Raw genomic sequence first — 72,089 nt, forward strand, 5'->3', positions numbered from 1 at the left:
CTTGAGGCAGTACTTCAAGCAATCAAGGCCTCTGGACTGACCCTGAAGCCAGAAAAGTGCCGATTCGAGTACGAAGAGCTCTTGTTTCTGGGTCATGTGATCAGCCAAGTCTGGAGTGCGCCCAGACCCGCGGAAAACAACTGCCATCGCCGACTTCGCGCCACCCACCGACAAGAAGGCCATGCGCCGATTTCTCGGCTTATGCGCCTATTATAGACGCTTCGTCAAAAACTTCACGTATCGCCGAACCACTGATGCTTCTCACGAAGAATAACGTGGAATTCAGGTGGGAAACGGTGCAAGTGCAAGCCTTTCAAGAACTTAAACGACGCCTGCAGACGCCACCCATACTTGCGCATTTCGACGATTGCGCCGATACGGAAATACACACCGACGCAAGCAGCGTAGGACTCGGTGCCGTCCTTGTACAAAAGACTGACGGGCTTGAAAGGGTTATCAGTTATGCTAGCCGGTCACTATCCAAGGCAGAAGCAAACTATTCCACAACAGAAAAGGAATGCCTTGCCATCCTCTGGGCTACATCAAAGTTTCGCCCCTACCTCTATGGCAGGCCCTTCAAAGTTGTCAGTGACCATCACGCCTTATGTTGGCTAGCTAACTTGAAGGACCCTTCAGGTCGTCTCGCACGATGGAGTCTGAGGCTTCAAGAATTCGACATTACCGTCGTGTACAAGTCCGGACGAAAACACTCTGATGCCGACTGCCTGTCTCGTGCCCCCGTCGACGCGCCGCCGCAAGACGACGACGATGACTGCTTCCTCGGAAGTATAACTGCCGACGACTTCGCCGAAAGGCAACGGGCCGACGCGGAACTGGGGGGCCTTATTGAGTACCTCGAGTGCAAGACCGCCGTTGTTCCGAGGATATTTAAGCGAGGACTGCGGTCGTTTTTCTTACGGAACGGCGTTCTCCTCAAAAAGAACTTCTCGCCACTGCGAACGGACTACCTTCTTGTCGTGCCCTCATCATTGCGACCAGAAGTCCTCCAGGCCCTACACTACGACCCGACGGCTGGACACCTCGGTGTTTCCCGCACGCTCGCCAGAATACAGGAAAAATACTACTGGCCACGCCTTGCTGCCGACGTCGCCCACTACGTCAAGACTTGCCGAGATTGCCAGCGACGGAAGACACCGCCGACTAAGCCAGCGGCGCTTCTGCAGCCAATCGAACCACCGCACCGGCCGTTCCAACAAATCGGGATGGACCTACTGGGGCCGTTCCCGACGTCGACTTCCGGCAACAAGTGGATTGTCGTAGCGACTGACTACCTCACCCGCTACGCCGAGACAAAGGCCTTGCCCAAAGGCAGTGCCTCCCAGGTAGCCAAGTTCTTCGTGGAGAACATCGTCTTGCGTCATGGCGCCCCAGAGGTCCTTATTACAGACAGAGGTACCGCCTTTACTGCGGACCTAACTCAGGCGATCTTGAAGTACAGCGAGACGAGCCACCGCCGCACCACCGCACCACCGCACCACCGCCTACCACCCGCAGACCAATGGCCTCACCGAGCGTCTAAATAAGACCACCGCCGACATGCTCGCCATGTACGTCGACGTTGAGCACAAGACGTGGGACGCCGTCCTTCCGTACGTGACCTTCGCTTACAACACGGCCGTCCAAGAAACGACGCAGATGACGCCGTACAAGTTGGTCTACGGAAGGAGCCCGGCGACGACGCTCGACGCCATGTTACCCAACGTCACCGACGAAGAAAATGTCGACGCCGCCGCTTACTTACAACGTGCCGAAGAAGCTCGACAGCTGGCCCGCCTGCGCATCAAGACCCAGCAGCACACCGACAGCCGTCGCTACAATCTTCGACGACGCTTCGTCGAGTACCAGCCCGGCGACCGTGTCTGGGTCTCGACGCCAGTACGACGACGCGGACTGAGCGAGAAGCTTCTTCGACGATACTTCGGACCGTACAGGGTACTTCGACGTCTCGGCGCACTCGACTACGAGGTTGTCCCCGACGGCATCACGAACTCCCAGAGGCGCCGAGCTCGACCCGAGGTCGTGCATGTGGTGCGCCTTAAACCGTACTATGCTCGTTAGCGCACCTGAGGACTCTAATGTTTCCTTTCTTTATTAATTTTCTTTAGTAATGCATGTATTCATGTTCTGTTTTTAAGCATCGGGACGATGCTTTTTCAGAGGGGGGCATTGCCGCGAGTCTTATATTTCATGAGTGTAAGCTTTACCCACAAAGACTGTAGGCAACGCGCTGCGGAGGCCTCGCCGTGATGTGTAGGAAGCTTCGCGATTGTTTTGGAACAATCTGTTAAAATTGCGCGCTGCACGAGAACGTTCCAGCTTTGTCGAGAGATAACGCCGCCACCAGCGATATCGCTGGAAAGTTCGATAGCGCCTGTATAAAAGCCGACGCGCTTAACTGCTTGTCAGTTGATCGACGGACGGCGCCCTGTTCGCCGCTATCATTGTACAGCGTGTATTGCTGTAGTTCTAGTTCTCATTTTCCCTGCCACAAGTTCGGCCAAATAAACAGTTTCATTCTGCAAACGCCGACTGCTGTCTTCGTCGACGTCACGACCACGTGACAATATGCATTCCTTGAGAGGCACTAAGGAAAACGTTTCATGTCTTAAGCGGTCGCACAAGTTCCAGAGACCTGAAAATCTGCATCTATAAACGGACACGCGTATAGACGTTTTGGTGGAGTACATCAAATTAGCAGTGATAATTTCTGGAGTATTAGTCGCTGCAACTACCGTTTTGAGCATTTCGACAAGTGAATCCTTCTAACTGGTGACCAAATACTAGAGCTATATGTTTTTGTACATGCTGCTGTACTTCTGCGCTCTGTCATTTGGGTGGGTAAACGCATTCAGACAACAATGCCCAGCCTAGAGAACGAGACGCAGCGAGTTATGAGCACATGCGACAGAAAAGAAACGGCAGCCATGCGATTGTATATTCGCGTCTCTTTTTGTAGCGTTAGCTACAGTGGCCGAGCCGGGGCGGTTTCGCGTGCACGTACAAGAGCCGTGCTGCGCATGCGCGAGGAGCAGTGACGTCATACGGTCACAGCTGGCGCACCGCCTCGCCGATCTGCACATTCTAGAGGAGTGACCTCATTAGCCCCAAGAACGAACACTGGCGGCGCGGCAGTCGCGGCGCTGTGACGTCACCGCAAGGACTCGCTTGCTCCGCGGCCGAGGATCGCCCTTTTCTGCGCCCGCCGCGTACCCGCTCTTTCGCGATACGGTGGTGATTACTGCTCATTCTTGCGATGCAAGTCTCCGAAGGGAGAAGGTAAAAGTTTACACTACTCGCGAAAGTTTAATAAGCTGTAGAAAGTTTGGATAATATAGCTTATAATGGGCGAATTCCCGTCCGAACGAAAGCTTCACCGTGAAAATGGTGATGCACGAGAGCAAGACATTCGTTGTTTTCATCGCGTACTCCAAGACATCGGTGCTAAAAAATTTACGCTAATGGTTATAACTTCATTACAACTTGGCGTAGACTCCACGGTTAGAACGCGCATCCCTAAGATTACAAATTAAATTAGGACGTTTTCAATTCACTAACTACATCGCGGCTTATCGTACAAGTTATGTATGCCTTTGCATACATAACTTACAAATTCTAGGTGATTTGACAAAATTGCGCTTTCTGCTACAGAAGACTTTAGATGAATCTGTCTATCGTAAAGAATCACTTAATACATCCGGGAAATTAAACAAAATAATACTGACATGCACACAATCTTTTTTGGAAATTCTGAGGTGTTAGTATACATGGATTATGTAAACATTTCTTCTCAACATTCGTAAGGGATTATGTGGCTGTATACCCTGATTTGCATGAACTCGCGGTCCGATCAACCGCCGGGTCACGAGCGGTAATGGTAAATTCTCGTGGGAGCACTGTTCATAACAATCGTCTGCAAAACAAACGCCTGAAAGTCGAAATGAGTGTTTTGAACTGTTTTGATGGCACTCTCAGTGACGTGGCCCACGTAATAATTGAACGTCCTTCGCCTTAATAAGCCAATTAATGGTCTCGCATGTCATGTCCACATAAAGCTTGATGATGCTTAGGGGTATATCAAATGCAAAAAAATTGATTTATCAGCTGGGTATCTAAACTACTACTTATACAAGTGTAACAGCGCCGTTGCTGCGGTACTGCATGGAGACACAATCTGACAGCAAAAAGGAGTTTCCGTAATTAACCTCAACTTTATTATTAAGGGAAATGAAGTCCCGAAATTATTGCGAGAAAAACGTGAAACTAAGCAACACGATGAGTGAGCGAGTACACAAGAAAAACAAACACAACAACTGCGGCAGTATTCTCGGGCGAGCGCTTTCGAGATATTTTTGCGAAGCTCAATACTGCATGCGCTTTCGTAATCGTGCGCGGGGCTTGGCACACCGGCAAGAACGCTGGCCGACGATCGCGGATGCGTCCGATGCAAATAACACTTGTGGAGGCGAAGCCATCAAAATTTCTAAAGGAAGCGTCCGTGAACAACGCATCCTAATAATGTGAATAAGGTGTCTTCCGTGTCAAGACCACGGCGTGATTGTGCGACACGCTGCAGATTAATTTTGACCGCCTGGAATTCTTTAACGTGCTCCTATATCTAAGCAGAGGAATGTTGCTTTTCACACCCGTCGGAATGCGGCTGCTGTGGTCGGGAATCAGACCCATCCCTGAAGTTAGCAGCGCGACACAACAACAAACCTGATTACCCCTTCCAAAGTGTGCACGACGGCGCGCGGGCACCGTTGGGGACTGTCAGGAAAAAATGCATATAACTTTTTGTCGTTTTACCAGAAACATTATCGATGTTGCTTTCGTCATTTATCTGAAGCTTGAGACAAGGCAAAAAGCGAACGTAAACAGCGGAACAGCGCACGAAGCAAGCGCGTGATGTGCCGGCGCGTCACGGCGGGCGTTGAAGAGTCCTTGCCGTGACGTCCTCCACGCCTCCGCCAGGCGGCGCCACCCCAACTTCTAGGGGCTAACAGCCATGGGCCGGGCTCTGACTGGTCCCAACGCCGGCGCTGCGCCGGCGTTGGGACCGGTCAGCTCCCCAACGCCGGCTCTGTATGGCCCCAACGCCGGCTCTGCGCCGGGCGTTGGGGCCATACAGACGGCAGCGTGTTACTACACTGACTACCGAGCCATCTTTGTGGCAATAGAGGAATGGCGTTGAGCGTAAAATAAACATACATGTGTCACATAATGCGCACACCATGTGTGTGTCATTGAAGCAGCAGTAAGCATGATAATCAAGCTAATCCTAGACAACCAGGAGAGCTAAGAATAATCAGCTGAACCTTAGCTCACGCTACGTATATCCTGGCATAGCCGAGCTACGTCACTACGTTTTTTTAGCAATAGCCCAGCCACGATGGTCTAGTGGTTATGGCGCTGGACTGCTGACCGGAACTTCGCGGGATCGGATCCCGGCCGCGGCGGCTGCATTTTCGATGCAGGCGAAAACGTTTGAGGCCCGTGTACTTAGATTTAGGTGCACGTTAAAGAACCCCAGGTGGTCGAAATTTCCGGAGCCCTCCACTACGGCGTCTCTCATAATCATATCGAGGTTTTGGGACGTTAAACCCCAAATATTAGTATTTTTAACATTATATTAGGAAACCGTAAACATCACTAATATTTTCGCTTGCCTAGAAATTATCTCATCAGGATTTTCTTTTTATACTTGTTTTCACATATCCTACTGCCATACGATTCATGGCCGATCCCAATCAGTGGCTTGAGCCATTCCTCTAAGAACCAACCAACCGACCGACCGACCGACCGATTGACCGACCAACCAACCAACCAACCAATTCAGTTAGTGCTAAGAGCAACACACAATTCCTAAGATGCGGAATATGCACTGACATCCGGAGTTGCCCCCATATTGAATATCTACAAGATGTTGACAAATTCAGCAAGCGAGAAACCCTGTAGCGGTCGCATCAACGATAAACGTAGAATTAGAAACAGAAATAGTGTCGGGAAGAAAGAACGTTCACAAGGTAGAAGTGCTTTTTCCTATACAGGCAGGTTCATCCTCAAGCTGTTCAAATTCGGCGTAGATTGTTTTGTAAAATGAATTCAACCAGCATGACATTTTGAAAGAGGGTTGAAAAATCAAAGAAAACCAAAAGAACAAATGTTTGTACCTATGATGTGCTTTGCTTTTTCGCCCCTGTTTCGAAAAATGGCGCTCTTACCTTGGAGTGAAAGACCTGCAATGGTCAGTAGTTTTCCTGCTAAAAACGTTTTCGCCGTTTTCATGGTAAAAAAGATTGATCTATGTATTTTCTATATTAAATCTCTAAATAACCACCGCCTGTTTTGTAGTTGATAAGAAGTTTTGTAAAGGCAATTTAATATTTCGCTTTTGGAATAGTTTGCGCGTTGAATTGACGATATCAGGTGAGCCACACTATGCACAAATGTTCGGCATTAGTGGATGTACACGTCATGTGTATTTTAAATATATCCTGAGCAATCAGTAGGAACCTTACTGCGCAAATACGGCGCCGCTCGTCACCGAGGGAGAGGCCACCTAAAGGGGAGCGGAGGCAGCCTCACAGATACGACGAGCCGCTCGAAAGCGAATGACAAATAACACGAGGCAAAAATAACAATGCAACAAACAGCCACTCGATCTCGCTGCTCGATATTCAGCTATACGATGTAGTTCCATGGGCAGATAAGTTGCGTGGGTAGTGACGTCTACAAGTTTATACGTGGTGTGTGCCCAAGAACTCTCGGCGCTTGTTGTGATCTCATAACAGCTTTCGCTGTAAAATAACATCTTAAGTTTGTTATTTACGGCGAAAGCACACAAGGAAAGTGTGCCGTTAAGGGCTCTTGTCACTGAAAAAGGCTCGTGCCAAGGGATTCTAATAAAGTTCTTTCAGAGGCAGCTGTCTCTAATCAAACTGGATGATCCGTATTTGATACCGAACTCAGGCGATGTCATTGATCTTTTTGTCTGCACAGCCATGTTTTGGGACGCAGCTTGTAGATATTTCCGCAGACTTAGTGAATCTCTTTTATGTGATACCAAAATGTGCTTCGTTTTGCGCAGTCAGAGACAGCATTGGTAGTTCTGGTCCAGTTGATTTTAACGCGGCTGGTGTATCTGTTCACAACTTTTTAGAAATTCCTCGGTTTTATCTATCATCTAGTGGTGACTTTTCTTTGAAGTTTGACGTTTATTATATTTCTTTCTGATACAGAAGGAGGAGTAAGAGCTAAAGGTCATATTGCCTGACAGAGGCTCTTACTCCTATGCGCATTCGGCATGCATGTACATGGTTTCGATGCGAGTGCAACAATAGAGCAACAAACAATACAATTAAACATGCATGTACATAACTTTCACTCCAAGTAAATAATACACGTCGACCTACTGTCACGGGGTCGTGATGATGATGAAGGCAGCAGTAGGTGTGTTCAAGATGAAACTCTTTATTTGGGCAAACCTGTGACCGGCAAATGAAAACTCCAGCTACAGCAATACACGCTGTACACTGATAGCGGCGAACAGGGCGTCGGCCGTCGATAAACTTCCAAGCGGTAAAGCGTCTCGGCTTTGATAGGTGTCCTATCGAAGATTCGTGCGTTATCGCGGGTGGCTGCGTAATCTCTCGAAGAAACTAGACAATTTGCGTCCTGCGCGCGGGCTTGACGGAATGATATAAAACAATCCTGAAGCTTCTGAAACATCGCGGCGCAGTCTGCACGGAGCGTTGCAACAGTCTTTGCGAGTAGCCCAAATACACAAACAAAAACACGCGTAGCAATGCACTCATCTGGAAAAGCATCGCACCGATGCCTAAAGCAGAACATGAAATTAAAAACATGCATCCCGTACAAATGAAAAATAATAAAGCAAGCAAAAAACGGAGCCCACAGCTTCCTTAACGCGCAAAGAAAGGCTTCAGGCGCACCACATGCACGGCCTCGGGGTGTACCCGGCGCCGCTGAGAATTCGTCAAGCCGTCGGGGACAACCTCGTAGTGCCCTGTACGGTCCGAAGTATCGTCCACGAAGCTTCTCGCTAAGTCCACGTCAGCGTATTCAAGCGACCGTGTCAAGAACCAGCCTAGCGACTGTGTACCAGCCTGCGACCCTGTCAAGAAGCTGACACGATCGCCAGGCTGGTATTCTTAGGCATTGGCGAAGGTTATAACGATGGCTGTCGGTCATTGCTGGCTCTGGATGCGCAGACGGGCGAGTTCTCGGGTATCTTCGGTGCGCTCAAGGTAGACGTCGAAGTTTTCTTCGTCGGAAACGTTGGGTGACATGGCGTCGAGCGTCGTTGCCGGGCTCATTCTGCAGGCCAGCTTGTACGCCGTCGTGTGCGTCGTTTCTTGCATGGCCGCATTGTATGGGAAGGTTACGTATGGAAGGATGTCATCCCACGTCTTGTGTTCGACGTCGACGTATCTGGCCAGCATGTTGGCGATGGTCTTGCTTAGCCGCTCGGTGAGGCCGTTGGTCTTTGGGTGGTACGCTGTGGTCCGGCGGTGGCTTGTTTGGGTGTATGTCAATATTGCCTGAGTTAGGTCCTCAGTAAACGCCATACCTTTTGTCGATTGGGACCTCCGAGGCGCCATGACGCAAGATGATGTTTTCAACAAAGAACTTCGCTACCTGGGAACATGGCGTTTAGGCAGGGCCTGTCTTGGCGTAACCAGTTAGGTGGTTGGTAGCTACGGCGATCCATTTGTTTCCGGCGTTTGACGTCGGGAGCGGCCAAAGTAAGTCCATCCCGATTTGCTTGAACCGTCGGCGAGGTGGCTCGATCGGTTGAGGAAGTCCGGCTGGTCTAGTCGGCTGTGTCTTTCTTCACTGACAATCTCAGCAATTTTTCACGCAACGAGCGACGCATTCAGCTACCCGGTGAGTCGTACATCTCGTACACTGAGTATTTTCTTGCATTGTGCAAGCGTGTAAACGCCACGATGTCCCGAACCGACCAAATACGCCACATTATTAAAAGCATAAACACCGTCGCCTTTAACGCAATCGCTACGCAAAATCCTGTCACCACTCGGGATACATTCACCATTTGCTAGTGACTTCAGGAGCAAGAGACTCTTCTCCTATGCTACGATGCCGCCGAGATTCATCTTCCTGCGACCCTCGTCTTGCGTACGGTGATTAGTGACATCATTTGTGAAGAGCTCCACGGGCGCTGCTCTTCGTGCGCTCTGGAAACAAGTCTATCTTCTGTACAAACCGGCTTGCGAGACATCATTTGGCAAAAGATCACCGCCGCTGCGCGTCTTACGTGCTCCGATGGCCCCTGCGCTAGCCAGGCGCCAACGTACGCTGAAGTTGCGGCGCTCCCTGCTGCCGCCACCGTCCCTGTGCCTACACCAGGAGACCATGCGCCTGTGGCTTTGTTTTCCTCGCTGGCGCCTGCGCAGCCTTACTACACCGCTCCGCGCCCTCCTAGACGCATATGTTGCTACTGTGGCTATCGAGGACACATCTCCCGCTTTTGTCGAAGGCACCAACAGGACGAGCAACGCGACTACGTTCCCGACGAACGCCCAGGCATCCGTCCGACCACGAGCTACCAGCGGACGACCTACCGCTCTTCCTACCATCTTTCACCTTCTCCTCCCTACCGTACTGATATGCCTGCGAATTCACGTAAGTCTCGCCGTAGGACACCTTCTCCACGTCGGCATTCATTGTCGTCTCTGCGACCCGCTTCCCATGTCACGAACGCCCACTGGGAAAACTCCCCGATACAGTTTTATGAGGGGAAACTGCATCCATCGGACAGCCAGCAATTCCTCCAGAGCCACCATCGAACTCGTCAATAGTGTTTGTAGAAGGTGTACGCGTTTAGGCTCTCGCGGACACTGGTGCTGCCGTTTCGATTAATCGTGCTGATTTTTGTACCCGCCTTCGAAAAGTGACCGCGCTTTACTGCGGCCCACCTGTCCGTGCAGCGACCAACTTTATCATTCGTCCATTGGCACAGTGTACGGTTCGTGTCTGTATAGATGGCATTCGTCATCACATTGTGTTTGCGGTATTTCGTGAGGGCACCCACGAACTCATTTTGGGGCAGGATTTCTTATCTTCTGCGTCCGCTTCCGTGTCTTGTGATCAGCGCCTCAAGCATCTGAACGCCACTGACTCTTTGTCGCCTAAACACCAAGGGCGCATTCGTTTTTCACCACCTGAGATTATGTTCTTCGGCTATCTATAGAAGACATTATAAGCGTTAACTCCAACGACATTGCGGACGGCGACGTCCTCATTCTTCCTTACGGCCATACCCTGTATCGAGGCATTGAGATTATTCCAGGCTTATTTGCTTCTCAGACGACTCTGCCTTCCTTACCGCTTCAAATCGAACCCCCGGATCTTTACTGCTGCCCTTGTATCAAAAGGCACTTGCGCGGTCGACACTCATCCCGTTGCAATGGGTGTCCTTCGGAGCCAATAACTACCAGAGTCAACGTCCCCACCAATAAATGCCTATTCCACTCCTTGGTCGGCAACCATAAGCCCTGATATAACACCTGCACTGAGTCAAGATTTGCTCGCCCTATTGATCCGGCACAGTTCTTTGTTTGACAAGAATTCGCCGGTCCTCAGCATGACTACCACCGCTACTCACTGCATTCAGACTGACTGCTCCTGTATTATTCACTGGCGCCCATATCGCGTGTCTCTGGCATAGCGCAAGATTATTGAGGAAAACGTCTCACACATGCTACGACGAGACATCGTACGTCCTTCCTCGAGTCTCTGGTCATCCCCAGTTGTTCTAGCGCAAAAGAAAGATGGAACAGTTCGTCTCTGCGTCGAATACCGTGCACTAAACAAACTAACGCGCAAAGATGTTTATCCCTTGCCACAGATCGCCGACGCACTGGATTCCTTAATGGCACCCAGTATTTTCTACCCTTGACCTTAGATCAGGCTACTGGCAAATACCGATGTAGGAGTCTGACAAAGCGAAGACCGCCTTTTCCACCCCAGGTGGGCTGTACGAGATTATTGTGTTGCGTTTTGGGCTTTGTAATGCGCCCGCTACCGTCAGACGCGTGATAGACAGCGCACTGCGTGGTCTCAAATGGAAAACATGTCTGTGCTATCTCGACTACAAAGTAGTGTTTTCATCCACGTTCTCGCAACATCTGCGACGTCTTGAGGAAGCCATCGCCTGCCTCGCAAAAGCCGGCCTACAGCTCAATACAAATACGCGCGTCGTGTCTTCCCTCTAGCCTGGCCGTTAATTTTCACAGGACGAGCGGGGAAAGCGGTGCGACAGCCAGGCGAGCTTCATAGAGCCATTTTTGACATGGATGGATGCTATGAGCGAGGCTTGGGCTAAAGCCACCACATCGCGGTGTGTTAAGGAATTGAGGAAATTATGCTTTTATTGGAAACGCACTGAATGGGACGGTCGCTGCAACGGCGCATGCTTCTCCGAGCCTGGTGGCACATATGTCACCGCCCAGTTATAAAGGGGACGCTCATAGCATCTATCCATCCATCCATCCATCCATCCATCCATCCATCCATCCATCCATCCATCCATCCATCCATCCATCCATCCATCCATCCATCCATCCATCGAAGAGCAATGAATGAGAGAGGAAAGTGTGAAAGATAAAAGGCGCGTTCATATAGCCTACGTTATGTGTGTGGCGGTAGCTCAGTGGGCTAAACGCCCGCAAGTCATCGTCGCGGACGTAGAGGTGATGGGCTCGACTCCTGTCAACAAAACGTTTTGTTGTATTTTTTTCTTTGTATCTGATGGCGTTCATTTTGCTGACGTATTTCCGTGACGCAAATACGCCATGAAAGTCTTGGTGGACCCCGGCATAAAAGAATTTCTTGTTGAAAATGTAGCTTCGCATGACAAGTAAGGTTCTCGGCCATTTAGTCAGCAAAGGAGGCATTCGGCCGGACCCTGCGCAGCTTGCGGCGTCCTCAACTTTCCCCGTCCACAGCGTCAAAAAGGCCTCTGCAGTTTTTTTGGGTTTCCTTCCTACTTCCGGCACTTGATACGCGACTTAGCAGTGCTTGCGTCTCCGCTCCATCAACTGGTCGCGAGCAACGCGCCCTTCGTTTGGTCCGAAGAATGCAAGAGATCTTTCCTGGCGTTAAAGAAAGCCCTTACATCCGATCCGGTACTGTGTCACTTCGATCCAGACGCACCCACCATCATTCACACGGGCGCTAGCAGCCATGGTTTAAGTGCGGTTCTCCTGCAGCGTGACATCTCGCGCGAACACATCGTTGCTTACGCTAGTCGTGCTCTTACCGTTCCATAGAATAACAGCACAATCACCAAGCAGGAGTGCCTTGATTTTGTTTGGGCAGTGCAAAAAGTTCGCCCGTGTCTCCACGGCCACCACTTTACTGTCGTTACCGACCATAACACACTGTGCTGGTTCGTCATTGAAAAACTTATTGGGTCGCCTTCGTCGCTTGGGGCTTCTCTTGCAGGAGTACGATTTTGATGTAGCGTAGAGGTCTGTAAGAAAGCACCAAGACGCCGATGCCCTATCACGCTGCTCTGGCCAGCGAAGATAACTCACCATCGCGGCTCCAAAACGACACCGCCTTTACAATCGAAGAGCTAAGTTGGCTATCATCCGGCGTCCCATCCGTCCTCATTTCGCACCAACGTGTCGACCTATACTGCCGCACTGTTGTTGAAGGCATCAATGGCTCTTCTCCTCCTCCAAACGCCCGACTCCGTCGACAACTTACACAATTCAAGCTTAACGGTGGTGCGTTGTATCGCTATGTTCACCACGCCGACGGAAACAAGTGGGTTCCACTCATACCACGTTCTCTGCAGTCATGCCACGCTCTCTGCAGGCTATCATAAAGCTGATGACAAAATACGAAGTCACTGCTCCTGGCCTGGCCTGTCTTCCGCCGTTGCTAAGTATGTCGCCTCCTATGTCCATTGCCAACGGTGAAAGCGCCCCATGACTGCTCCTGCTGGCTTAATACAACCACTTCCTTGTCCCGCCTTACCTTTTGAAGTCGTTCGAATAGACTTGTACGACCCTCTTGCTACAACGTCGAATAGGAATCGTTGGATTGTCATGGCCGTTGACCATCTGACCCGCTACGCGGAAACAGCCACTATAGAATCTGCGACTGCCACTGAAGTCGCCGATTTCTTTCTGCGCAACATTTTTTACGCCATAGAGCCCCACGTGTTCTTCTCACGATCGCGGCAAAGTCTTTCTCGTTTCTATTCTTGACCAAGTTTTTCGTGCGTCCTACACTATTCACAAGATAACTTCTACAGTTACCATCCGCAGACCAACGGATTGACAGAACGCTTTCATCGGACCCTCTCGGACATGATCGCGATGTACATCCACCCCGACCACACGACCTGGGATGCAATCCTGCCCTTCGCGACATTCGCTTACACTACTGCTACGCAGCGCACTACCGGCTTTTCTCTATTTTTCGTCGTCCATGGCCGCTCCCCGAGTTTCACTCTGGATGTATCGTTCCTTTCGGCCCCTGCACCCTCAACAGCTCTTTTCTCTGCACAATTTTTGTTTCGCCTCGCACACTGCCGTCACCTGGCCCGTATTAACGCCGGTCTGCCCCAGGAAACTCTAAAAGCAACGACTCGTCTCGCCGTATTGTGACATTTTCCCCTGGAGATGAAGTTCTTATCTGGACTCCACTGCGCGTTCCCGGCTTAAGCGACTAGTTCACCAGTCGTTTCGTTGGACCGCACACGGTCGTCGAACTGACATCCCCTGTTCATTGCCGAGTGTGCCCTCTTAACACTCCATCTGATCACCGTAGCCGTGGGACAGAGATAGTGCTTGGATGTCGTTTAAAGCCCTATACCCGACGAATTTCATTATACTATCAGGCGGCCGCTTCCACCGCGCGAGGGAATTAGTGTGAGCGAGAAAAGTGAATGACTCTTCATCCTTTTCACATATCATCATCATTGTGCTTCGTCATCTGTATAGACCATCATCAATGTGATTTCGGCTGGAGCATGACTGAATAAAGCGGTTCTTCATTATATATATATATATATATATATATATATATATATATATATATATATATATGTGTGTGTGAATTTTTATGAATGCCCATGCACAGAAGGCTCGTTGTGTAAAAATTCGGCAGATCCGACGTACCGTGGGAATCGATGTTATGCGAAGCATGCGCGGGATGGTGACTGTAGCGTGATGTTTCACATTCAGCGAAACGTTACAGAATGACGCTAGAGAAATATGAAAGTGGTATACAGACACACATATTTGAAGAGTGGCATATGTATTATATCGAGTTGTTTGCAGTTGCGTACCGATGCAAAGAGCAACATGGGTGTTACCAACACGATACTCGTTAAGCTGATATGCAGTGCTTATGTATTCTTCAATACTGGATAGCGCGAATCCGAACAGGACAAAGAAGGAACACAGGTGCACAAGACAGGTGTTACGCGCAAGTTAGCTTCATTAAGGAATGTTTCCCTAGATATATGGCGCGCAGCCGAGTGGCAGGCGCAGGCGCACTGCACGTGCATTGCAGTCGCAGTTGCAGTTGTTGCAGTTGCGTTACAGTTGTTTGCTTATACATGTCCGTTATGACGGAGAACGCACGCACGTTCACGAACATGTGTGTATGTGTAGAAGGGGTTCTTAACAGTTCTTGAACAGTCATCATCACCGCGAACAGTGAGCACCAGCAGCTGGACCAGACTTGTTATCGGATCCGTTCGTGATCGCAGCTACGAGAGGTCGAAGTGCGGTGAAGTGTGAGATATAGTGCAGCTGGTTGAAACCCTGGATGCCTCTCACGATGAAATGATCTATGATGCTTCCTGTCCTGGACGGGGTAGCAAGGTCTATTGATGCCCTGTCCACATCCAAGCCGTCTTTCACGCAGTATAAGGACCAGGAGTTGTTGGGTCTTTAAAAGTCAATGTTGAAGTCACCGGTAATGATGAGAGGCCGGGTTCTCTCGGCAGATTTACTGCAGGGAAGCATTCACCACGGTTTTTATGTAATCCACATAATCCACGTTGCGGACCACGTGGACGAGTGGATGGTCGTTGAGCGTCTTCCAGGGGTGTTCGTGTCTTCAGCTCCCTCACTTTCCTTGCGTCGGCCGCGGTGGTGTAGCGGTTACGATGCTCAGTTGCTGACCCGAAGGTCGCGGGTTCGATCGGCCGCGGCGGTCGCATTTCGATGGAGGCAAAATGGTAGATGCGCGTGTACTATGCGATCTCCGTGAAGGTTAAAGAATACGAGACGGTCAAAATCTCTGGGGCCTTTCGCTATGGCGTGTCATATTCATATGGTTGTTTTGGGACATAAAACCCCAAGAATTATCATTAATATTATCACTTTCCTTGCATGTCAATGTGTGTGTTCGCCGTTACTGTGTTCGTTGAGACTGTATCACATGTGGCACATACCCGCCTACCATGAACTCTGGTACGCGGGTATACGCCACACGTGATTGGGAGAAAGGGTTTCATGACATACGCGACATGTGTTTTGCGTTATTCATGTCATGACCAGTGAATCATGTTCCTCGTACACTAATACCCTGCTATACTAATTTTGATATATTACAACTTATGGAGACGACCAAGAGAGCGCCCAGACGTAGGCGGCTAGCTAGCTAGCTAGCTAGCTAGCTAGCTAGCTAGCTATCTAGATAGATAGATAGATAGATAGATAGATAGATAGATAGATAGATAGATAGATAGATAGATAGATAGATAGATAGATAGATAGATAGATAGATAGATAGATAGATAGATAGATAGATAGATAGATAGATAGATAGATAGATAGATAGATAGAAACGGCCAAAGTACCTGAGGTTGGCTAAGAAATGTTTTGCATTTAAAAGGCGCTGTACTTCGCAGATACACAGGCCACTACTGAGGGTAGCGTATACAATAATAGAGTGGAACTGTCAGCGGAGGTGCAAATCAAAGTCCACAAAAAGGGCCGGAGCGGTGACCACTCTTTCCTCTTCCTCGCCATTTCAAAAGAATAACGACAGTGCCTCGAGTGCTTGAATTTGCATGTACACTGGTACGTCTCTGTAGCGTGGCGCGTTGACGAAATTAACCAAACATTAATATTAAAAGCTTGAAAGATGCCGAGAAATTACAAAGGTGCGCAAACGACCCCCAAAGCAGCACCACGGAGTTCAAAGGATGCTAAGGAGCTACAATATCGCTAAGGGCTGCTTAAGTCGAAAAGTCAATTTCTCCGCCAGGAAGAAGCAATGAGATCGACAGCAACAAGTTGGGATATCATCAGAAACACTAGCAGCTTACTCATTTAGCAAGCACGGCCGCAGCAGCGAGCGATGTGACCTGCGTGCGGACTATGGTTTCGAGGCAAACTTGGCGATGAAATCGCATGTAGAAAGCTATGAGCCAGTTGTCGAGGCCTCCCCATGATATAAGCGCCGTAGCACAGAGGAACACGTCTTTTATGTCAAACTACAGAGCCGGTTACATGCAGCTCAACTCCTGCTAAGGACGGACGGGGCGACTGCCTTTAAAGCGCGCCCTTGGACACTGTGCACCATCTCGCGGGTGACAGTGAACAAGTCTCTGCCAAAATGAAGCACTTTAGAGATCTGCGAGCCACGAGCGGTAAATGGTGTGTATATATATATATATATATATATATATATATATATATATATATATATATATATATATATATATATATATATATATATATATATATATATATATATATATATATATATCGCCGTTAGTATGCTGGAGGATGCTGAAATCAGCGAAAGGCCGTGAGCGAAATTGGTGTCATAAGCTAAATTACGCTTATGGCATCATTAATCGAGAGAAGAGCGAGCCAGTTCTAGTTGACTGATACCTCTTTTTAAATTCCATGCTGCATTTCGCGCTATAAGGTTTGGCTGACATGTTTGCAGGAGCTCCAAGTATTAATCGGCAGCATTTTCTGACCATCTTAAATAAGTGTTGGGGCACCTTGAAGTATTCAGCAGTTTTTCATGCTACGTCAATGAAAGTATAGATTTAAAAGCACAATTTACGAGCCACAGGTAACAGAAAATTTTCTGTCAAGTTTCCATAAATGGCCAGTTAGTGAATAAGATCAGACGATTTCATACACTTCCAAGGTATTTGTTGAAGAAGCTGCGCACATATATTGCCATTCCTATACCGAACAAATGAGACCAGTAAAGATTTCCAGAGATCCGTGTAGCAATTCGCAGAACAAAAAGTGAGTGCATAATATAATGAAGGCGAAGTCTAATAAACGTTTTAAAGGCAAAATATTTATTTCGTAGTCACAGCTGCTTTTTCAGGCCTAGATAAGAAACTGTACACTGCGTGTAGCAATGTACAGTATTTTCTCGCAGATAACCCACCCCAGCATATAACCCGCATGCCTAACTTTATTTAACTCTACAAAAGGAAAAAAAAGAAGCTTTGAGGACGCTTAAGCTTTCCGGACGCTTGAGAGGACCGTGTTCTTATTGCCTTCCCAATCGCTATCCTGCCTTCGCTTCTAGGTCGACACCTAAACCCTGCCGCAAGGAGAGCCAAAGTGCGTATGCGCGCCGGCTCCTATATTCATGCACGCTGCGCGACGAAACACGGCCACAGGGCCGGCTAATTATGTTTAAAAGCGCGCCCGTGGGCCCTTTGCGCCATATCGCGGGTGATAGTCAAGCGGCTGAAGAACTCCGAGATGTGCCCACCACCAACGCTACATGTTGTATATAAATATCTCACTAGAGGACGTATGCATGGTAGCCGAGTGGTTAAACGTATCGCGCTACGGAGCGAGGGATCGCTGGTCCGAATTTCCAAACGCACTCCAACGACAGATTATCTATAATTTTTTTATTTGCACCTACCTCGAATTTTCGCTCACGGACAACGCAAATTTTTCGCTCACAACCAAACGCGCCGACGCCACAGACACCGGAATTCCTGCGAAACGAGCTCATTAACGGTGTCGCGTTAAAAGAAGCGTATATCCCCTACATAAAACACGCACCCGCACGTTTTAAGGACATTTTCCCGTTTTTTTTGGTGCGGGTTATATGCGAGAAAACACGGTACCTTGCCTCCTACGCAATTTCCCCTGCATTATAATTTTTCTCGCCAACACATACTTTGACCCAATTCAAGGCAAACACAGGCAGCTGTATTTGACTTGGTTGAAAGCGTAATATGTTATATAAAAGCCAAAACATCTTGTGATGAATAATGTTACTCTTCGTAATAATTTGCAGCGACTACTACGACGACACCGGCCCCTACAACACCTAAGCCAAGTAAGTTCGCAGTTATTTATACATCTGTTTTACATGTGACTGGTTTCAACGGACATTCACTGGAATTTTTCTTACCTTTGCGCGCATGGGGTCTCCAAGTTGTCTATATATACCTGAATGTCATGTGTAAGAAACTTCAGTTGAAATCTAGCGTTGTCCTGTGTTCCTTCTTCTCGTCCACGTCTCTTTCCCTAGTAAAGATGTCCTATTATTCACGTTACCAACTAGTCCAACTTTCCGCCTTAAACGTAACCAAAACACGCAGGCTGATTATTTGGATTTAGAACAACTCTTTAGAACGATTTGAAATAGAGACACGCCGTAACTGGACACACATATGGTACGATTGTTTCGTTTTAAATGATTGTCAAAGACAAAATTTTACATAAGAGAAGGCGGGAACCTTGTTTTACAATAGGCACATGCTATGCGCGAATGAAAACACTTCTTTTCTGAACAATCGCTTCAAAGTTTGCTCCCGGAATAAACCCGGCATTACGCCGGCATATGCTGGCACGCACTCGAAGAGACATGGGCGACTGAGAGAGGAGGCGCCATCGCCGCCGTTGTGTCGACGGCGAGCCGCGGCGCCACGGCACACAGCATATACATAGGGTACCGAACGCCAGTCACACGATATATATGACGTATATGGCGCCGTCTTAAACACAGAAGCCAATCGAAACATGCTGCACGAGGGTCAATTGAGTCGTGCAAAAATGTTAAATCTCATTTTCTGATTATACCTTCCAAATGGGGTCAAATCAATAACCGAAGAGAGTCGGGATGCCGTGAGCCTCTTTAATTTTTTTCCCTTAGAGTGCATCTCAGGACCAGCGTGCCTCACGAGCACGTGTTGGGACCCTTCACCCATCACGGGGCCAACAGAGTGGCGTCTCACTTTGCTTTCCTCTGTACACAAGCTACGATCGCTTAAGCAAAGAAGCAGCCTGCGTGAATTGAAATGATTTCTTGTCAAAAAGGTTATTATACCCAGCTGTGTGAGCAGACGAAGTTAGGAAACGCTTACAGCAAGTTTAAGAAAAGTGGGTGAAAATAGCCTAGAAACCTTTTTTTTGTCAGCGATTGCTCGCAAAGACGCATGCCTGTTCGCAGTGATCGCGATCGAAGGTGGGGCCCAACAGAAACCATTGCTTAGCAATGCGCCGAATCGCTTCGCCATACTAAGCTAACAATCCTACATTCAAACGTTATCCAGTATAAGTACCTAATTAGGAAAGTTTGATCGACTGTAGTTAATACCGATTTATTATTCAGGGTGAAAGATCATTAGTACTTGAAAGAACGTGAGCTTGGGCATGTTGGTAATCCATCTGAACACCTATAGCGCTCCGAAGGGACAGGAACACAAAGCGTCCACGTCGTTTCTTTGTGTTCCTGTCCCTTCGGTGCGCCATAGGCGTATCTTGAGTCTTTAGTAATTGTCACATCGCTCGAATCTCCTCGTGGAGATTCGAGCGATGCCTTGAAATACTCAAAAAAAGACGGTCATGGGCAACAGAAAAAAGAATTCGGCAGATCCCACGTACCGTAGGAATCGATGTTATGCGAAGCATGGGCACGAAGGTGGCTGTGTCGCAATTTTTCACATTGAGCGAGACCTTACGGAATGACGCTAGAGAAATGTGCAAATGGTATACGCAGACACATATTTTCAAGAGTCGAACATGTGTTATATAACCAGTTGTTTACAGTTGCTTAACGACGCCAACAGCAACATAGGTGTTACCAACACATGACGCAGTAAGTTGATATGTAGTGCTTATATCCTTCAATACTCGATATCGCTAATTCGAATAAGACAATGAAGTGACACAGATGCACAGGACAGGCGCTACTCGCAACTAAGCTTTATTCAGAAAAGTTTCCCTTGATTTATACACAGCCGAGTGGCACGAGCAGGCACACTGCACGTTCGTTACAGTAACAGTTGCAGTTGTTACAGTTGCGTTACAGTTATATGCGTATGCTTATCCGTTATGACGGAGAACGCACGCGCGTTTCACGAACTTGTAGGTAGTGTGGAAGGGGTCCTTGGCAGTTCTTGAATGAGGTCATCATCACCCTGATCAGGGAGCACCAGCAGCTGGACAGGACCTGTTATCGGATCCGTTCGTGATCGCGGCTACGAACGGTCTAAGTGTAGTGAAATGCGAGGTATAGTAGAGCTAGTTGAAATGCAGATGGCTCTTGCGAAGAAGTGATCTATGATGCCTCCTGTCCTGGACGTTGCACCGAGGTCTTGTGATGCACTGTCCACATCCAAGCCGTCTTTTATGCCATCTAAGAACCACGCGTTGTTGGGTTTCATAAATCAATGCTTAAGTCACCAGTAACCATGGGGTACATGGTCCTCTCGACAGTGTTACTATAGGAAGCATTGACCCGGGTTTTTGCATAATCCACGTGGTTGAAGTTGCGGACCACGTGGACGAGTGGATGGTAGCCCAGCGTCTTTCAGGGGTGCTCTGTCTACAGTTCCCTAACTTTTCTTGCATCCGCCGCTGTGGTATAGCGGTTACGGTACTCGGCTGTTGACCCGAAGGTCGCGGGTTCGATCCCGGCCGCGGCGGTCGCATTTCGATGGGGGCGAAATGCTAGAAACCCATGTACTGTGCCATGTCAGTGCACGTTAAGGAATACCAGATGGTCAAAATTTCCGAAACCCTTTACTACAGCGTCTCTCATAATCATATCGTGGTTTTGGGACGTAGAACCCCAGCAATCACTGTTATTATCACTTTCTTTCCGTGTCAGTGTATGTTTGAGTTACTGCGTTGACTGAGATTATGCTATCACCTGAGGCACATACCCGCATAACATGAACTGTAGTGTACGGGTATGTGCCACACGTGACTGAGGGAAAGGATTTCATGACGTACGCGACAGGTATTAAACTGCTCAGCGCAAAAATTTAACACGGCACACATACGAACGACGAGGACAAGCGCAGACTTCCAACTGATTTTTATTACAAAAACGCACTCATATATAGGCTACAGACCAGAATAAGATCACATGCTTATCCAGGCACTTAAAAACAGAAACCAAAAACCAAAAAACCAAAAAGGCAAGAAAGAACCCCCAAAGAACCAAGATATCACCTTGGGACACCACGTGCCGAAGAATTCAAATACGTCAATTCTTTTTCCGATAAGGAAATGGACGGTTTACTGATGTAACTTCCTTGAGCTATTGTTGCGGCCTCAATTATGCTTCTAGTGCCTTCGTTAGGCTGCGTCGCGAGAACACTTACTTTTTCGAACAAAGGCTGGCATCCGCATTCAGAACAATGAGAAGCCAAAAAACCGTCCCTCCCAACATTTCCTACTTTTTGGCCATGTTCCTGTAGTCTTACATTTAGGCACCTGCCTGTCTGACCAACGTACCTTAGTCCACAAGACAAGGGTATACTGTACACAACTCCCCTTGCACACTCAACAAACTTTTTTCGGTGCTTAATTTGGCAATGGGTCGCGGAACTTCCTACAGGACTAGTTCGGACGCACAACTGAGACAGTTTATTTGGCGCGGAAAAAACTACCGACGCACCCGCTCTTTGGCCTATCTTTTTGAGTTTATGTGAGATGCCGTGTAGATACCGGCATCTGCCGGTATCTATATGCCGCAACAATAGCTCAAGGAAGTTGCATCAGTAAACCGTCCATTTCCTTATCGGAAAAAGAATTGACGTATTTGAATTCTTCGGCACGTGGTGTCCCAAGGTGATATCTTTGTTCTTTGGGGGTTCTTTCTTGCCTTTTTGGTTTTTTGGTTTTTGTTTTTTGTTTTTATGTGCCTGGATAAGCATGTGATCTTATTCTGGTCTGTAGCCTATATATGTGTGCGTTTTTGTAATAAAAATCAGTTGGAAGTCTGCGCTTGTCCTCGTCGTTCGTATGTGTGCCGTGTTAAATTTTTGCGCTGAGCAGTTTAATAATGGAATACCAACTAGACCAATCCCACACTTTGCGACAGGTATTTTGCGTTATTCACGTCATGACCAGTGAATCGTGTTCATTATACACTCATCATATGCTGTGCGAATTTTGGTATATTACAACCTATGAAGACGACCAGGAGAGCGCCCAGACGTAGGCGGCTAGCTAGCTAGCTAGCTAGCTAGCTAGCTAGCTAGATAGATAGATAGATAGATAGATAGATAGATAGATAGATAGATAGATAGATAGATAGATAGATAGATAGATAGATAGATAGATAGATAGATAGATAGATAGATAGATAGAAACGCCCAAAGTGCCAGAGGTTCGCTAAGAAATGCTTCGCATTTAAAAAAAAATTGGCCGCGTATCTGCGTGCTTCGCTGCAAATGTCGTGTAAAGACGATAGAAGAGGCGCTGTGTGAGATATGGACGCCATCTGGCAATACGCCGGGAAACATGAGTGCTGTGTTGCGTGCTGGTAGTCCCGGCGCAGCAGAAGGCGAAGACCGGCGGTGACCAACGCGACCGGCGGGGACGCCAGCCAGCCCGAAAACGCGGTTTGGCGCGAAGCGCTGAAGCAGAGAAACGTCCGCACTCAACGAGTACTCTCCACACACTCTTTTATTTACACGTCGCCTGGGTAAAACAGGAACGCCAGAGCGGCGCCCACAACCGCCAGCCTGAAGGCCGCCCACAACGCTGCTTTTTCATTTTTTAAATATTTTTTTTCACCTTCTTGGCCTTCTCAAAACTAAAGTTTTTCAACACCAACCCATGGCATTCGTACAGTGCAATACAGAACCGAAACCGAAACACAACCATGAGCTCGTGCGAAGGGCACGGAGGAAGGCAAATTTCAGCGCAGTCGCATTTTCAGCTTTGTTGAAACAGCGCTCACTAGACGACGACGAAGTAAAAGAAGGCACAGGACAGGCAGCGCCTGTCCTGTGCCTTCTTTTACTTCGTCGTCGTCTAGTGAGCGCTGTTTCAACAAACATGAACGCATACCAACTCGCTCACGCTTCTATTCTTATGCATTTTCAGCGCAGCTTAAGAAACTAGGGTCCTTAAAATTACGTATGTATGCATTTTCTATTAAAGGAACACGCCACCTAATACTTACCTAGTGATGTTGCACCTCAGATATGCATGATATTTACTTTTTGATCGACAACGTTCACAAGTATGAACAGCCGTACCAGTGCAAGACGGCTGGCCCTTGGGCAAGTGGTTCAACTTTGGCCGAGTGGCTGAATCGAGGGACGTGCCGACAAACAGAAAGACAGACAGACAGAAAGACAGACCAAAATTTCTGCGTTTAAGTTCCCCAAGAAAGACTATCGTCTTTAAAAAAATCACAGCATATCCACGGAGTGAATGATGATGAGTGGGCGAAGCTGCGGAGGTTCATCGGTAAACCTTGAATCTTCCGTGAATTCTGCCCAGTACATCATCACCGACGTGAGATCGGGCGCGTTTATACTAAAGGTTCGATGAGTTATGACGATTTGCAGCTCACTTGAATTTTACATGTACGCTGTGAATTTTCATTGTTTAGAAAACCATCGCTTTGGAAAAATCTGGCGTCTTTCGTTAAGCAGCTGGCGTCTTTTCGTTTTGCTTTAGAAACATCTGGCGTTCTTTCGTTTTGCTTTTACAAAACATCTGGCGTCTTTCGTTGGTTTATTTCATCAATCAACGGCGTTTTGAACAAAATTTTATTGTTTAATCACGCACAGGAGAAATCTCACCAGACACTACCTTGGAGGTAAACAATGGCTGCTAATGGGAATGAGAGAAAGAAGTCGGCTTTTAGCTAACACTTACACTTCTACTTCTACTAACGTTTCCTACTGGAACATGCCAATGGCTGCTAATGGGGAATGAGAGACAGAAGAATTCGGCTTTTAGTTAACGCGCACGCTGCGAATTTTTTATTGTTCAACAACGCACAGGAAAATCTCCCCCCGGCACGACCTTGGAGGTCAAAGCGTAAGACTTGTTACGGACTACGACTACTACTACTACTACGACGACGACGACTACGAGGGACGAACGGGTGCCGCCTTAAGGAGCTTCGCCCCTAAAAAAAAGTTTCTGCATGATGGCACATAACGTTTGCGGAAGGTGCGCGGATGGTAGCAAGGAAGCGTCTAGCTTTCTTTTTAACTTTTCTGCGAAAGACTGGTTTGTATGACACATGTTGAAATAAACTGCATACAAAGAGTCACTCAGGGGAAGCGATTGCCCACCAGGTTTACCAGGTTACGAAAGCGTGTTCAATTGGGCCACTCGGAATGGATTCATATTGGGTACAGCGCAAAAACGGACGAAACATAGGAAGAGCAAACAGCGGTTGTTTGTGTTCTTTATACGTCCTGTGTTTCGTCCATTTTTTTCGCGCAGCTTCCACAAAGATTGCTACCAGGTTAACCCCTCCTGTGGCAAGATCAGCTTCACCACTACCATTGCCACTCGTCCCGATGACTATACTTGTATACGGTAACGCCCCGTTAAGGTAACAGGAGGGTGGCTACCATGTTTATCAAGCAAAGGCGGATGACCTCACTGCCCAAATGGGCGGCCTTGTTCCCTGCTGACTTGAGATGCCGTTAGTGGCACGCTCTCCAACTCAATGACACAGCAGCGTTGGGGAATTGACGCATTATCCCGAGCAGAGGGGAGAGGTCACCATTAAAAAAAATGCGGAAGAAGGAAGCGATACCAATTTGAAGCAGCAACGCCGCAAGGCGCGACAATCAGTGGGAGCGGCTCAAGTGCCCTCTCCGAATAGTGGTGGTAATTTATAGTTGGCAGAAATTAGTACTGTGTTATCCCGAAACCGCGATCACTCTCCTGTCTGTCCACGTAAGGTTCGTGCCATTGTATGCGCAAATACCATGCTAACCATGGCGAAGTCACTCTGGTGATCATGTCATGCCTGTGCCTACAAGCTATAGATGATACTAATCCCGGCCGCCTCTAAAAAGCCCTTATATGTTCTTGAGCAAGTAAGGCCACGACAATTCACCAAATTCTATAGCCGGCTTTTTCTATTTATGTATGTTTACAATTCTTTGTTTCACACTGCTACAATACATAGCTTGCAAAAGGATGGCATTGTTTTCATAAGCAATGGTAGTCCTGAGTTCCAGAAGAAGATAGGAGTGTTCGTACAAGATTGATTACCGTTTTGCGGTGTACTAATTTTCACGAGGTTATTTCCACGAATAACAGGCAATGCATACAATGAAAAGAAAGGTTTGGCTACAGTGTTATTATTCGCTCATCTTTGTATCTTCTAGGCGGTTATCAGGGACCACATACTAGGTTTTTCAGGCGTGCGAAAATGCCTATGCTTTTTTGAAGACCTTGTTGTTTTACACTGATATACCATCAGTGAAGTTACCCACCCAGCGCTAGTGCGTTCCTTAAGCGCAGCTAACGACTGCCAATTTTTTCAATGAATGACCTTTACCTAGAAGATAGACACTGGCACCTAATATTATCCATGCTCATTGATATCTTGAGAAAATCTTCGACCGCAGCTGGGTGGCTAACTTCGAGGTCTACAGGAACATTTTTTCGTGTGTAAAAACTGAGGCACAAATGAAGAACCACGTCGCAGACAGTGCAATAATTTTTCAAAATGGCTTTACTGGCTCAGATGTGATAGAGTAGATATTTCTACATGGCAGCCTCTCCAGAATAATTTGAAAGATCTACACTCTTGACGGAAAACTTTAGAATTTCTTTGACGGCCGGACACAACTGCATCAAGCCACACTGCCCGTCGTTGTGCTCCAGAGGAGCTAGTTGATTCCTACCCAACATAAGCACTGCAATCGCGTCTGTCGAAGGCTGCTACTTTCACTTTGGGTATATCGCAACATTCACATCGCCATTTATTACTATACGCTTAGCCTACCTGAACAGGTGAAATACGCGACAGCTGCTGACCTTGCGTGCTACATATACGTACATATATTCGACGTTTGTACAGAAAGAAAACACGAGAATCGACTGAGCAAATATGAAAAAGTGCACTACAAAGCGAAGTGTGCACGGTCGATCCTTTTTGCATTTTGACGTCCCTCGCTTCGTGCTCCGCCACAGTTAAGGTAAAAAATTTAGCGCCAGCTAGCAAAGGAGCCTGTATTATTGAGTTAAAGTCGTTCAGTACAATCGTTCAATATATTCCTTCAATATATCGGCATCGTTGGTAGTGAGCAAAAAATCGAGTTAGATGCATAGAAATAAACAGTAAAAACTTCGGTTCGAGTGGGAATAAAACACAGGCCGCTAGCGTGGCAAGCAGGCGTTCTACCGCAAAGCCGCGCCATTTCTTAGAACTACATATAAAAAAAAACACCCTATACGAATGTCATGTAATGCGAGGAGTGTCCTTGAACGCATGTAATACTGCGTGGCAGAGACGTAGAATTACGCCAGGCGTCAAGTAATGCGGATCTCACAACGAGCCAGAGGCTTAAAGGTCAACTCAGTACAAAACGCTCAGACATATATACCGTCGAATGCCGCCTTGTTGGTTTAGTTGATCGCGCATTTTGATGCAAAGTCAGGCTGCGGCAGTGCGGAAAGTTCAATAGTATTTTACAATTAGCACCCTAGGGTGCTATGCAGGATGGCCCGAGTTTGGCAAAACTCGGGATCTTTCCGAGCTCTGGCGACACCCCCTTTTGAAAGAGCTAATAGTACGAGAAGGTGAAATCCATCCCTCAGCGCGCGCTCCGTTCCATTGGTTACGATGGAACGCGGCGTCACGTCAAGGGCGGTCGAGAAGGTTGGGTGGTGTCGTCAAACTTCTTTCATTTGTTTGTCGTTCCACTGAGTGCACAAGTGCACCCATGCAAGAAAAGTGGCAGAAAGCTCTACTAACTATATTTTCTGTGTGTGCACGGGCCGTTTGAATTCATTTTCAAGCGTTTAATGTCTGCACTAAGTATCCTTTAGGATAATCAGCACCGTGTCCTCTGAGATTAGTTCCGACCGAGCGCCTTATAACACGGCGGCTAGAGCTAATCGCCGAGGCCACGTGTATAATCACCATGGTTGGCTTGTACATTCTAGCGCGTTGCTCGGCCGGCGTGCGCCCTCGTCGTTCCCTTCTTCATCGTCTGCTCGCTCCCAGAGCACGTGCGCCCGGTTGATTAGCTAATTGGCTGGGCGGCATACCTAGCTAAGTCAGGACGTGCTATGACGAAGCTGATTAGGCAAAATCATGCTAAGGCCGAGCTAAGTAAGCCATGTCTTACTAAGACCATCCCAATGAAGCCGTGTAAAGCTAAGAACAAGGTAACTGAGATCATGCGAATTAACACGACGCTAATTAAGAGCGTGTAATTGAAACCAAGATAATCAAGACCTTACTAACCGAGATTGTGTTAATTAGGGTCGTGCTAATTAGGGTTATGCTAATTACATCTGTACTGTTCAGGACCGTGTGAATTAAGCCTAAGTAATTAATACCGTAGTAATTAAGACACTATAAATTATAGTTAAGTAACACGGCGCTAATTAGTAGTGCGTTAATTAAGATCGCGCTCATTAGAATTATGATAATTACCTCTGTACTATTCAGGACCTGGCGAAATAAACCTGTGTCATTAATGCCGCTGTAATTAAAACATAAACAATTTGTGTTAATTAACACCACAATAATTAGGAGCGTGCACTTAAAACCGAGGTAATGAAGACGTTACTCACTGAAGTGGTGTTAATTAGGACCGTGCTAATTAGTATTATGCTAATTACCTCGGTGCTATTCAGGACCTTGCGAATTAAACCTGGGTAAATAATGTCGTGGTAATTAAAACATTAACATTTAAGAAAAGACATTCAATATCATGTTAGTTAAGACCTTCCTAATCAATAGCACCAATATTGAAACCGAACTGACACGGTCATTACTCCGAAGCAGGCCAAGCATACTGAGTAGACGAGCCAATAAAATGCTCCAAGGAGTTAGGTGATCACAAGCTCCTCCGATGGCTCCAGCCTTGCACAAGTAGTGCAAGCTGACCAAATTATTTTATATGCCAAGAAGCCGCTGAGTAGCGTCCACCGCAAACAACACTGGACAAGCACACAGGTACTATGACAGTTACGAGTTGAACTGGGGCCTTTTCAGAATCAACGAGTTTGTGCCCGAGTTCAGGCGTCAATCAATTTGATTGACAGACGCCCGCGGCGAAGAGCGGGTCCGCCCACCGCGTTTCCTCTTGCCGAGGAACAGTGCTCACGACGCAACGCCAGCGAGCGGCACGATTCATCTATGAGCCTAATCGCACAGACTATGCACATACGCACGAAGAACTAAAGGTTATATCATCACGTGGCTACGATGTCTCGCATTCACTTTCACCGCTCTCATGACGTACCACTGACAGCTATGAAGCAAGAGCCCCTGGTGGGATTTTCGGCGAGAACTATTTACTTGTTTACTATTTACTTGTTTGTGGAGGCATTTTTCTACCGTTTCGCTACTACAGAAAAATCTTCAGACGTGTAATGTAAGTGTGGCAGTAACCTGTCCGTTTATTTATCTGTAATATTCCAGAGAAGCGAAACGAGCTGCACCAGAGTGCTGCGCATGCGTCCTTGTTGCCTTCGAGAGTGAAAATTTCCATGCCGCAGGTGGAACAAAAGAATTTTCCGAAAGAAGACAAACGCCCACGAACACGCCCGTGGGAGGCGCGATGATCAGTTGGCAAAAAGAGAGCGCGACAATCACGCTGACGTCGCTGCACTGTCAAAATGTTGACTGAGTGGTGGCGCTGACGCGTTCGCACGCGGTGTTCCTTTGAAAACCGCCGCAAATGCCGCACATGCGTACGTGACGCCATGCTCGTTCTTGTAGCCGTTTTTATCAACGCTGCTATCGCGTGCTCCGCACTGTCTTCCTGTCATGACCACCCTAATGCAAGCTCGGAGCAAACTCGTGTGCCCGAGAAGCTCGGGCCATCCTGCATAGCACCCCTAGTCACAGACATAATGCGGAATAACAAGCTTACAATACGATATTGCACTGTTTTTATTTTCCACTGTACACAAGACACCTCGAAAACACTGAAAAGCTTACTGTGATTCGTATTAAACCTATGTATACGTTTTCTGATATTTCGCTTGTTCTTTGGGCCATACTTGATGCTAAGGTTGTACCCATATTTCAGTCAGCTAACAAATACTCACCGGCAAATTACCGTTGAATATCATTGATATCTATCTGCTGTAAAATGCTAGAACATATAATTTTATCTAATGTCTACAGCCATGTGGAGGCTAACAAACTTTTTTTCATAAATCATCACGGATTTCGAAGGAATTTCTCATGCGAGACACAATTATTCGAATTAACAACCGATTTAAATGCTAACATGGACGAGAATCTACAAACTCATTGTGCTTTCCTAGATTTTTCAAATGCGTTTGATCTCGTAGCACGTCGTCGCTTGCGGTTGAACTTGTCTGCTCTAAAACTAGACTCTCTGACCCTAACATGGATCCGTAATTTTTTGTACAATCGTCAGCAATTCGCAGTAGTTAATCACTTTTCATCTCCTCTTTCTAGCGTTACTTCAGGGGTACCACAGGGGAGCGTTCTTGGGCCGTTATTTTTTCTTATATACAATAATGACTAACCGAGCAATATTTCCTCACACGTGCGCATTTTCGCAGGCGACTGCATTATTCATCGTCCTATTAAGACTAACGATGATCACGAAATCCTCCAGGGAGATCATGAACTTGTTTCTCTTTTGTGTAACACATGGCTAATGAAGCTTAACGTTTCGAAATGTAAAATCATTTGTTTTAGCCGAAAACGTACTGCATCTACATTTATGTATCATATGAATAACACAAATATCTTGCTAGACAAAAAATATAAATATCTCGGCGTATATCTAACTTGTACCCTTTCGTGGTCAACTCACATTAAGTACATTTGCGCCAATGCTGCGAGATCATTAAGCTACATACGCCGCAAGTTACATAATTCTACTAACCGTATTCGTAAACTAGCTTACCTAACAATTGTACAACCTCAGCTTGAGTACGCAGCATCAATTTGGTCTCCCAATCAGAAATACCTAATCGAAAAACTCGAATCTGTAGAAAATAGGGATGCACGTTTCATTTCACGCTGTTGTGAACATAACATAGGCACTACACAAATTAACTCGACTTATCACTTCATCCTTTGCATGTTCGTCAGGATATCGCCCTGTTATGTTGTTTCATAGATACATCTATAACACAGCGTTATCATTTTTGCAACTTGAAACTCCACAATATAGGTCACAACATTTATACGATCAGTCTAATTTCATGCGCATTTACGGGAAGTCTAATTCATTTAACTATTCCGCTCTTCCGAGAGCCATTCGCCTCTGGAACGACCTTCCTAACACGATAGCTTTCGTAAGTAACCAAGTTAACTTCAAGCACCTACGAACCACACATTTCTTAAAATATTGATTTATATCATGCCCATTACATTGTTCTTTTAATAGCCTTATTGTTATTTGTGAGCAATTTTACGTTAAATGTTTTTTTGTAATAGCCAAGCTATGCCGCTTTCGTTCTTTATTTATACTGCTCGTATATTAATGTGCAACATTTTGTTGTGTAAATGCGCTGTCGTAATTGAAAGTGTTTGTTTTCCTTGCCTCTCTTTATTATATAACGTAATCGTCACTACATTCCCGCATAAGTTACTGTAACATTTTTTTCTGTTCTCATTCCCTTATGTATTTACACCCGTTCATTTTCTACACTGTTCAAGTGTAACCTTTTCTTTCATTACCCGCCTTACGCAATGCCTCCAGGGGCCTGTAAGGTACTTTAAAAAATAAATAAACAAATAAATACTTGGCAAGGAATGAAAAACTGCAGTAGGATGCCATCGCCTATATGAAAATCTAGCAAATTAAAAGAAATACTATTCCTTGTGTTCTTGCAGTCATCTGCCGATATAATACTTCATCGCGTTCGCTAGGTATGACAGCGGGTCAGTTGTATAATAACACGATGCCATGTGAAAGGGCTATTTGTAACGGAACAACACACAACGTTACAATTGAAAGGTAAGTTTGCGCAGCATTGTTTTTCCTAATATCTATCTATCTATCTATCTATCTATCTATCTATCTATCTATCTATCTATCTATCTATCTATCTATCTATCTATCTATCTATCTATCTATCTATCTATCTATCTACTGACATGAAAGGAAAGGAAAAGCTCTGTGTGGCGAACTCCTTTACTGCCACCATTCAAACGTGTGGAGTACGAGCAATGTAATGAACCCTTCAGCATGTCCAGTACTTTCCTGTTATTAGTCACCACCAGCTATTGAGATACGTGTCGCAGAATGCAGCGCCAGAGCGCAGGGGTGTGTGAGGCGTGTAGACTAGAGACACCTCTCGCTCTTCCCACTGGAAGAGCTGCGCTATCGAGCTGTCCTTTAGCTGAACGCATATGAAGTCAATACTAGATGACTAGTTAAGCAGAACTCACCTTATAACAGCTCGAGGCCTGCGTCGAACACGCAGCACACACACAGCGTAAGTTGGAGGAGCGGTTTTCACAAAGCCCGTTGTAAACTCTCGGAGAGTTTACAACGGGCTATGTTGCGGGGTGGAGAAGTACCGACAGTTTCGAGGTACCAACAATTCACGATAAACGGCAGCGCACGCTGGGTTAAGACAGAAACACAAAACACGAAAAAAAGGACGACACAAGCGCTGAACTTCAACTGATCTTTATTGACCACCACAGTTGCTTAAATAGCATCTTGTTGCGCATGCGTGTAGCATCTGGCAGAGCAAGTTCAATAGACAATCCCATGAGCAACAAAACCCAGAAGCCGCGATCAAATCACAAAGCAAAAGCGAAAGATTACAAAATAAAAACCCGATAAAACGAACACCAAAAACCAAACCACATCACGTGTTAATACCTAAAAACTTCCGCTCTTTTGAAGATAGAGCAACCGATGGGCAGCTAATGCAGTCTTCCCTCCTTTCAAAATTTCTGCCGCTTCAAAAATTTCACGTGCAATTTTGCCTTTTTCCCTACACACCACCCTCGTGTTGCCCAACGTGGGTGCGCAGCCGCAGTCCCTGCAGTGAATGGCAAGGTGGCCTGCATCTTTCTTGGAGCAGTGATAACTGTGCTCTGTGAGCCTCGTGTTGAGGCATCTACCCGTTTGGCCAACGTACACCTTATCACACGTCAGCGGTATAGAATATACGACACATTCGGTGCAGGTGACGTAAGGGTTCCTGTGCTTTATCGAGCATGCTTCCCTCTGTTTACTCTGCGAATAGGCCTTTTTGCAAAGGGCTGACAGCCGCACCGGCGCAGAGAACAACACGTCCACACCAACCTTTCGGCCAAGTTTCCGTAGGTTGTGTGACACAGTGTGGACATAGGGAATCACAAGAACCTTTTCTGGGCGGAAGCGAGCGTCGTTGCCACCAGAGGCTGCGGCGGAACCGCTCCTGGAGCCTTTAAGCAGTACTTCCGCCACTGACGCCAGAAGGGCCATCGGGTACCCTGACTCACGAAGGCGGTGGGTCTGGATGAGAAAACTTGTCTCACATCGGTGGATGCACGATTTAACTAGGGCATGATGAAAACATGACCGCGCAATTGCTCTTTTTACTAGCTTCGAATGGGCCGAATGATATGGAAGAACTGGTTTGCTGCCTCTCGGTTCATAGCTCCAACACACATGATCGGCACAGCAGTACAGACCAAGATCTAAAAATCTTATAAAATTATTCTTAGGTACCTCATGAGTTATCACCAAGGGCCTGAGGCATTCTGTAAACACTTCAATAGTGCTGCACATGGCATTGTCAAAACCTTCTTCGTCATAACATAACAGAACTAAAAAATCGTCAACGTACCTAAAAACACGGACAACCTTTTGATAGTCAAGGCGTTCTTTAAGTTTCTTGTCGCGTACAGCAAGGTACAGGTCACTCAGGATTGGGGCTATGCATGATCCGATACAAATTCCGTTTTTTTGTAGGTAAATGTCACAATTCCATTCTGCAAAGGTGGATTTGAGGTACATAGAAATTAATTCTAAAAATTGACTGCAATGGATCCCGGATTCGTTCTGAAACTTCGTAGCGCCGTGCCTGTCTAAGCATTCGCTGACACTTGTCATTAGATAATCATGCGGGATGCTGTAATACAAGTCTTTTATGTCAATAGAGAATGCTAGGTGACCTTGATGAGAGTGCTCAGTTAAAAAATGTATTACTTCTTCGGAGTTCTTAACTCTGAAGGGGTCATTAATAGGTAAAATCCTTAATTTTTCTTGCAAGAAGCTTGCTAACTGCTTCTGCCAGGTATTGCTCTCAGAAACAATGACCCTCAACGGACAATCAGGTTTGTGAGTTTTTGCAGAGAAGAATAGATCTAAGCTTAACTTTGAGCCTTCGCTAATACTTTTTTTAAGGGCTTCCAGTTTGAACTGGCTGCATAACTTAATCGCCCTTGATTTTGCCTTCTTCAGATCAACCTCAGGGAACTTGGAAAAGACCGTCGAAACCGCTGCTGATGCCTTTGTGTCGAATAGTTGCTTAGGAAGCACCGCAAACCCTCCTTCTTTATCTGCAGTCAACAGAAACAAAGATCTACTTTTTAGAAATGACAATGCCTTCTTAACCGGTAGATTAGCCCTTGGGCGGCTAACCCTTTCCAATAAGTCAACCCCTTCAGAAATGCAACGGTCAAACTCGGACTCGGGAGCTTTTCCGGCAACTTGCCTGACCATCGCAAGTTGCTCCTGCCTGGTTTGCCGTGGTGCCATGGCGAACTTTGGACCACAACTCAAGACTTGTTGCGCGGCCTCGGACAGCTCGGCGTTTCCCACGCAGTGAACGGGGTTTCCTGCCACCGTGTTCCTCTTGGGAACTTGTCTACGCAGCTCAGGTAGCACACAGTTCCACACCACATCGGTGCTCCGGTCAATAAGTCTGGTACACTCACGCCACTCTAGAAGTCCCGGCTTGACAAGGGTGAGAAGGAACAGATGTTCTCTTAAAGTTCGCACTTGGTGCTGCCATTCAGCACGTAGAATCTTGCACATTCGTTTCCCATGGCTGAAGGAAGGAGGAAACCCGCCAAACAATGCTGAAACCTCCGGCGGTAGAATTCTATTTCTTAAGGAAAAACCTAGGGCTCTTGCCTTGCACGAAGCAGCTGCTATGAGGGTCACGATGCGGATGGGATTGTCCAAAGTATGCGGTGGTAGGCGGCCCGAGTAACTAGAAATAAACTTGCTTAAAACGTACTTGTGGGCCAGTTGGTTGGTCATATTCACGATGACCAACGGCAACGACGCTCGCTTCCGCCCAGAAAAGGTTCTTGTGATTCCCTATGTCCACACTGTGTCACACAACCTACGGAAACTTGGCCGAAAGGTTGGTTTGGACGTGTTGTTCTCTGCGCCGGTGCGGCTGTCAGCCCTTTGCAAAAAGGCCTATTCGCAGAGTAAACAGAGGGAAGCATGCTCGATAAAGCACAGGAACCCTTACGTCACCTGCACCGAATGTGTCGTATATTCTATACCGCTGACGTGTGATAAGGTGTACGTTGGCCAAACGGGTAGATGCCTCAACACGAGGCTCACAGAGCACAGTTATCACTGCTCCAAGAAAGATGCAGGCCACCTTGCCATTCACTGCAGGGACTGCGGCTGCGCACCCATGTTGGGCAACACGAGGGTGGTGTGTAGGGAAAAAGGCAAAATTGCACGTGAAATTTTTTGAAGCGGCAGAAATTTTGGAAAGAAGGGAAGACTGCATTAGCTGCCCATCGGTTGTTCTATCTTCAAAAGAGCTGAAGTTTTTAGGTATTAACACGTGATGTGGTTTGGTTTTTGGTGTTGGTTTTATCGGGTTTTTTTATTTTGTAATCTTTCGCTTTTGCTTTGTGATTTGATCGCGGCTTCTGGGTTTTGTTGCTCATGGGATTGTCTATTGAACTTGCTCTGCCAGATGCTACACGCATGCGCAACAAGATGCTATTTAAGCAACTGTGGTGGTCAATAAAGATCAGTTGAAGTTCAGCGCTTGTGTCGTCCTTTTTTTCGTGTTTTGTGTTTCTGTCTTAACCCAGCGTGCGCTGCCGTTTATCGTGAATATGACCAACCAACTAGCTCACAATTACGTTTTAAGCAAGTACCAACAATGTCATAATTCATCATTTTCTGATGTAGGGACGTGCCCAATAAGCGTCTCGAAAGCAATACGCGCCCCTACGTTGCATACTTTGGTGATGCTGTGGCTGATGATGGTGAAGAATTATGGCTGAGTCTTTTTGTAATGGGGGAGAAGCTTTGAATCACCCACTTGTTAAGCAATTCACATGGTGTGGCTCTTGGTGCGGTTCTATTCTCTTCCACAAATTTTTATATCTGTTAACAAGATTCTTCATCACATATGATACTGTCACCGGGTTTTAGTGGATAAGCAGCGGTGCAAACTTTACAAGGCGTGATACAAGGACATCACGTAAGAAGCACATCGACCCATGTTGGACACCGCATCGCCACACGTTGAACTTGGCTGGTTGTTTGTGTTCTTCCAAACTTTCCGCGCCTTCCAGCTTTCCGCGCCTTCACACGCCGATCCACGGAGTGTTGGTGACTACCGTGGTCGGTACAACAGTCACAGGCGACACAGCGGCCATCACCTTTTCTGCTGTCTTCATCGACGTTCATTTTTTTCTTAGTGAGTTTACAAGCACAGAAATGCCCAATAAAATGGCGGGAGGACGAGCACCGCTGTGGCATCGGACACGTTATCCGAAAGTTGTACGTTTGGTTCCTACCAGCAGCAAGTTTTGTCTTCGTCCGCTTTAATTTTTTTTACATTTGTGTCACAATTGTTACACTGCAGCTTATACCTTCCTATATACTGTTCCTATACATATAACTCCCCTATACTTTCATTGGCTCCGTTGGTTTCATTAGGTTCCACATGGTATAGGTGAATGATGACCTGACGTTGTGAGTTGATCACCACTTCGCAATTTTTTGTAATTTGTGACTACATTACATGGGGAATATGATGACATCATCATGTCACGTCATCAGTTGGCATCGCTGCTTGTTCAAATGAGCGCCAATCCCCTCTGAACTGCCACAATGTGCGATGTAGAAAGCTTCAAGAAAAAAACGGGGGGGGGGGGGGGCATTGCAATTGACTGAGAGCACCATCTTCAAGGGCCACTCACCACCCCGAATTCAAAGACGGTGACTGGCTTCTTCCTCGCCTTCACTATAGCTTTGCTACAGGCGATATCTCTTCCTCACCACTTATTTCTTAAAAGCACGTATACAATGCCAGCGCTAGGCGTGGAGGCTATCGGGATCTCGCGCTTGTCGGCTACACGCTGTTTTCTCCGAATGCGCAGTCCAAAATACACAAAATGAAGTGAAATCTCTTGATGGCGCACGAAAGTCATGCGAGACAAGGAAGAACGGGCGTGCGACTGCACGGAATTGCAGTGCGGCGTACAATTCACACTCGATATTTCGCATACATGTACCAATCGATAGTATTTACCATAATGACGTCACGTGATTCCCGGTTCCTGCGTCACGATGTCCGCAAGAAAGACGAGAAACGCCAGGAGAGAATAACGCGCTGGTTTTTTTTTTTTGTACTTTAGAGGCTGGTGAGGGGCCCTTTAATGCACGTGTCTCAAATTGCGCCCCATTACTTCTTCCAAGAAGCCTGGTGCCGATTGTACAATTTATTGCATTACGAAAATGCAGCATACTACCGAACTTTTATTGCGTACGCCATCACTATATATGGAATGAATGAGTTGCACTAGATTTCCAAGCGGTGCTCGGAGGCCAGAAGCTATAAGCCAGACTGGCATGTAGCATTATTTTCTGAAATCGAATAGGAGTACTATCCTTCATTCAATGTTTCTTTTTATTTATTTCTAATGACTACTTACCAAAGGTCGTCGTGATTGAACCAAATAATTACCAGTTTGACATTGAGTAGCACTGACAATTGGGCGGTACCAATGCATGGATTTAGAACGGCGCAATAAGGCAGACGAAAAGACGAACGATCACATAAATTCGGTGCTTGTGTTCGTGTGATCAGTTGTATTTTAGTCTGCCTTGTTGCGCTGTTCTAAATCCATGCAGTTGAAGACATCCAAGAATCGATGGGTCTTCGTGCTCCTACAAAAGAAATGTAATCTTTTTTTACTCGTACAGGATATGTTACACGACGGAATGTATAGCATCAGTTATTTTCATGGCAATTAAAACGCTTACTTCTTAAAGAATGATGAGAATAATATTAGTTAATTGCGCGCTTCTGTGAGCTAAAGCACGTGGGACTAGAGGAGGGAGAGGAGAAAAACTACTTGCTAACTATTCTATGCTATGCCTAAGTAGCTATGTCCAAGCGAATAAACTGCTGGAGTCCAGACGAGAGCGATGTTGTTTTGTGTTGGGTGAGAGAAAAGTAAGGAATGTGCGGTATTGGCAACATAAACACTACTGAAATTACGGATAGCTGTCTTAGAGTCGCTAATTATGACATCGCAACACCTTTCTTTTTCCGAAAAGCTTCGAGCACTGTCGTGGCTCTGTGTTAGGATACTTGCTTTTCATGCAGATATCCTTGGTTCTGATCGGCTTCGAAACCTGTTTTAGATGCGAAGCAGCTTTTGCGCTGTGCTGTGTCCGTAGTTATATTGGTGACCGTCCGCTTTCTACCACCTAGCATAGCCATCTGAGCGAGCGCTCGAGCCAAGGAGAAGTCTGCTTCCTCTTGTTCTTCGACCACCTTGATGATGTTCTATCTTGGCGTAACGCAGACAAAACCATGTGTGCTGGCACGCGCTAGCGCCTTCGGGCCTGTGTAAGGGGCTGGGTAAGACGCCGTGGCCTCTCCCCCTTACACTCTCTCAGCAATTACCTGATGGCGACGGGGAACGAGATTCTGCAGACGCGCGACAAACGCGCGTAACGTGCTCCAACAAGAGTTCGGGACGAGTAGCAGCAACAGCAACTACAGTGAATTCATGGTGTGCTCCACTTGCAAGGACGCGTAAACATCGGACAGGGTGCCTGTGATGAACAAAACTTTAATTCGACCCGTGCGCTGCTTCGCATCCCCACATGGTTCCCTTTAGTGGGAGATTATGTAATTTTTTTTTCTTTTTCATTAGCGCTATTTTAAAAAGGCTAACTGCTGGGCGAGTTGGTGTTTGGACCCGTGCTTGTCTGTTCCTTTCTGTTGTCCTACTCGTTGCGCTACTCTTTACGCCACCAAAACCTTTTCTTGCTGTGAGCTCAAAACTGTTTACGTTGTTATATTCTATAGCATATTTGTCGCCATCATGCTACGGTTCTACTGACTCCAGCAGGTACGCTTTGCGTGTCTGCAAAAAAACATGGTTGATCCCTCAGTCATAGGAATCGGTATAAGACGAAAGTAAAACGTGCCCTTATAGGAGTAACTGCATCTTTACTGTGCATTGATAAAGAGAGTTTGCGCAATGTATATTGATGTCTGGCAGCTATAGCACCGTTTGAGGTGAATGCACCCACTTTGATACTTGGTGGTGCATCTCCATGCCGACGACTAACGTCCGCGTTCAATGATTAAACAACCCATTGTGGTAGCTGAAGTAGTTAGCGGTGGAAGCGTAACCAGAGAACAAGTTGTGATAGCCAGAAGAGCGTCGCATATTGGACGCAGAGCTTGATCGCCATCCTGCGGCATGTTAAAATGTGATTGAACACCACGGCCGCACCAGACGGAAACGCAAAGCGCGTCGTGCCGCCCCGGAGCCCGGCCGCAATTTTTCTCGGGGCGAGCGCGTAGGCGGGGAACGCGGCGTTACAGCCAGGTGAAGCAGGCGCGCCTCGCAGAGCTATTTTTGGTTTGATTAGCGTGATGCTATGAGCGAGACCGACGCTTTTACGACGCTTGCGTTAAGGTCGCCATCTCGCGGTGTGTTAAGGCAATGACAAAATTGCACTTCTATTGAAAACGCGCCGAATGGGACGAACGTGTAACGCGTTGCAGGTGCTAATCGCGGAAACCACAGTAATGATTAATTACTTTAATTTGCCGCTCCCAGAGGGCAACACCACCCCGCCGACCGGGAGAGTGGTAGATATAAAAGGCGCGTTTGTAAAGGCTCTTTAGTCTGTGACCGTGGCGCAGTGGATAGCGCGTCCCGCATATGTTGTTGCGGACCGAGCGGTCGTGGGTCGATGCCCGTTGACGGAACTTTTTTTCTTTGCCATCTGACCGTGTACATTTTTTCGACGTCATTTCCGTGACGGAAATACGTCACTGAAGTCTTGGTGGACCCCGGCATAAAACACTTTCGTGTTAAAAAGCCGCTTTTCTAAAATTATTTCTAAGGACTTGTCTTATGCGTGGACATTGTGTAAGCACAATGACTTGCGTAGGAGTGCATGATACTCTCCTGTCAACATTGGTCATAATTCTTGGAGCTCGATGTACTAAAGCATCGAGAAAAAATTATGTATACTGGTCGTTATTGACATTCAGTATATTCGCTTTGTTTCTTCCCTATATGGTGTGTTCGGGCGTGTGTTAACTACTTCAACTACCGCAAGTTTATTCATGGTAAGTGTCGTAATATCCCCGTCCCACGAGCGCTTGAAAGTCTGTTTAGCAAGAAAGACTTCTCCGAAAAAGACTTTCGCCCGCAGACATATTACAGAAAGCCATCTCCACCTCAGAACCGGTCTTTTCAGGAAATGGAGTTCGTCGATGTCTTTCACGGCCGTAAAAGAGTAGCCTCGAAACCAGTGGGTGTCAGCCATATTGAAATGATGAAGAAATTTGCAAATTTTCATTTTTTCTGTGACCTAGGCATTTCTGTCTCATATTTATTATCTCGTAAAAGGGTAATAAACCATTTAAAGCTTATTTGCTTGTGTATTTTCGTAAGTATGCCGTAAGGGTCGGGGATATTTCTAATAATAATTGATGGAGTTTGACGCCCGAAAACCACGATATGAATATGGGAGACGCCGTAGTGGAGGGCTCCGGAAATTTTGACCACCTGGGGTTCTTTAACGCGCACCTCCATCGAAAATGATGCCGCCGCGGCCAGGGTCGGGGATATCCCGTGGGGACGCTTAACGCGTCGCACGTACGAGCGCAAGAAGCGCGCGTGGCATCGTAACATCTATGGCGAACGCTTGTGACTAAATTGCCCTGGGCGCGTGCAAAATGCAACTGCTACAATGCATTCTTTCTCTATGTGCAATGTTCGGAGAGGGACACTTGTACTATATATTGAGGCAAGTTATTTGATTTTGACTGGTTCTGTTTTGAAAGCTAGCGGCACGCTTTTGGTAGCTCGTTCGGAATAAAGCACTAAGAAAAGATAGTCGGTGCCGAGTGCTTGTGAAGCAACTCCTCTTCCTTAAAAAGTCTTTCAACTTCGTGAAAGACAGCTTACATCAAATAGTTTTCTCGCGCCCGTCTGACGGGAATATTAGTCGTCGGGATGGAGATCTGCCACTACGTATCAACCTAGGTGCATGCATATCAAGCGGTGGCATAGCACCACAGACGAACGGATAATGTTGTAGCTGTGGTTTCTCAGTGTACAATAAGTACTAAACTTCTTCTTTTAAAAACGTTTCGCTTTCGTGTTAAACGGCTTCATATGATGAATGGATCAACCATGTTTTTGTGCGTACAAATTCCTAATACTTTTTTTTCTTCACTGTAGATGCCCAAATATAACCTGCACTGGTACGCCTACGTTAAGCGGATTCTCCCCATATCCTTTGTGCTGCAAGTGCGTACCATTTCGACGTCATATATAAACAAGATATGTTGGCACTCGTTCAAATACATTGCTTGCAGAGCCTCTTTTAAAGGTGGCTTCTACTTCTGCAATGTACTACAGTACAAAAACACTTCACAGAATTTATGGAATATTATGAAGCTAATTTCATAAGCAAGGCGTCAGCATGTTATATTGTTGAAGCACCAAGCGTGTTACGTTCACTTATTAGTTCAAATATGGCGGTTTAATATATGAAGGGACAAATGCACCCTCCGAGTATCACTTCCTCATCTAGAATCAGGATTCCCAATTACCTCTGCGCGGTGTCAACGGAATAAAAAAAAAACTTGTGCAGAAAAATGGAAATATCTAGCAATGCAACTAAGGGTATGTACCAGTCAAGACACGACATTAACCATGCCATGTCAATTGCTGCAGAAGGTTCCGGTTTTTTACTTTATATTAGCGTGACTGCTTCCGTCATTGATTTTTCCATGTAAAGACGCAGAAAAAATAGACATCCTACTCCCGTTATTCCGTACTGTGCGGGCACAGGCAATACCAACGTTACTAGAACAAACTCAGTTTCAAAGCTCCGCCGGAGAGGCGGTCCGCGTGGCGGTCGTGAGAACTAGTGGCGCTGCTGTCACGTCTAGCACCCGCGGCTGGCGCTTATTGTGATCGGCAACGCCGATGTACGAGCGCACGTGGATTACACGACGTCTGCGCTTTGTTAGCTCGTCATTTTTGCGACTGTTCTTGACCAGACTTTGCGTCTTGTACGAAGACACGTGCATGATGTACGAAGCGTAACGAGCGCGAACAGATTCACAGTGCTGTATGCCGACTTGCTTTGCGCTGGGCTGCAAGAGCGGCTACCGCAACGACAACTCCGCTTCACGACACTTCTTCGGGCCTCCAAAAGACCCTACGGCATTCAAGCTTTGCATCGCGAAGATAGAAAGCTTACTGCGAAATGCAAGGTCTGTGACGTTCATTTTGAGAGTGACGACATTGTAAACCACTATCATCGTGTCGTTGCGGGACAACAAGTTTTGATCCCACGTGGAAGGGCTGGGAACTCGCGCCCGGTGCCGTGCCGCGCTTGTTCCCAGCCCTTCCACCCCACATTTCAAAGCAAAAATGTTCGGGACCAAGGCGCAAATCCCCCCAAAAACGCACGGCTTCCCGCGAAAGCCCAGTGCCCAGTTTGGAGGAGCCGCCAGAAATAGAACAGCAAAACGAAAGGCAGGCGATTACCTATATACGCTACCGAGACTGAAAGTTGCATCACACTGACATTCGATCGGTTGTCAACTGTCGCTATGCCTTCAAAGCAGTGGATTTTCGAGAAATTTTACCACGAGGTATCGGAACAAGATGTGCGGAATATTTTACACTCGCCGGCTCGGGAACGGACTGCTCAGCGCAAACATTTGACACGGTACACATTGAAAAGAAGAGGACCGGTGCTGGTCCTCGTCTTTTCTACGTGTACCGTGTCAAATTTTTTGTGCTGAGCAGTTTAATAATGGAATACCAACTAGCCCAATCCCACACTTTGCTTCGGGAACTGAGGCTTATTTTCGCAAAAGTAATTGCAGTTGACGAGTAGTTTAACTGCGTAGTGAACGGCTACAGCACGAAACGCGAACGGCTGTAGTACAGTGTAAGAAGTGCTGCGCGCATGGAACATCTGCTCGGTGAATTTGAAAACTGAAGCTGTGCGAAGGAGTCAATACCGACGACTCTTCTAGCGACAGAGTACGTGCGACTAACTGCTCGATGCTGACATCACGGCCGATCTGTTCGAATTGTTTAAGGCACCGTAGAAGGATGCGACGTAAAAACATGCGACACCGAAAATACAACTATCCGCTGAAAAAAATTGCTCAGAGACGACATCTATTCTATGTAATCCCACACCTTGATTTCATTTACAGAGTTCTCGTAAAATTTTCCGATTTCGGGTCAGTATCCTTTTAACCGTCGCGAAAACGTGTCTTGTAAACATTGCAAAGCATTGGTGATGTTTTTCGAGAAAGCTTTTTTTCAATAAATTGTAGGCAACATGAGTGCTGTTCTTCTAGAACAATTTTGTATCTCGAGTAAGTATGATTCTTTGTACACGATAAAGGCTTTTACAAACGTGTTGGGTTGTTCTTGGTCTAGATAAGACGGCAGCGGCTAAAATTGTGGTGGTAGTTATAAAAATTACGCTGAAAACCCCCATTCGCTTAGAAACTCCTATGCTTGGAAGTTAAGCGCAATGTAGACAGCTCAAATATAGACCGAACATCGATTCATAGCCAATCAATGAACAACGCACGAGGGCCAATGCACACAGACGACCTTATGCATATCCACCTAAGTAGTCCGCAAATGAGATGCTTGAACGTCGAATGAAATAATGATAAATGTTTGAGTTTGCCACTTGTACAATAAGAAAGTTGCCGCGCACTTGCCGCAAGCAACTTGGACCGCAGCGTTATGCCGTGGCAGCAGACGACGCGCCGATAGTGGCGCAAGACGGGACTGCAGCGCCGCTAGTTCTCGCGACTGCCGTTCAGACCACCCTCCTCCGCTGGCGGAGATACGGAGCTTTGAAAGTGAGGTTGTTCTAGTAACGTTGGGCAATACTGGGTGCGTTTTGAACACTACAGATTTTTTATAAAAGTCCTATGATTGTCAGGCTAATCCATGCCGTTTTCACGCACGAACTTTACGTGGAGGCGGAAATAATTTGCCAAGTTTAGGTGGTCTAGAAGTAACTAATCACAAAACACGGGAATGAACTGTTTAAATAATGACTTGTGGGTAGTCATTTATTCGCGAAAGCTAGAGGCCGTCATAATTTGCGGAATACCCATTTTTTAGAACATGTTTTGACATATTAACCATCGATTTTTCTGACGAGAATGTGAAGAAATGTGAATTAAGGTGCGTCGAAGTAGAATCTGGTCCGGGAAAAATGGTACCGCGTCTGAGATAAATCAGTAGACCGCTTCTGAAGGCGAAAGCCTTAGACGCCTCATTAAATGCGAATATTGACCGTCTGTCACAAGTCATGCCAAGAATCATCACGCGATAAAGCCATCATGTGTCGCAACGAGACGTCACATATCTTTACGATGTGTGACTATGACGTCACGTAAAGTGACGTCACATGATGACGACATAACATGACATTGTCGCTTGGTGAAAGGTGGGCGAATCAGTGCAAAACAAGGTGAGGCGCGGAAAGCTTGAAATGCCTGCCATCTTGGAGGCAGTGCAAAGCCATGTTAGATGCCCGTAGCATTCGAAGAAGGAGCGGGAGGTTTCAGTACATCAACTGAGAAGATCGTCACAGTTTCGCCACAAGAGAGAAGCACTGAATGCGATAGCAACAATTTGGAATGTCGCGAAGAAAGGGTGACAGCTCCCTCACTCTAAAACGTACACTCTAAAAACTGAAACTCCTGCAGTGAGAGTTAAAGAGCTTTGTTACTCCACGCAGATTTCATTGTACACTCTCTACAGAGAGGCGCTATACTCTGTAATGCCAGAAGGAGAGAAAGGCCCTTTCATTCCCCCTGGCATTACAGAGTAAAGTTCCTGTTCCACTCATGCATCCCACGAGAGAGTAAAAGGTTGTTTTACTCTCTTGCCGAATAAGAGCTCGTTTCAGAGCTTGTTTTAGTCTTGCACTTCTTGCAAATATAAGGAGCTGTAAAGAAAAGTTTGTGCATTCTAATATCTCCGGCTCTCGCTCAATCGATGAAGTGACGGCGATACATTCCTCGTTCGCATATCGTGACGAAAACCGCTGACATGCACAAAGAACCCGCGATCATAAATGCGCGTGATTATGTTCACGCGTAGGCGCACTCTCAGTCAGGTACTAGTTATAATCTGACTGGAGGCGGCGTGCCGCAGCGTTTACTGAATAAAGTACTGCGAACAGAAAGCCCGAAAAAAAAGGGGGGGGGGGACCTTTCCGTTTCGCTTCAAATGCAGCTTTTCTGGACACCGGCGGCTTAGTTCGCGTGAACGCACACTTTCCAAATCTGGCCGCAGTAATGAAACCCGTAAATGGAAAGAGAAAAAAGGAACACAGCCTGCAAGGAAAGGCTCAGCTATAGAGTGTCTGCGGCTTCATTTAGTAATGGTAATTTGTGTCCATGTACCAAAACTAAGCGCAGTTTTCTTTGCTTCCCTTTTTCTGGATTCCCTTTTTCTTGTTTTTTTTTTCTCCTTCGTTGCCACTATATATGCGCGTTTTTGAAGGAAATAAATCAGTGATAAGTCAGCGCATTGATCTTGCTTCTTTCTCTTGCCCTTTTCTCGGTAGTTGCACTGTGTTTCAACGTTCTTTTTACCCAAGTAGATAAGCTGACGGCTTCACCTATTACAACCCACGTATATAGGTCTTATAAGCGATTACCTTGATACAACAGACGTTATCAGGAGATGCTATTGCAGATCCTGTATTTACATGCACACGTAACACTTGTTTACAGGGATCAGGCAGCAATAGCCAAGAGATCATGGTCGTCTTTTCAGACGCGAATGATAGTTCCTAAGCTCCAATGGTTTGTAGCATATAACACGGAAAGACGGTACCTTACATTTCCGCTGTCTCACCGTGTAATTGACCTTAGTTAAGTTGTGAACCTGTATTTCATGCGCATTTGGTTATTTTAAGAGACGCAGAGAACCATTTCTTCATTTAGCACCTCTCATACCATGTTTAAAGCGAGGATTGGTAAATCATAGTCGCCACCACCGCCATCGTTTTCTTTATTATTATCTTGATCATCATTATACTATTCTATGTCGATTGCAGGACGAATACCTCTCGCAATGATCCTCCATTTACGCTCTTACGCGCTAGCTGATTCCGTTTTATTCCTGTGAACTCCTTAATTTCATCACACCACAAAACACTGCGCCCGCTTCGACAGCGCTTCTCGACCTTTATTATTCATTTCGTGAACTGCAGACACAACTGATTAGTGCAAAAAAAAAATGACAACGGACAAGGTAGAGACGACAGACAGGACGGAGTGCATAACTTCAACTCTCTGTTAATACGCACCAACTAGCCCAACTCACGTCTATAACTAATTTCGTCACCTTCACATACCACTGGCTACCTACCTACGCATTACAAGATGTGCCCATGGTCCACTTTTTCTTTTAAAACAAGGATATCAGCTAACCCAGTTTTGTTCGCCGATCACATCGCCCTCTTGCTATCTCTTCACGTTACACCTATCATTTTTAGTTCCATCGCACGCTGTATGGTCCATAATATCTCCTCGAGTTTGCTTGTTATCCTCCAAGTTTCTGGTCCGTATGTTAAAACAGGTAAAACGCGGTGGTTGTACAGTTTCTACTTTAGGAACGGTGGTAAAGTGCCTGCCATGGACTGGGAATGTCTGCTGTATGCCCTCGAACCCCTCATTATTCTTCAGTGAATTTCATTTTGATGAGCATGCTCCGTTGTTAATTAAATACTGTCAGATGGTAGTGACGGTGAAGAAGGCGGCAGTCACACTGGTAGAGACGAAACTCTTTAGTGGGCGAACCTGCGTCCAGAAAAGTAAGCAACTCAAAGTACAAGCTATACACTCTGTACTAGACTGATATGAGCAATTTGATGATCGGCAGAACGCGTCGTCCTTTATACATGAATAATCGAACCTTCCAGCGTTATCGGTGGTGCTCTCGAAAGCTCCCGAAAAAATGTTTGCGAAGCTTCCCAAATTGTGCTGCAGGCTTGCGCCGATCGGCACTAACAGGTCTAGTGGGTGAAACCCAAAGAGATCACAATAAATAAATAAGGGCGTGAGGTAATATTCTTGCGCATATTTAGGCTATACGGTTGCTGATTGTAAACTGGTTATTTCTCAAGGCTATTTAGCATTATACTCAGGTTCAGCAGCGGTTTAATTAATCCTACTTATTAACTATTAAAAATGGGGGAATATAGGGCATTAGAAAATCACCATCTTATACCTTCTTTGCTTTGCGACTAGTCTGCAGTCCCATTGCATCGGACGCCTTACGGAAATGCTACGAATCATATTTTATTTAATTTATTTCATGGTTTCAAGCACCCCGTTACGGTTCATCATAGCATGAAATCATGCTTCTTTTGCATCGCATTTTACGTATTGTAACTCGCCTGATCGAATCAGTGAAATATCGGAACTCACGGAAAAGCTATAAAATACTTCTGCTATCATATACAGCTTTTATGGATCGAAGGATAGATGGATGCTATGAGCGTCCCCTTTATAACGGGGCTGTGAAGTGGGCCACCCGGCTCGACAAATAAAAAAAAAGTTTTCCTTTTTTATGTTGGCTTAATGCCTCTACTTTCATCAAATCTATCTTACAACAGAAAAAAAAAACGCGTAAAATCACAGCCCAGTTCTCTGCCCTTTACGGCAGAATGTCCTTATTTTTCTCAGTCCTTATTCTTGTCCTTTCTCTATAATTTTCTGCCAACAATACTCTAACCGTCTCTTACTTATTCCCATCGCGGGCGTGTTCAGCTTTCCATTGTAGTCTCTAAAACCCAAGGCTTCATGTAGGCTCGTGCCCAAACGTACACCTGGGTGGATGTCTCATTCATTCAGAACATGCTCCATTGTTTTTTTATCTGCCCCGCAGCATCTGCAATGTTGTTGTTCTTTACTGAATCTCGCTCTATAAGCACGCGTTCTAAGGCAACACGATCTCGCTCAAGCAGTAAAGCGCTTTCCCTTGAATTATTGTAAAATGGCTCCCTCCGAATTTCAGTTTTGCCCTATCGGTTGTCACTGAGAGCCGGTTTTTTCTCTATAGCTGCCGCCAGTAAATCCTCTGCGGCCTCTCTCACTTTTCGCTTAACGCTCTTTGTTGACATATTGCTTACACTACCAGCCGTATATTTACTAGTGAGCCTTCTAGTCCTTTTTCTCCACTGTTTGTCCACGCTCTTCTTATACAAATAACGGAGCACCTTCTCTGCTATCTACTCTCCTTCATATTCCTGAGGCCTTTCCTCCAACCTTATTTTGCTCTGAGCTTCCCTCGCCTCAAACCTGCCCATGCCACATTGCCCTTTACAGCCTCATGTGTCGTTTTCCCGTGATCAGCCAACGCGAGGCGTGCCCATGTCCTTTGATTTACAGCCATTCCCGGTTGCACCTCTGCCCTCATGCACACCACTGAGTTCCCAAAAGTAAGCCCGGGAACCATTATACCTTTCCGTACACCTCGAAGCACCCCGTACCTATTGAATGCCCATAACGCTCTGCGTTTCATTATTGCAGCATTCTTCTTTCCTTTTGCTGCCGAGGCCTTTTCCTGCCCCTCCATGTATCTATCACTCTCATTTACCCATACTGCGTGGTACTTTTGTCCGCTTACCCTAGGTATATTTCAGCCTTGCATTGACACCGCCTGATCATGGGGATCATTGAATACCATGAATCCACACTTCGTTACACTAAAGCCTAGTCCAAGAGCTCTTATGGACAAATAACAATCAGCGCCCCTGGCGGCCGCGGGGCGAAGCTAGCACGTTTTCATTGAAACTAGCGGGTTTTTCCCGGATAATTAAGCATAGAGCGTGAATGTTGAAAAACGCAGACCACAGAGCGCTTCTGGGAAACTAAACACACGACAGGACTGCAGCGATCATGCTCCAGTAAGCTTAAATTCTGTTCCCAGTGCAGTTAAACATTGTACAATGGGAGTGTATGGAAACGGCGAAACATATGGCCTGTTCTTCGAGACAACAACGCTCACTGTGGTAAAACTAAGCAAGCTATATTAATGGTCAGTACATCGCATGTTAGTCCTGACACTTAGCTTTTGATTGAAGCCATTCTTAACTTTGCGCAATTGACATACCATTGTTTCCTAACGCGTTTTTTTGAAACGCCGTCTTTCAAATGCTTGTGTTATATTGATAAACTCTTGCTTATCACCCACGACAAGGCATCGTCCGTGGCCGAGTGAACTAATCGCTCAAGTTTCGGATAGTGACATCATTTCACCGTCATCTGTTCGATTCCTGGTGTCGGAGGTGTAGTTTACTTTTTTAGGGGTGAAGCTCCTTAAGGCGACACCCATTCGTCCCTCGTAGTCGTAGTAGTGCGTAACCAGTCGTAACGATAGTACCAGATCTTGACCTCCAAGGTGGTGCCGGTGGGAGATTTTTCCTGTGCGTTGTTGAACAATAAAAAATTCGCAGCGGTGCGCGTTAACTAAAAGCCGAATTCTTCTGTCTCTCATTCCCCATTAGCAGCCATTGGCATGTTCCAGTAGGAAACGTTAGTAGAAGTAGACGTGTAAGTGTTAGCTAAAAGCCGACTTCTTCTGTCTCTTATTCCCATTAGCAGCCATTGTTTACCTCCAAGGTAGTGCCTGGTGAGATTTCTCCTGTGCGTGATTAAACAATAAAAATTTTGTTCAAAACGCCGTTGATTGATGAAATAAACCAACGAAAGACGCCAGATGTTTTGTAAAAGCAAAACGAAAGAACGCCAGATGTTTCTAAAGCAAACGAAAAGACGCCAGCTGCTTAACGAAAGACGCCAGATGTTTTCCTAAAGCAATGGTTTTCTAAACAATGAAAATTCACAGCGTACATGTAAAATTAAAGTGAGCTGCAAGTCGTCATAACTCTCATCGAACCTTTAGTGGGTGATTCCACGTAAGATCGAACAAACTATGGCTGGTCGACCTCTCAAATTTATTTGAAAATTTTATATATTATTGCCTGATGAGTGGAAAGAAGAGATCCGCATTTTGTTTTGCCGCCAAAAATTTTTTCGAACCACAGGAAATCAATAATGACGAAGAGGTGGAGTGGAGCGCTCATCCGCTCTGCTGTTTTGGCCAACTTTCGTTATGAATTGCACAAAATACATTAAAGTTAGGTAGCTGAAATTTATTTACCTAAATATATGCATGTTTTGCTTCTGCTCAGGTATTTTTAGTTTTTATGTGTAGTGTAGATGTTTTATAAAAAACCTCAAAAATGGCCCAATCGGCAAAATTTTCTTTACTTTGAAGGTCTTTATCTCAAAAAAGCCCCGTAGCAGAGCGACAAAAATTCTGCATTACGTTCTTCGCATGCTTATCTACCAAACTGCCAAATATTGTATTTATATAACTTTTCAGTAAAGAGATATGATCGGGCTAACTTCAAGAAAACACCGAACAATGAAAACTTCTGACGGCAATTAAAAAAAAACCCCATTTTTTAAATTTCTTAAACCTTGTCCACTTATTCTCCTCCATATCAGCTTTCACAATCATTAAAAACATGTTGCATAATGTCGTTGCACTAATAGTTACGGCCCCTCCAATGAGACCCTTTTGCAAGGATGGGCAATTCCGACTTCTTGCCCGGCAAGTGTATAAAATGCAGGCAGGATTGAATTTCTTTTTATTAAAAGGTCAGCAGGTACCTAAAAAGTTGTCGCCGGCACTGAAGACGTAAATTTTGAAATTATTTGGTCACTGCAGCGGCCACGAGCGCGGAGCTACCGAGTAGGCGCGCGCGCACCCGAGATGCTCGTTTTAAGAGACGGCGCAGTGAGAGCTCGTTCTCGCGCCCTCAGACCGATTGAGTTCGAAACAGCAACACCTCTCGGGTGACTTGAACGCACGTGCACTGGAGCTTCGCTATTCTATCCGCCCTCTGTTCGCATCTCAGCTAGGCGCTGATAACACGGTGGAGATGGAAGCAAGATGAAAACTCTATAAGGGAGTTATGAGCGCTCGCTTCACGCACGCTGCTGCCACAGAAAACTGCGCTGCGCCAGTTGCGATCAGTGGAAAGCATGAACGTGGCGCTCCAGTGGCAAAGCAAAATATAGAATTGTCAAAGGAAAGAAAAGCAAAACTATCGGTAACCGGATGCGCTTGTCTATATTAGATGTCGGCAGCAGATGGCGTGAACTGGCCGCGCGTTTGGTGCGCTGTTCACAACTTCATTCGGCGCGGATAGTTCTTGTGCTTTGCTCTTACTCTACTCCTCCTGTGCGTCTCATGACGAGAAAGTATAGCTCTGAATGAGTCTATTGTGGAGACTACCTTTCGAAGCACAAGAAGCTTAAAGGAGTACTGACACGAATTTTAAAAAAATTCGGATTGTTGCTCTAAATAAAAATACTGGTGTCGAGAAACCTAAAACGACTATTGTCGTGCCTGGGGATGCATCCTATATATTTTAATTAGCGCCACCTTAAAAAGACACTTTCGGTTTCGATGTCGAGGGGGTGGCTTCTCAGTGTCGTTTCATAGCAGTGTGACGTCACGGAGATACAAGAAATTCGCGACGTACTAGCGGGAAATCCGTCATCCTGCTCGTGGTGCAATAGACAACGATGAGGTGAATTGTCGTCCAGTGACCCTGACAGTGATTTCTACGTTTTAGGCTGCATGCAGGACGCAGAACTCGCGAACTCGGAGGAACTGTCTTGACTTGTCGGGAGAATGTCCTTGCAGTGTGGCTGGCTTGCATATGCTCAGCGACGAAAACTTCAAAGGTCAAATTAAATATTTTATACGTGTTCTCCGACTCCAGTGTGTGGACAGCGTGGACACTGCATACCAACGAAGCAAAAAATGTCCCTTTTGCGATGTCTCAAAATCGTGTCAGTACTCCTTTAATTATTGCAAAGAAGCCAAAATTTCGCAGAGTACCAACCTAGACATAAATTGCATTGAGGAACGTTTAACGGCCGAAAGATCAGTGACTGTCAGTGAGACGGACTACTTGTGCTACGCGTGCTTTTGCTACCCACGCAATGAAAGATCTTCACGGAACGCACAGTTTAACGATGACATTCTTATGCCCCCTGAAAATGAATCGACGCAATTAACCAGATCACTGCGACTACCGGTGCACGTGCGTCAAGTCACCCGAGAGGTGTTGCTGTTTCGAACTCAATCGGTCTGAGGACGCGAAAACGAGCTCTCACTGCGCCGTCTCTTACAACGAGCATCTCGGGTGCGCGCGCGCCTGGTCGATAGCCCCGCGCTCGTGGCCGCTGCTGTGACCAAATATTTTCAAAATTAACGTCTTCAGTGCCGGCGACACCTTTTTAGGTACCTGCTGGCCTTTTAATGAAAAGAATTCAATCCTTTTCAAAATTGGCTAGCGCGAAAATCGACAAGGAGTAAGAAGGAACACTGATGTACAGGACAGGCGCTAGTGTTCATCAGTGTTCCTTCTTAGTCCTCGTCGATTTTCGCGCTAGCCAATTTTGAAGATTATGAACCAAGTAGCCGAACAACGTATACTATTAAAAATTCAATCTGCCTGCATTTTATACACTTGCTGGGCAAGAAGTCGGAATTGCCCATCCTTGCCAAAGGGTCTCATTGGAGGGGCCGTAACTATTAGTGCAACGACATTATGCAACATGTTTTTAATGATTGTGAAAGCTGATGTGGAGGAGAATAAGTGGACAAAGTTAAGAAATTTAAAAAATGGGGTTTTTTTAATTGTCGTCAGAAGTTTCATTGTTCGGTGTTTTCTTGAAGTTAGCCCGATCATATCTCTTTACTGAAAAGTTATATAAATACAAATTTGGCAGTTTGGTAGATAAGCATCGAAGAACGTAATGCAGAATTTTTGTCTCTCTGCTACAAGGTTTTTTTTGAGATAAAGACCTTCAAAATAAGAAAATTTTGCCGATTGGGCCATTTTTGAGGTTTTTTATAAAAACATCTACACTACACATAAAAACTAAAAATACCTGATCAGAAGCAAAAACATGCATATATTTAGGTAAATAAATTTCAGCTACCTACTTAATATATTTTGTGCAATTCATAACGAAAGTTGGCCAAAACAGCAGAGCGGATGAGCGCTCCCACTCCACCTCTTCGTCGTTATTGATTTCCTGTGGTTCGAAAAAATTTTGGCGGCAAAACAAATTGCGGATCTCTTCTTTCCACTATCAGGCAATAATATATAAAATTTTGAAATAAATTTGAGAGGTCGACCAGCCATCGTTCGTTCGATCTACGTGGAATCACCCTAGTATAAACGCGCTGATCTCACTTCGGTGATGATGTACTGGGCAGAATTCACGGAGAGTTCACGGTTTACCGATGAACCTCCGCAGCTTCGCCCACTCATCATCATTCACTCCGTGGATATGCTGTGATTTCTTTTTCAGCCCATGGCTTAGTTCCACAGCTTGCCACGCAATGTCGTTGCCGAAACAAAACAAAAGTTTTGGTTTCGGTTTCGGTTTTTCACTGGAACTTGGAACTGCCGTTTCTTTTTCTCTTCATTTGACTTTTTAGTGCATGTTTAAACACTCCTACCCGTATAAGAGTGTTCAGGTCTATATTTGAATTCTTCGTTTTATTCATTTATAAACGTCCTAAGGAATAGAACGCCCGATGAGTTTATGGTGAACAAAGCACTTTTGATCTCTCCTACACTCTAAGAACTAAGAGAGTGCTGGGCACTCTCTTTGGGAGAGCATATTCTTGTCCCATATTTAACTCCCTTTTCCAGAGTAAATCACCTCTTCTTGAGGCATAGTATAGTAAGGCCCCCACAAAGGGTTATAGTGCTCCACCTCAACAGAGTAACATAACTCTTGCCGAAGCAGCGCCAGACCCTCCGAAAGGAGTAGTAGTACACCTCAAGAAAGAAATAGCAGAACTTGTGCCAAAATAGGGCCTTAACATTGCTTTTGAGAATTATTCATGCGTAGATTATAATGATGACATAAAACGAGCACTGCGACAAAAAAGAAAGTCGTTAGAAAAAAAACACCAGCGACTCCCACATTGTGAGTCCAACGCGCTACCGCAACGCCACACTCGGAGACGACGACGCGTCCTTTTTCTTTCATGTTGTCACTGATTGCACTGACCATGTCAGTGACCTGCCTTCATTTTCTTGCTTAGAAACGCCGGTTTGAGTATCTCCGCACATGTGACAACCAAACACAAGATAGGTCATTTGTTGTTTTGTGCTTCGCGGTATCAGAAATTCAAACCGGCCCGTTTCTCAGCAAACAAGATTAGCGCAACCGAGGATATGTGCGGCATTCGCATTGACGAGCTAAGCGGTTATTCATTTCTTGTAGAAAACACTGTACTTCTGAACTGCACATTGAACACTTAAGTTCTCGTCACGGCCCTGGGCATATTTTCGGTCCTATTGTTCAAGTTCCGCGCCTTCAGCCGTAATTGGCGCATTCTAGCCGTACGGACCATTTAGCTTGGCCATTTACTCCGTGCGCGGCGTTCGTAGCGCAAAACGCGCATATTGAAATACGAAGAATTTAAAAACCTTTCGAAAGTAGTTTCGATCGTCGACCGACTCGATGAGGTGATATTCGATTATTTAACTGCACAAATCCAAAGCTAAAAACGCTGATATTGGGATTTATTCCAGTGCCTTACAGACACTGAAAAGCACTGGGAGGCGCTGGATTCCAGTGCATTCCCAGTACACCGAAAAGCACTGAGATGGGCTGGAAACGCTGCTTTTTTTATTAATCGTCTCCAGCCCCCGCGACGAATGCAGTGTTCTCTACTGCATATGCGTGTGCTTAAAAATGAGTGGTCATCGCTCGCGGTATGCCGGCACAGCGATATATACTATATATGAGGAGCAGGAGTATAAACTGCGTTTTACTCTGCCATGCCAGAAGAGTATACGGGCATTCCACTCTCTCAGATAGAGGTGGAGTATAGCACATTTCACTCTCTCCTTTCGTACAGAGTGAACGTGCATTTCACTCTATGCGATGCTTTGCGAGAGTAAGAGAACGCTCTGAAGATTACTCGGCTTTTTTACTCTTGCGATTACCCTTACCAGTTTTTAGAGTGTACACGTATTTTGGCAGAAACTTATTTCTCTGTTCTCATGATTTCCGTGCTATCTTCTCAGGTACTTACATTTCAGCAACGTCAAGGAAACGACTAAGCTAGGAAAATCGAGGCATAGTAATGAAATGACGAAGTTAGACGATTTTGCAGTTGCTTTTTACTTTAGGGGCTAACGCAAGTGTCTGTCGTAATCTTAACGAAAGAAGGGGCATTGTTTGAGGGGTTCTTTTCTTTGTTACACAAAACCAATAAATGCAGCAGATAATCAAGCTAAGCAAAGAATAGGAAACATTACTTGTTGTTTTTTCAACAGCAGTGTAATGATTTCGCCCTAACTTCAGAGAAATCAAAATCGCTATCTCGACAGGCTCAGCGGACGGCTCATGTAGCCTTCTACATGCTGCGCTCTCAACGCGAAGAAGCTGTGCGAAATCCCCATTCCTAGCTACAGTAGCTGTGTTCTGTTAAGCACCGTTTTGTACAGTTACGCGAGACCGGATATAGAAGAGTTAGCTGACAGCTTTACCTCATTTGTTGCTATCGCACTCTGCATCGCCCTTGCGGTGAAACTGGGTTGTTTATTCAGCTGTTGCCATATCTATCGTCCTACGTGAAGACAAAGGATCAGCATGCCTTGTCCTTTAACATCATACAGCACTGCGCGCTGCATCGGATAGGTCCATGTGATATGACGTGTGTGGATCAAATCTTTGGGGAAGTCCAGCGACTGGTGCTGAGTTACAAAACGAAAATCCTGTGATTCAGCAGCCTTTCGCACGCACTCGCAGCCGACCTCGACTTACTGCAGTAAGATGCCATTTTTAAGGGGTAGCCACGCAGAAATTTCGGCCTCGTTTTTCTTTTGCTGCAATATGTTACTGGGGCCCTTTTAGTCATAACACGGCTGTAGTAAGAAGGTGATATTGACAAGCGAAACCGAAACTGCGGAAGACGACGGAGTGCGCGCGAGAGAGGCCAACGTGAAGCGCGTGAGCTTCAGAACGGCGACGATAGAGCGTGCGTGGCCAGCGATCGAGCAAGAAGCAGCTCGGTCGATCCGCGAGATGGGGGCCATCAGACCAGCCGGGACGAGCCTGGCGTTTCCTGTGGCGAACGGGTGTCCCAGGCGAGGCCTTTCGGCGTGTTCCTGCAGTGGACGTGCGAGCGGGCCAGGCCAAGCTACTGATGGTGTGCTAGATGGCGTGTCCGAGACCAGCCAGCTACCGAGTCGGCCCCTGGTGCTGAGGCTGCTGGGGTCCGGCACTACCGACTTCTGAGGGCGTGTCCTGGCGCCACGTATTCCGGTCCGGCACTACGAATTCTGAGTGGACTCGGTGCTACTCCGGGTGCATCGTGGTCCGGTGGGTCTTGAGCGAGCAGCTCGGGATCTGGGTCTGCCACTTCGACAGCTCGTCGTGGCCTCTCTGCTGCGAGCTGTGAGTCAGCTACGCGGTCGTCGGTGCCGTGAGTGACGTCTACGGAACAATAGACTCCGTACTAGGCAGAACGCGCGGATACTCGCGTAGGGGTATAGGACTGTAAGGATTGAGTCTTTAGGGAACAGTACTTGTGACATTAGTGTCCATCAAGCGTATGTGTATGTATTTGTCCTTTTGATGAGTGTTGTGTATAAATGTTTTCTTGTCCTTGACTCCGTCTGTGTCTGAGGGCTCACGAACCCATCATCACAATTTGGCGAGCCTGCCAGGATGGCTTATTAAAATCTGAACCATTACCCAGATACAGCCTGTGTCATGGACAAGGAAGATTTATTGCACTTGGGCGAGAGCTAGGGTTGGAGGAATGCCGAGCTCAGAGAGGTGGGTAGAACGAGAGTGCGCTCAAGCTCGCGATGAACGCGCGAAAGAACGCGAGGTCGCGAAAGAAAATGTAGAGAGACAACAAAGCTACTGGAAGCAGCAGAAAGTGCAAGAACAGAAGCTGAAGATTCCTAGACCTGAAGCTTCGACTTCAGGAGAGTACAGGGAGGCTACAGTCAAACTGGGACTGATGAGCAAGGAGGATCTAGCACGAGCACCAGAGGGATAACGGAGGTCTGCAGTCCTCATAAGCTGATACCGCCTTTCAATGAAACACGGGACGACCTCGACGCGTACCTGCAGCGGTTTGAACGGGGTCGCAACGTGTCAAGGATGGCCCGTGAAACGTGGGCTCTTTCGCTTAGCCTATGTATGACAGGAGAAGCACTAACCGTCATAGGCCGGTTAGACCAACAGCTGCGCTGAATTATGATCAGCTAAGAGCAGCGCTTCTCCAGAGGTTCCGCTATACTGCGGAAGGTTACCGTGAAAAAATTCCGTCAAGCCAAGCCCGAAGAGAACGAAACTGGTCTGCAGTATGCTGCAAGACTCTGCGGCTACTTTGACGTTGGCTGGAGATGGGCAAACGGAGACAAGCTTTGCTAGCTTGAGAGAACTTATGATTTGTGAGCAATTCATAAAGGGTTGTTCTCCGGCACTCACGATCTTTCTCAAGGAAAGAAGTTGCAAGACACTGAGTTCGCTGTGCGAGATTGCGGATAACTTCATGGAAGCACAGGTGCTCACAAACTTTGGAAAAAGAAGGTATTCCCAAAGAACCAGGACCGTCGGTGTCGAAGTCAGAGTCTGCGAAGAACATGGAGAAGCCCGCAAGTCGCTGTTTCCTGTGTGACAAGGCAGGCCATCGCGCAGCTGACTGCTGGTCCCGCACGAAAGGGAATACTTCCAGCCGATGTGGAGTATGTGAAAAAAGCGGTCCAGCAGTGACAGATGCCCCAGTAGGAAATTTGGCAAAGACCAGGCGTCATGTATGCTGTCGAAGAAACGTGAAGATTTGACACCTGAACAGCAGGGGAGGGGCTACGTTGTTCTCCAAGACGGCGAAACCATACCCATCGTCAATGCCACATTAAGTCGACGATCTGAGACCGTTGGAGTCACTGACATGCCTGTTGTGAAGGGGGTTCCTAGAGAACAGACCAGTGCATGTACGTTGAGACACTGGTTGCAACACGGTCGTCGTGCGGGCAATCCTTGGTTCCGAAAAAGTTCACGGGAACAACGAGCCCAGTGTACTTACTGGACCGCACTGTGCGATACCTCCCAGAGGCAAAAGTCTTTTTGCAATGTGCATTGTTTACTGGAGAGGTACTCGTTAAATGCATGGCGGAACCATTACATGACGTAATTTTGGGCAACATCAAGGGTGCGGCATTGCCGGATACGTTACTTTCAAATGCATCAGCACCAGAGTTATGACCATGCCCATGTGAAAACCGAGCAGTGCACGGACTCCGGCAAAGGGAGTTTTATCAGCGGTACGCAGAAAGTACCCGGTGATCTGGCCGCATTCCAAGAAAGTTCCAAGGGGAAGAAATCGAGTGGGTTCCTACATGGCAACGCATTGGAAGAGAGTCCCGAACCTGACAAAGAACTGGAGAAGGCGAAGAAGCCGCAGAAAGGCTACTACGGCAAAAAAGTGAGAAAGCGCAAACTTGTTCCTTGTGACCATGTGCTATTGTTATCACCAGCCGATACTAATAAGCTGGTGCTCTCCTGGAAGGGTCCCTTCGCAGTTATCGAAAGGTGGAGCAGACGTAATTACTTTGTCAACCTTGGAGATAAAGTTACGCTCTTCCATATAAACATGTTGAAGAAATGTGAAGAGCGTAAACCATTAAATCAACAAAGGAACGCATGGGCTACCACACGAAGCCAGGTATACTACAATCGAAGAGGAAGCCTCACAGTAGTAGCTCAAATTCACAAGTATGTTTTCTGTATGACCGACCGTTAACTCTGCGGTACGACCGGTATATAAGCACTGACGTATAGTGAGCCAGCAAAACATCTAAATAAGAGAGTCCTACGGTGAAATTGGCTTCTCTGCAATATGACCTTCACGTAGGAACACGCTCTTGGTTGACGACGTAGATGCTGAATATATGTGTCGTGCGGCGTTTACTGGCCAGTGATTGCCGTTGTACACACTTTTATCACGTGTTGTGATCATAATGCTGTAGTTCTTGCATTTGTGGACATTTGTGTTTGAACTTGTGTGTTATATTCGGGAACTGTGTGTTACGTGTGTACAACGTACTGAAAGTTGGGGGGAATGTAGTAAGAAGGTGTTAGTGACAAGCGAAAACGAAACTGAGGAAGACGACGGAGTGCGCGCGAGAGAGGCCAACGTGAAGCGCGTGAGCTTCAGAACGGCGAAGATAGAGCGTGCGTGACCAGCGATCGAGCAAGAAGCAGCTCGTTCGATCCGCGAGCTGCGGGCCATCAGACCAGCCGGGACGAGCCTGGCGTTTCCTGTGGCGAACGGGTGTCCCAGGCGAGGCCTTGCGGCGTGTTCCTGCGGTGGACGTGCGAGTGGGCCAGGCCAAGCTACTGATGGTGTGCCAGATGGCGTGTCCGAGACCAGCCAGCTACCGAGTCGGCCCATGGTGCTGAGGCTGCTGGGGTCCGGCACTACCGACTTCTGAGGGCGTGGTCCTGGCGCCACGTATTCCGGTCCGGCACTACCGAATTCTGAGTGGACTCGGTGCTACTCCGGGTGCATCGTGGTCCGGTGGGTCTTGAGCGAGCAGCTCGGGATCTGGGTCTGCCACTTCGACAGCTCGTCGTGCCTCTCCTGCTGCGAGCGTGCGTCAGCTACGCGGTCGTCGGTGCCGTGAGTGACGTCTACGGAACAATACTCCGGACTAGGCAGAACGCGCGGATACTCGCGTAGGCGTATAGGACTGTAAGGATTGAGGCTTTAGGGAAGAGTACTTGTGCACATTACTGTCCATCAAGTGTATGTGTATGTATTTGTCTTTGATGAGTGTTGTGTATAAATGTTTTCTTGTCCTTGACTCTGTCTGTGTCTGAGGGCCCACGAACCCATCATCACAACGGCACATCATTTGCTGCAGCGCGCGACGGATAAATAATTACAGACTCCTCATTACCGACTAGTGTCAGTTGCGGTTTCAAAAATGAGAAGCCTCCGGGTGCAACTATCACCGCCTAGCGAGTTTAGAGCTCGATCACGTCAGCACACAGAACTGTGGCGCACTTCCGTGCGGTTCGTGAGCAGCCGCCGAGAACTAGGCTGCTGGAGCGAACGCGGCAAAATAACATGGCGGCTATGATGTCATTATAACTCGTGGCAACGTGGTCACGTGAGGGAAGTAGGGGAATCACCGAGGTTCACCTTTGAGGGTGCCAGTAGCGCGAGGGTGTCGATCGCTCACGAAAATTTCAAAATTAATTGAAAATACCTTCCAAGCTATATTCGCTGTTGATGATTTGCAGATCATATATGCATGTTCACGGGAATCGATCCGGCAGGCTATCTCGGGCGCAAAATTTTCTGTCAATACCCCTTTAAACATCTATAAACAAAAATCTGCGCACCTTGTACTAGTTGCGCAAATCTGGAACCGACAGCGGAGCTAGTGTTCGAGCTAGCTTCTTCTAAGGCTTTGCTTGTAATACCAAGCTATTGCTAGAGGTGCGAAGTTTGTGCTAGTAGTACTAGGATGTGGCTAGGCTTATATATCTATTCTTCTCAGGTTTCGGTCGGTTCCCCACACTACGCACTTGTTACGTGGTTATGAAAGGGAAATGTCACATCACTAGTAGTTACGTGATGTGATTTTATTCACGTGAGAGAGAAAGTACAACTTTATCAGAGTCCAGTGCAGACGCTGAGCTTGCCCCGCACCACCCGGTTGTTCCGAACCCTTGGCGGAAACATGTCACGTCAATATTTACATGATGTTACGCGATTTTAGTCGCGTGACTAATTATGTGATGGTACGTGATTGTAGTCATGTAAGTAGATGTTATGTGATGTTACGGGAGTTTAGTTACCCGACAATTACAGGCCTGGCGTACAAAAAAGTTGCAGTCACACGGAACAACCACCCATCATCGATATCACACATCTTGCGATCACGAGAAACTCACTTTCGTTGCTCCAAAGAGCAGTGAAGCTGCACTCATGCACTTTTTATCACGTTTCAAAATTGCTTCAGCTTCTACGATTTTTGTCTGCAATTCTTAGTATCATTCATTTGCTCTATTCTTTTTTCGTTCCTGGTGACAAGCGTATATATTTTCCTGTAAGCTTGAAAACATAGCCAGCTGTAAGTTCAGCGCTGTGTGTGTCTTCCAATGTCGTCCTCGTTCTTTACTCTGTGAAGCATCGAATTATGGCGTACAGCGCATTTTCAAACAGAAAGCAGCTGCTTTCACTTTTGTATTGCGTTGCTGCTCGTTGAAAGGTGGGGACACTTGCAAGGAGCGTCCCCCCCCCCCCCCTAGCGCCCACGACTTACGCCACTGCAGGGATTTCAAGCTGTACGCGGTCGAAAACATGTTAAGGGACAAGATCAGCAGCGTTACAGCGGAACAGTGGAAGAACAATATTAGGCACGTAATGGACCTTGAAGCAAAGTTCAGACTTGACACGTCTGAAGGTGATTACATTCGTCCCATCGTTATCCAACTGGGTGAAGGATAATCTGGAAAGAGCGACTCCAACTCCGAGCTATCCGGAATTGAGCCACCCCAAGAGGACTGGCGGCTTTCTATGAATGAGAACGCACCCAGCTTTCAGGCACACTGGATGATCAGAGCTTCTAGCAGCCACTGCTGGAAGCTGTCACGTTTTTAATGGGACAGGGTCACTTTTCGGCGATAAAAAATCCTAGAGGCGGAACTTCCAAAACTTCTTAGAAAGGCTCGTTCCAGGAGCTGTACCACACTTCACAAATGCAGCATTGTTAACATTGGGGCTTCACATTCTGTTCCCACGACGTCTAAACTTTAAACAATGGGAGCCTGTGGAAGCTACCGAAATCACGCCTTGTTTTTCGGGACAAAAACAAGCCGTTTGAACAAACTACATAGAAACCAGCAAATTTGTCGGAGATGTGCAGGTGTAAGTAGTACGGAGACGAAGCTTTCATTTAAGCCCAAAATCATTGTTTTGCGTGAACGAATTAGAAGTTTTCTACAGCAGTCGCGTGTTTGACCGTAGTAACTTTATAATAGCTATCGCATCACGTGCCAGCCGCCGTGCGCTGCAGCTGAATGGATTGATCGTCCCAGCTGACTGTTCGCGCGTAATCGCTGGGGCGCGGGTTTAATCGCTATGCGGTTTTTTCTTTCTTCTTTTTTTCTTTCTCTCAGAATTACTGATGTTTGCCTCGGTGGCACATTGTTTACGGTGCTCGGCTGCTGACCCAAAGGGCACAGGCGTGATGGCGGCTCCAGCATTTTCGAACGAGGCGAAAATGCCAGAGGCTCGTGTACTGGGATTTGAATACACGTTAACGAACCCCAAGTGGTCGAAATTTCCGCAGCCCTCCTACGGCGCGCCTCATTAACATAGTGTGGTTTTGGCAAGTAGAACAACAGCAATTACTATTACTAGTGCAACAGTGCTGAAGATTTAATTGCATGTTTTCTCCCTGGAACATTGCACCCAAAATCATTGCTGTAGTCTAGGTTTAGCTTCTAGAAATGGAGCAAGTAAACTTCTCACGTTTTATTATTTATAACCACGCAACCAATTACTTAATGAACGAAGAAAAGGAACCACCGGACCCGATTTTATTTCATCATCATTATCATCATCAGCCTGTCTACGCCCACTGCAGGGCAAAGGCCTCTCCCATGTTCCTCCAATCAACCCGGTCCTGTGCTTTCTGCTGCCACGTTATACGTACAAACTTCTTAATCTCATCTGCCCACCTAATTATCTGTCTCCCCCTCACGCGTTTGCCATCTCTTCGAATCCAGTCAGTTACCCTTAATGACCACCGGTTATCCTGCCGACGTGCTGTGTGCCCGGCCCATATTCATTTCTTCTTCTTGATTTCAACTATGATGTCCTTAGCCCCCGTTTGTTCCCTGACCTACTCTGCTCTCTTCCTGTCTCTTAAGGTTACACCTATCATTTTCCTTTCCATGGCTCGCTGCGTCGTCCTCAATTTAAGTTGAACCCTCTTTGTAAGTCTCCAGGTTTCTGCTTCGTAGGTAAGTACCGGTAAGATGCAGCTGTTATATACCTTCCTCTTGAGGGACAGTGGTAGATTACCATTCATGATTTGATAATGCTTGCCGAATGAGCCCCAACCCATCCTTATTCTTCTAGTTATTTCACTCTCATGGTTCGGCTCCGCGGTTACTACCTGTCCTAAGTAGACGTACTCCTTTACAACTTCCAGTGTCTCGCCACCTATCGCAAAGCGCCGTTCTCTGCCAAGATTGTACCACATTACTTTAGTTAGTTAACCTTAACGTTTTAGTTAACGATTTTAGTTAACCTCAACCATAAGAAGGCGATAGACAATAAAATCAAGGTAAGCATGAGTGCAGCCATTGATAATATAATGAAGCGTTTTAAATAGGTACTCTACTATTAGAGACAAACGCAGAAACGTAACCAGCAATAGTAGAACCAACGCAAAGCTTGTATTGCCTTTTTCTATGGGAGCAGCGTTCTCTGCTTCTGAAAGTAGCGCTGTACATCTGCTTCCCCTCCGAAAAAGAGCCATCCTGGCTAATTACGGGCAGAACACCACTGCACAGTGACAGTGAGGCTTTAGCAGGTCAATATGCACAATCTCATGCCACGACATTGTTTGATTACAATAAGTCTCAAGAGCCTTGAGGCGTAGATGAAGTACGAGGCTTGTTGGATCACACGGTACGGGCCGCGGTACTTCGGAAGAAGTTTCGTAGAGTGAGTGGGGCCAACTGGGGAAAACTTTAAGGTTTGTGCGTGTATATAAGCACATATACAAACGCACGCACGAACATTCATAAGGTATGAATAAACATCCCCCTTCGATGACTGGCGTAGGCTAAGGTCCCTATATTTTTAAAGGTAGCGACAACTACACGCGTGCCCTCTCGAGGGGTCCAAGGAGCAGCAATAGCAGACGACGCGCCGCTCGCTCCCGTGCATATTGCGGGCGCCTGAAACCGAACTCGGTGCTCGCTTGAACCGGTAAATTATTAATATTTGTGCCTTACGATGCCCATCAGTTATCAAACTACTGGGACAATAAATTTAATGAGCACGGAGCACGTTGAATATTGAAATAAAACGCGTGCGTTTCCGAAGCAGGTTCCGAGCGGGTTCCCCACAGCAGCTGTCATGCAGGGCATTTTTTTTCCTTCGCATATTTTGACATTCAGCGTAACTTGAAGAACAAGTGGTGTTTGGGTGAGTTAAAAGTGCTTGTTTACTAGTTCGAATAAAATAGGCAGGTAATCTGCTGATTTTCTGCCTTGGAAAATTAGCAAAGATGCTTGGGGCGGCATATATGATTTTAGTTTTTTCCTCCCAGTGTCTTGCAGTATAATTTATTCGAACTTCTGAAAAGCATTGTGATCCTTTAGGGAAAACATTACGCGGAATGCTTCAACGAAGAAGCCTTAATCGATCTCGCACACAGCAGTGCGGCAAAACACGGTAAGGTGTGGCAAAAAACTAATCCCAAATGCTAATTTCCTTGTGAGCTTGTAGTGTTGAAGCCACCCCCGTGAGAAAAACAGACGGCTTTATTGGGTTCCGAGCAATTTAATGTTAGAGATACGGGGTGTGACTCTGCATTGACTACTACGGACAAATCTACGGCATAAAGAATGCCGAAGCAATAATGTCGTTGCTAAGATAATGCTCGTGCATATGCACAAACAAAGGCACGCCGGCCAGGCGAAAAGCTGCTTGAAGTTATAACCATTACAAAATCACTTAGTTCGCATAGCCGGGTGTTTTCTGCGGGCACAAATTGCTTGCGACTGATTTTGTTGGGCCTTCCTTCAGCATATATTTTTGTCACCGCGAGGAACGAAAAAATAAAAAGAAACATTCTTTCTGTCCTCCACTCGGAAAGGCAACGGAAGGCATAGAGACCCGACATACTAGCACGTCACGCTCCAAACATTAAATAGAAACACGGAATTCCTGCGGCCACTCAGTATCAGGTATAAGCGCTTCTAGTTTGGAACAACAGTGCGACAGAGGCGCGTGAAGTACTCTTGCTAAAATCGCCCAACTCCACGCTTGAAAACGCAGTGATCCGTACCTATCGCCGGCACAGCGCTGCCGCCTCTGGACCCTTTGGGCGGGGCGCGAAGGCAAAAAGGTCACGTGTCGCCAACCGGCCTATTGCAGGGCGCGGCGGCTGGATCAAGACCTTTCGCTACTTTTGAAAGATAGAGGGATTTTAGCGTAGGCCGGCGGCGGGGACCGGTGTGCGCGGAACAGATGGTGAAACGGTAGGCAAGCAGATGCGCAAGCGCGACAAAGCCGTCGCCATAGCAACGACGGGGAGATCTTCCACCGGCTGCTTAGCTGCTGGCTTGCGTTTCTTTTCTTGAATTCTCGGCGCTCGCCGCATTCCTATCAAGAATGCTGTCTGAAGCTGACAACGTGCATGCCATTCATGATCTGGAAGAGCCGGATGCTCGGCGATAAGCAATCGAGGAGCACGCAAGATATCAGGACTATTTTTGTGAGGCGAAACGACACCCTTTCAACACGTTCTTTAGTATACGCTGTTTTCCTGATCAGCATAAGTAATTTCATCAGGAACATTAGCCGATGACACACTGCCTTTGTTGCCGAAACGCCACTTCACGCCGTTGAAAGAGCAACCACTAAGAGGGAAGTTCAGCCATGGACACATGCATGCTGTCTTTACTGCTGACTTATCCGGAACAGGTACCCATGTCAGCAGCAACAATAATAATATCTGGGGTTTAACGTCCCAAAACCAGGATATGATTATAAGAGACGCCGTAGTGGAGGGCTCCGGAAATTTCGACCACCTGGGGTTCTTTAACGTGCACCTAAATCTAAGTACACGGGCCTCAAACATTTTCGCCTCCATCAAAAATGCAGCCGCCGCGGCCGGGATTCGATCCCACGACCTTCGGGTCTGCAGACCAGCGCCATACCCACTAGACCACCGTGGCGGGGCATGTCAGCAGCAATCTACAACAGAGTGAACGAAAACAGCGAGAAATAATTGTTCACCACTACCAAGCGCTTTTCGCATTGCCGTTCTGCTTACAGACATAATGAGACAAGTATTCGATGCTCACTAAATTGCCCTCCGCAATGTGTTTGCGAGCCAAACCAACACCACCTAGTCCTAGGTGGTGTTGGCCAAGCCCCCACTAATGGTTCATGAAACTATATGAACAGATGATGCTCGCCTACCTTGTTCGCCTCAGATTTATGGCTAACGGGTCGCTGATGCACTATCCGTGTGTATATATATATATATATATATATATATATATATATATATATATATATATATATATATATATATATATATATATATATGAAAAAGGTATACGCTTTTAAAAAACTTTATTTTTCGACGTTTCGATCGGAGACCGATCTTCATCAAGACGAAATTTATCAAGCTTCGATGCGCTTTATTATCGGCGTCCTCCGAGCCGAGAGAGAGGAAGAAAAAAAGTAAAAAAGTAAGAAAGAGAAAAACAAAAGAAAGAAAAAGCTAAAAAGATAATATAATTGAGGAAAAAGAGAACCGAGTCGCGAACAGACCACGTGCACATACTTGGGCATACGAACAACACGTGTTTCCCGAGAAAGAGAAAAAAAAGTGAAAGAAAAAAAGGGGGGAAGCAAAAAAATATCTAGATGAACATAGATCGTTCCGGTGCACACCTGAAGTACATTCCTGTCGTGCATTGTGGAGCTCCACTTCTCCGGCTCTTCCCTCCTCACATGTTCCTGAAGCTTGGACACAATAAGTGAGATGAGTACATTCCTTTCGTCCACTGTCACGCCTCACGTCTTCGGCTCCCCCCATCCACAGATCCTAGTGAAGCCTAGTGAGGGGATGAAGCTTCACAAGAAGTGATAAACGCTTAATAAAAGCGTCAACTCAAAAAGCACAGTACAAGTCCAGGAAAAGTGTAGAGGAATGGTACATTCAATGAAAAACATGCAGGCACAATCTCCGGCCTGTGGCTCAAGCTATTGTGTCCCAAGAAAATGGAGAATACTCTTATATTTTTGCCTGGGGGTGGGATCTTGGAGTCGTTCGAGTGCCGGAGTGGTTTCATTATTGGGAGGATTCTTCGAAAGCTGCCCCCTCTGTTTTCCCCTCCCCACCCCTCGGAATTCGCGTAAGATGCTGAATGCCCGACAGGGTGCTCCTGGCGATATAAAAAAATACATAAAATAAAAATCATACATTATATGTAAATAAAAACCTTCGGTTAAGATTATTATTACCCTGAATCTTCCAGAGCGCGAATTGAAGACAGTATGCCCGGATTGATATTCAGGCCTGCCTTCAATGTATTAAATTTATAAATCATATATGGATTTGCACTGTTCACTCTCCCTTGTACCGGAGAAACCGCTTTGTAAGAGTGTAACCTTGATGGAATCAAATGGGTGGTTTTCGGAGTTTATATGCTGAGACAGAGGAAGACGCGGACATGAATTGACATGTGAACGATGGTTATTAAAGTGGGTGCGGAAGGCCGTGTCTGTCTGATCTATGTATTGAATACTGCATACTACGCAATCGAGAAGGTAGACTACATTACCACAGTTAAGGCTTGAGTGAATAGAGTATCTAAATTGGAATGTGTGCTTTCAGCAACGTTGGTTTCCTGTATGTCTTTGCACACCTTGCAGCGAGCCTTGCCGCATGGCTGACATCCAGTTGTAGGTGTCTTATCGGTTTTTGAACGAACAAGATAATCCTTAATGTTTTTGGGGCGTCTATAAACAACTCGCAGATGGGAAGGGAAACTTATTGATAGTTGATATTGGCAACATACCGGTGATTGTATTGCTCAGGCGCTCAGTCGGTGCCATCGATATACATAGTGCTTTGCGTCGTCGAATCAGAGGGAACCCGTAATTCCACCATTAAATTGCTTTTGTAAGGAGAGAGTTGTACGGTTTGAGCCATACCACGGGGGAATATATCGGGGTTTAATAGCGAAGCTCAATGTCGTTCACGGGAGTTAGGGAGCTGCGCGTCTACTTCGTCTTTACGGCGCTCGTGTGAGCAGCAGCGCAGTAGGGGCGTGGAGGGCGAGCAGGCTGCGCTTCAGAACCTTAGAAAATTCTAAGCTTCTCCCATAACTACGTTAGTCGCGTTTGTCGACGATATTTGTTGAGGATCTCAACCAGATGGCTGAGTGCCTCAAGCGATGCACGCCGTGATTCACCCTGTGGTTCACGACAATGCGTGCAGCCAAGCGGCCGGATTCGCATTGCGCCTGGCATTGGCGTGCGCAGGGCTCCCCATTAGGGGGGGGGAGGGATGAAGTCTCATCGCAGTGCCCCACTTCTCCGTTGGTCGTGTTAAAGGACAAAATGCTCCAGAAATGATAAAAATGCAAATGAAGCGATAACGTACTTCCCACCAGGGCCTGCCTTTAGTCCCTGGCTTTACTGAAGCAAAACAGTTCTTGGTATGCAACATCCGGGACCTTCCACCGCCATTATCGTCAAAAAAATATGGGGCGACTGCGCCCTATGCCCCCCTCGTGCGCACGCCTATGGCGCCCGGTTAAGTCAGAGTGCCGATATTGTTGCTGTGTGGTGACCACGGGGAGGAGTAGTCGTTGCCTTACTATGACTCACGCAGCCGCTGAAAATTACGAGTACGATCGTCACGTTTTTCGCCAAGGCCAGTAGCGAGATACGGCGTACCGATCACCGGGTGCCGAACCGTTGCGCGCCCGCTATATGGCCATAAATGTCATGCGCTTCGCTGGCCAACCTCATTCAGAGAATGGTGTGACCATCTAATTTTATCGCCGTAAACCAGTCAGCGTGGTTCTCCTGAACGTGGTTCTCATAGCATCAGTCACTTGGCGAGCCAAGCGGTATTGGCCTGTGTAAAGAGCAACTAGTGGGAAAGTTCAACTGGGAGGGAGCTGCCAAAGCAGCTCGTGGACGCGCGGAGAACATTGCAAGTCTCAGTGACAGACGTCGTAGCAGTGCTTGTGGATGACTGGTGTCACTGACAGTTACGCGGGTCCACCAGTACTGTTTATTCCCCGCCATTCAAGCGCTGGAACGGGGAAAAGCTGGTGATGTCCAAGTGAGAAGAAGAAAAAAAATACGTGAAGGCATTATACAGTAGAGCATGGTCGGAATCACAACGATTGGCGCAACCCTATTTGAAAAAATAAAAAAACACACACACACTCAGGGTCCCTTATGCATTCACTTAAGACGACTCGAAGGCGAAAACCATCTTCTTTTCTTCTCAGTCGATGTTTTTATTGATCCTGCCCCGCCACTGTTCGAAAGCTTTCTGCACCTAACGTGGTTTTGTGCTACCTCGAAGAGTGGAGGTACTACCTCACCTGGTTTTGCGTTGCCTCCGTGATCGGACCACCTATGACCAAGCCATGATGTCATGTGATGACGTCATAATGACTTCACAAATTTTGGCGTCCTGTGACATCATGATGACCTCATTAGTGACGTTATCACGTGATGATTTTTCGTATCACTCGTCCCCGACGCCGCGGGACGCCGACGGCGAAGTTTCGCGTTTGATGAGGCATTTAAGGCTTTCGCCTTAATATGTTTGCGGGTCTGGTTCAGTTACTCGTTGAAACCGTCTGGTGTGTGGTTGATAGAAGGCGGTGAGGCGCTGCCAGAGAGAACACATGCGGATAATTTCCTCAACGACCATTCAGAAAAAGTTCAGACTCGGCGACTGAGCACATAACTAGGATCTCCGTGCACTAATATATGTCATGAAGACGTCCTGACTCCCTTTAAACGAACACCTTCATTCAACGGACAGACCTGGCTAAGTGGTGCGAGTACACTGCTTCAAGAAAGACGCGAGGTTATCAGAGACAACGCCCGGACGACGTGAAGGAAGACGACACGGGGCCGAAACTAATGTCATCACCAGTGCCCTGCAATGCTTGTGACATCGGGGCTCTTCTGACAGTCAGGTACACGTTGTAGGACTGTCCGGCACCTGCCATAGTAAGCGACAAGCACAAGCGAGGCGGCATTACCTTACTGGAGACATGCATCCCGCCACCCCGTCAAGCTGTCACCCGGTAAACTCTAAACATTATGGCAACTAGTGCGCGACGCCGGCATGACCCGCAGGCTCAAAATGTGTGACTTGATTTATACTTGTTCGCATAGGTGGGCTCTGTGTTTGCTCTGAGAGCTCACTCGGACTCACACTCATGAAAATTTTCCTCAACCGGACTCACTCGGACTCAGACTCACTAAACTTTCTCGCAAACGGACTCGCTCGGAGTCAAACTCATCAACATATTACTCAGCCGGACTCACTCAGACTCAAGGCTGGACGTGAATCTGCGTGAGTCGAATCATGAGTCTGTTAGCGTAAAGATAGCTTTTTGGATCATGGTGCCAATGCTCTTTAAAACGACAATGTCTCCCATAATCGGTGCTCTACGATCCGCTTTTTGACCTTGTACCTTCAAATACGTGTTACCAGTCGTTTCAATCCAATAAGGATATTTTTATGAAATACACGACTTGCATAAGATATTATTACAATAGCAATTGTATGGACACTCTCGGGTGATTTTTTCCGTCGCCGTCATGTCCCAGATATGTATATGTATGTATATATATGTCACACATTAGCGGTTAATAAAGCACGCGCGCGGCCGCTTTCAAACGGCTGCGCGACAGAACGGCGCGAGTCGCGCGCCCAAGAAGCGCGAACGACGAAAAAACAAGCATCAAATGACGCCGGCACGCCGCATCCTCCTCACCCACTCGAGCCAGACGCAGACAACGCGATCAAACGCCCAGAAATCCCTGGAAACTTCTGGAAGAGAAGGGTGACGCATCGCCGATGACGCCGCCGCGATTCGAACCTACGAGAAAGCTCTCGCCCTTTCTCTAGCCTTAGCTGCACCACGCGCCGGAGAACCCTCCCGGTGCTTCTAGAAACCGGGGGAGAAGCCATAAAAGCGTGCAAACGACGACGATTCAAGCAGTCGAGAAGTCAGTGAAGTAGTGAAGGAGTGAGCGAGTCAGTCGGCCCGGTGATGGTGAAGTTATGCTAAGTGTGGCTCCGTTAGCCCAAGAAGACGTATTTATGATGGTGTGCGGTCAGTCGATCGGGAAGAATCGGATGACGAAGCTGTGTGAGCCGTGACAAGTTACGACGATGATTGAGCTACGACGATCAACGGTGGAGCTGGCGTGAGTGTTTCCTTGAAGAGAAGCATTCGATTACCGTCCAAGTACTGTGGACTGGATACGCCATTGCATATTCTGGACTTCAACTGTCCTTGAATAGTTGTAATGCATGCGATTGCATTTGTAGCGCGTGATCTGTTTGTTTAGCTCCCGTTGTGTAAACACCATCTGAATTATACTGTGAAGTTGTAACTGGTACCAGCCGAGTGTGCATGTGTTTGTGATATTTCTATTGTCTTACTGAGAATATATTTCGTTTTCGTTTGTGTTATCGACCCTCGGCTCTGACTCTGTCTTTGGACCACAACCGGCGTTCGCTGGCTCACCAAAGGACCAACTCTAAATTGTCCGCGCTTTCGTGGTGCGTTTTCGGAGGGCCGTGACGCCAGCCCTTGGAGTCCGCCGGGCGATTGCCGACCCGATTAGCGGGATTAGTGACAATTATTCTGGCGTCCGCGACACAGGACCTTTTCGGTGCACAGTGTGTCCAGAGTAGGGAGAAAGAGCCTTGAGACGTTGATAGTGCCACGGCCGCTACATAAAAAAAACAGGTGCGGCCTGCTGCGTCGCGCCGAAACGGCGTCCGGGGCCTAGTTCTCCTTGCGCCCGCTCTGGCGCCACCACAACGGTCCAGCTGTTCACGGAGAAGCGCTTCGACAGCCGCGTTTGTACGCCTGACACTTACTCCAATCAGGCCGTAGATAAGGCGTTTTATAGTTGCACATTACAGGTTGAATCGTGAAGTCGTTATTAGAACTGCCGATTACCCCACTTTCGTGAACAGTTTGCCCTGGAGTACC

The 72,089-nt window shown here is 46.8% G+C and overlaps 1 protein-coding gene across 1 annotated transcript; it reads right to left on the reverse strand.

The window, feature by feature from the left end:
* Window positions 1–31,697: 31,697 nt before the first annotated feature.
* LOC125759085 (uncharacterized) lies at window positions 31,698–34,693 on the reverse strand. The gene is made up of 4 exons (XM_049417339.1): window positions 34,565–34,693; window positions 34,105–34,384; window positions 32,747–33,987; window positions 31,698–31,826 (listed from the first exon to the last, which is right to left on the reverse strand). Exons 1-4 carry the CDS (start codon window positions 34,691–34,693, stop codon window positions 31,698–31,700), a joined length of 1,779 nt encoding a protein of 592 aa, XP_049273296.1.
* Between the last annotated feature and the right edge of the window lie 37,396 nt (window positions 34,694–72,089).

This window comes from Rhipicephalus sanguineus, chromosome 7, assembly GCF_013339695.2.
Source record: "Rhipicephalus sanguineus isolate Rsan-2018 chromosome 7, BIME_Rsan_1.4, whole genome shotgun sequence".
Taxonomy (NCBI): domain Eukaryota; kingdom Metazoa; phylum Arthropoda; class Arachnida; order Ixodida; family Ixodidae; genus Rhipicephalus; species Rhipicephalus sanguineus.

Excerpts from the sequence above, each read along its gene's own strand:
- LOC125759085 (XM_049417339.1), bottom strand. The coding sequence starts at position 34,693 with ATGACCAACCAACTGGCCCACAAGTACGTTTTAAGCAAGTTTATTTCT. Across the intron at positions 33,988-34,104 it reads TCCCGAGTCCGAGTTTGACC|ATAAAGAAGGAGGGTTTGCG; the intron begins GTTGCATTTCTG and ends TGTTGACTGCAG. Across the intron at positions 31,827-32,746 it reads TACGGAAACTTGGCCGAAAG|CTAAAGGACAGCTCGATAGC; the intron begins GTTGGTGTGGAC and ends ATATGCGTTCAG.